Below are 72,089 nucleotides of genomic sequence, written 5' to 3' on the forward strand. Positions count from 1 at the left end.
GGATGAACTTCGGATCCCCCTGATAAAGCATTTCACCCGATAAACGACCTCATACTTTAGGGGGCAACTGTTATAGACATTTTTGTGCCTTACAGCATTGAGCATGAAATGTCCATAATCTAAGGGATCCAAAGTCCCTAAACATGTTGTTCCTACCCCTGGAGGAACAAGGCTAACAAACCACAGCAATTCACAGAAGTTCTCCACCAGAAACTACTCAAAAACAAGTCAATTCAGGATCAATTCAGTGGCTCCACTAGCTGTTTGCGCTGAATGTCAAAGCCAACACTGGCTACCTGCACTGAATGTCAAAGCCAACACTGGCTACCTGCGTTGAGCGAGAATTGCCAAATGGCAGGTTCATTCCAAGAGGTGTCAAGACCCAGGAAGCTTCCAGAATCTTCCTCAATGACACTTGCCTCAGGGAATTCGACTGGTGATGAGTAAGAGGTTCCAAATCTCCAAGTGGAAGCAAGAACCTCCAAGTGGAATCAAGAATTGACAGAGGGAGAGGACACTAGTCAGATCTCAAGCTGACTCATCCTCTCTCCAAACATCTATATATGGATCTCTCCTCCATGAGATCTAGGGGCTGGAATTTTGTTATTGCAAAGAATTGTTGTTGGTTTGAGATTGGAATCATTGGGTGCTTAATGCTTTGAAGGGGGTGAAGATAGGAATTCCATTTGCTGGGAAGGAGATGCTGGATTGGAGCCCTCTGGGTTGTATCTCTTCCTGAACCTTGTTATTCATCAATAAAGCTATCTTGGTTTCTCCTATATATTGATGTATTTTTGATGTATGATTGCATTAGTATGTTTAGTTTATTTCTAATCCTGAACTAGTTATGAATATGAATCCATGTCTTGTGTAGTGTTCTCTTCTTGTGATCTTGCAGAAACCTCTTGAAGCTGGGCGAGCGAGAAGGCAAGTAGCTGGGAACTCTCCAAGAGAAGAGAAACCGGATCGAGGGACAAACAGAAGACACCGGTTAGTCCATCCATCTCTCTTCATTCTTAATTCATAAAGGAAGAATACTAGGATAGCTGTCTCTGTTTGTTGCTGAGGCACTGTCACACCTTAGGTGGATAGGATCGTCCTGCATAGGCATTTTTCCCCACAACAGGCATGTTCCAGATCTGAAGAAAAATATTATTTCAATAGGGCAGTTGGGAGGTGAAGGCTGTGTGACTACCTTTACAGATAAAACCTGGAAGGCCACTAAAAGATCCCTGGTAATAGCAAAAGGAGAAAAGGTTGGTACATTGTATTTATGCAAAGGTATTTCTAATTTTGTTAATGCTTTAACATCTACATGAGAAGATACAACATTGTGGCATCAATAGGCTCGGGCACATGAGTGAGAAGGGGATGCAGATTCTTCACTCAAGAAATTTTTTGCGATGTTTGAAGCATGTTGATTTAAAAATTTGTGAGAATTGTGTTTATGGAAAACAGAAGAGAATCAGATTCCTTAGAGTTGGGAAAGAAAAGACGAGCGAAAAATTAGAGCTTATGCATACAGATGTATGGGGACCTGCTCAGGTATCATCTCTTGGTGGCTCTCATTATTATGTTACTTTTATTGATGATGCAACTAGAAAAATCTAGATTTTTTGTATTCAAAATAAATCTGATGTATTTGATAGTTTCAAGAAATGGAAAGCTTTGGTTGAAAATGAGACAGGAAAAAGGTTGAAGTGTCTTAGATCAGACAATGGGGGTGAATATTACAGTAAAGAGTTTGATAGGTATTGTTTAGAGAATGGAATTTGCAGAGAGAAGAAAGTTCTAGGAACACCACAAGAAAATGGTGTTTCAGAAAGGATGAACAAGATAATCATGGAGTGTGCAAGGTGCATGAGATTTCATGCAGGATTGCCTTTACAATTTTGGGTAGATGCTTTATATACTGTTGTTTATCTAATAAATAGAGGGCCTTCAAGTTCCTAGGATGGTGGTATTCCAGAGGAGGCATGGACAGGTAAAAAGGTAAACTACTATTTTTTAAGAATTTTGGTTGTGAATCCTTTTTCCACATTAATAAAGAAAATAGAACAAAGATTGAGGCAAAATTAAAGAAATGTAACTTTATTGGATATGGTGTTAATGATTTTGGTTATCGCTTTTATGATTATGAAAAACACAAAATCATTAGGAGCAGAGATGTCATATTCAATGAAAAGGTTTTGTATAAGGATCAGTTGCAGGAAAAGAAACAGGAAAAAGAAAACAGAGAATACACAGTGCTTGACAAGATCACAGAAAAAGTGATGGTGCCTGAAAATCATAATGATCAACATCCAAAAAAACAACCACAACAGAAAAAAGCACCTCAAACACCTAAAATTAGTGTTAGAATATCTACCAGGATAAGTAGACCCCCTAAACAATACTCTCCTTCATTATATTATGTATTATTGACTGATTCTGGTGAACCAGAATGTTATGAAGAAGCAGTACAGGTAGAAGCCAGGAAGAAGTGGGAGCAAGCCATGAAAGAAGAGATGGAATCCTTACCACATAGCCAGACTTGGGACTTAGTCAGGTTGCCTGCAAATAAAAAAACATTGCAGAATAAATGGGTTTACAAGTTGAAGGAAGAAGATGGAGGTAGAAAAAGGTATAAATCTAGACTTGTGGTGAAAGGGTTTGCACAGAAAAGGGTATAAAATTTGATGAGATATTTTCTCCTATTGTTAAAATGACTTCAATTAGAACTATTTTAAGTCTAGTAGCAGTTGAAGATTTTCATCTTGAGCTGTTAAATGTAAAGACAACCTTTCTCCATGGGGATTTGGAGGAAGAGATATATATGAAGCAGCCATAAGGATATGAGGTAAAAGGGAAGGAGAAACTAGTGTGTAGGTTGAAGAAGAGTTTGTATGGCTTAAAACAGGCTCCAAGGCAGTGGTATCTAAAATTTGACAGGTTTATGTCTGAACAAGGTTATACTGGATGTCACTCTGATCATTGTGTTTATATCGAAAGGCAAAATGATGGCAACTATATTATATTGATATTGTATGTAGATGACATGATTTGTTGCATGTTCTAACATGAAGGAAATAAATGTGCTCAAAAGGAAATTGGAAAACTCATTTGCAATGAAGGATTTGGGTGTTGCAAAACAAATCCTTGGTATGATAATAACTAGAGACAGGAATAATCACAAACTAACATTGTCTCAAAGTGAGTACATAGAAAAGGTGTTGAAAAGGTTTAATATGCAGAATGCAAAACCAGTTAGTATACCTTTGGCTAGCCATTTCAAATTAAGTAAGGAGGAGTGTCCCAAGACTCAGGAAGAAATGGCTCATATGTCTAAAGTTCCATATGCATCAGTAGTTGGAAGCTTAATGTATTCAATGGTCTACACAAGGCCTGATATTGCACATGCAGTGGGAGTTCTAAGTAGGTACATGAACAATCCAGGAAAAGAACATTGGATGGTGGTGAAGTGGATTCTCAGGTATTTGAGAGGTAGCACAAATCAAGAATTATGCTTTGGTGGTTCAAACATTTCTCTACATGGATATGCTGATACATATATGGCGGGTGATAGAGATAACAGGAGGAGCATAATAGGGTATGTGTTTGTTGTAGGTGGAACAACTGTTAGTTGGGTCTCAAAACTGCAAAGTGTTGTTGCACTCTCAACAACAGAAGCAGAGTATGTTGTTACTGCAAAGGCTAGTAAAGAAATGATTTGGTTACAAATGTTTCTGGATGAATTGGGTAAGAAGCAGGAGTTGGGTAGGTTATACAGTGATAATCAGAGTGCCATGCATCTTGCAAAGAACTCTGCTTTTCATTCCAAGACTAAACATATATAGCTCAAGTACCATTTCATACGGTGAACGTTGGAAGATGGACAGTTGAAGCTGAAAAAGATACACACTAGCCAAAATCCTGTAGATATGTTAACAAAAGTTGTAACCAGGGAGAAACAGAGAATCTGCTCAGTTTCAATTGGTCTTCAAGTATGATGAATAAGATGAGAAATAGCCAGGTCCAAAGTGGAGTCATTGTCCAACAAAGGAAGTAGTGGTGGAGTTGCTATAATTAGTCTCCAAGTGGGAGATTGTTGGGTGTGGAGCTTGATTATCTTTTGTATTCAAAGGTATCGCCACTTTCGACCCTAGTTCGTAATGGGGTGGAAATGTCTCCCATAAAATATTCGCTGCAGGGGGGTCCAGGGGGGTGGATGAAGCTAAAAATATATGTAAAATTGCCTTGTAAAATGTTGTAATTTCGTAGTCAATCTGGGCCATTCATTAGGCGGAATCTGACGGTAGAAGTTATGTTTAATTTAGGGTTTTTTACCCTAGAAGGCAACCCCTCACTATATATGAGGGAATTGTATTGCGTCTATGTAGATCTGTATTCTGAGTGAGGAAGAGAGAGGAGATTTAGAGTGAAGAGGGAATTACAACAGATCTGCTATAGGTTGTATCTCTTCAGTTTGCTGGATGATATAAAAGGAAGGATTGGTTGTTCTCCGTGGATGTAGCCCAAACTGGGTGAACCACGTATATCTGTGTCTCTCTTGTTTTATGCGTTTTCTGTGTTTATATTTCTGCGATATTTTATGTGTTCCATTGCTCTGTAATATATAATTTTCTAACACTCTTCATTCCAACAGAACGTAGCATCCTTATTTAGTAGCTTCTCCATCGGCACAGTAATCTGGGCATAAATTTTGATGAAATTTCTATAGTATCTTGTATGCCCCAACGTTGCGCGCAATTGTTTCACACTTCTTGGTGCCTCCAAAATAATTATAACCGCAATCTTAGCAGGGTCTACCATCAAGCCTTGTCTACATAATACGTGACCCAACAAGATCCCAAAAGGGACACAGAACAAGCATTTCTTCAAATTGAGCATGATCTGGTACCTCTGACATGTATCCAACATCAAGCATAGACTAGTTACGTGGTGCTTTACCAACCCAAACACCGTCCAATCATCGAAGTATACCTCCAAAAACTTGTGAAAGAAATCCTTGAATGCTGCAATAACTACATGCAAAAAGATTGTCAGCGTGTTCTTCAGTCCAAACGAAATCACAATATACTGAAAGCATCCCCATTCAGTCATGAAAGTCATCTTACTTCTATCCTTTGGTGCGATCTTGATCTGATGGTACCCAGAGAACCCATTAGTGAATGAATATGCTTCCTGACTGCCAACATTATCCATTACTTCGCTAGTAAATGGAGTCAGAAAGTGATCATGTACGCAGGTCTCATTCAACTTCCTTAGGTCTATGCATATCCTTATTTCATCCTTTTTCTTCTTTTCCTGAACCATTATTGGGCTCCCCCAATCAGATTCTTTGACCGGTTCAATAATTCCACTGCAAGAATTTTATCCAACTCTAAGTGGACCCTTTCTATATACTTCGGATTGAGGCGGTAAGGCCTCTGCTTGATCGGCTTTGCGTCTAGTTTCTGCGTAATTTTCATAAACCCCAGGTCTCTTATTATCCCCTTTCGGCCTAAGAACTTCATAGGGAACAAGTCCTGGTATTCATAGAGCAATTTAACAAACTTATCTACTGTTGCATCATGCCAGTAGTCCCCAATCTTTGAAAACTTCGGCTCCACCTCTATCCCAATGTTCACTTGTCTTGTTTTTAGTGGCGTGATGATATTTGGATTTTCAATTTGTGGTCCTTCAACTTCACGATGACCTTTAGTCTTTGGGATGTTAATGTTCCTCAGGTCCTCGTCCTCTTCTTCAACAGTCACATTGTAGCACTCCAGCGTGTGGCTCAGCTGGGTGGTCCAATCCGATTGAATTAAGTCCAAGGGATCCTGCAGTACTCTAAATATTGTTGCCTTAACTTCCTGCAATGCCTCGTTAATACTTTCAAATCCATCCTCAAAGCTAAATGTCATCAAGAATCCCTATCGCAAAACATCCCATTCTTCAGTGACATGGTGGAGCTCTGTTTCCATGTACCAGTTCATCGGTATTACATCCAAAGTATGAAAAAACAAATGCACCCATTCAGGCTGAGGTTTCGCTCCATAAACCTTATTCCATTTGGCCAGGTGATCGCGCGAGTCATTCCTTCCATCATATTTCTCTATTAGCCACACTTGTGGGTGACCAAACTGCAATATCATCATTTTTCTGTACATGTGCTAATCGTCAAAACTGTCTTTATGCGTACCCCACCATCTCATAGGCATAGCGCGCAACGCCTAATCCAAGGCCTGGAAGCAATTCTTCTCTGGCACTTCCCTTTCGAATGCATCCAAAAATTTATCAACATCAGTTAAACCATCATAATAGGGAAGACTCCTTACCTCTGATGATACACAGCGCAATGACTTGGTCATCATATTACAGCGCAACGTAGATACTTCATGCAGTCGATTCTGCCAGTGCTCCAACTCCTCATCTGAATCTGATGTGTAGGAACTTTCGCAGTCCCAAGCAATGCGTCCATCTACTGTCGGATTCACCCAATCCTGATCTTGCACCGTTATCTTATAAATCTGGTCCAAGTCATCGTCACTTTCATAATCGTGAACGGTTTCAGTATAATGCGGTCCTTTTGTAGGATCCAGGGCCACTACTATGTGGAGCGATTTCTTCTCAATGATCATCTTCCGCTTCTTCAAATTGATTACCCCATTCATGTCAGTGGCCCAATTGATCCCAAGGAGTACATGGTAGGGATTTTTTTCATCCACAATGTCTATCACTTCGAAGTCACCCAGTGCACTCACACCCTCAATATCTACTGTCACTCCCTGCAACCTTCCCATGGGGATGATTTTCTGTTGATTTTCCATCCTTAACTGAATCGAAGACCACTGCAGCGCAGGTCTCCCCATCCTTTCCCATGTATTTTTAGGTAGAACATTCGTGTTCGACCCCAGATCTAGAATTACTTGATCCATCTCATATTCTCCTATCTGCGCAGTGAGCCTCATCTCACGCCCCGTTCTTGCCTTATGCTTACCAATCTTCTTGACTATGTGCGTCCATCAGGAGCGTTTTCTTTCCTGCACACTTATTTATTAGTTCTTGTAGTCCTTCACAGCCTTGCTATCGCGTAGCAGCTTCATATAGGTCTCCAAGAAAGTAGTAAGCATGGAAGGGTCCATCTCTTCAGCTGGCTTATCCTGACTTCTTGAGGTAGAGGCCTCAGCGAAGCTTTTCTTTGCTTCCATAAATGTTTCCCGTGCATGCTTCAGATCAAACTTGACCTCCTTTTCTAGAGCTTTATAGACCCATTCACTTTCTTCAGGCTACTTCCCCTTATCTTTGCCAGTCATCATCCAACTCTGCAGCACAATATTTACCTTGGGATCCTCTTTGCAAGGTTCAGCCTCATCATCTGCAAGTTCTGAGTCGGTTGCAGAGGTTGCACCTGTTAGCTACCTATACCAATAGGTTTCATATTTCATGATTGGCAAAGAAAGTTCCAAATATGCTCTGCTTTGGTGATGCAAAGATCCCATATTTTCAAGGAAAGGCAACATGTGTATATAGCTTGATGTTGTCTCAATTTTGATGGATGGTCCAACAGCCTAATCTGGATCATGCCATGTTTCAATTTTTGTTGTAGAATAGAGAAAGAAGTCTGTCCAAACTGTTTAATCTTGGCAGACCAGTAGCTAGGTAGAGAAGTAAGGTTCCCAACTGCTTAATCTGGGACTTTGGAAGCAATAAGGGTAGCCTTAGATAGAAAGTCAAAAGAAAAAGCCAAAAGAAAAGAAAAGGCACATAAGGGTCTGCAAGTCTAAGTGCACCCTCCATGAAGAAACAAAAAAATGCTAGACAAGTAGATGGGTAGGTAGATGGGGTTGCAGAAATGTTATTACTTTCAAATGAGTTCTGCTGGTCTAGCATAAAGGAACATCAGTGCATAGAGAAGCTCCTCTTCTCCATCATGTTGCAGCAAAGCAAAGGAGCATGACTAACTCCCTTTTTCCCGTTTCACATTCATTACTAACATCCCTTCATCAGTTGTGTTCATGAAAGAATTTAAGGTTTTATGTTGGTTCCTATTCCTTTAAAAGCCACATTTCTTGTCTAAAATCCTTTCATTTTGATCTACTCCCTAAGCTAAGTTGTTTTCACATAAACTTAGTGATATCACCCATCATTCACTTCTTCCATTCATATTAACCCCTAACTTCTTATTATCTAAATCCCCTATGTTACCCTTTCCCTATTATTATAAACACTATGGTGTATAAACCCCAAGCATTCTATAAATATCCCTTCCCCCTGGCATTATAGCCATATGTTCACTGTCAGGGATTAAATTGACATCCGGTCAGTTTAAGAACCCAAACCCAACCCCTCTTTCCCCTTCAGAAGTTATCTAAACCATTAACCCCTTCATTTGCAAAAGAACCTTGTAAAAAATCCATTTTCACCCCTAACCCGCTTTATTTGCAAACACACATGAAAACCCACTTTTTCATTTTACCCAAAGTTTGGGCGCTATGCGCGTTTTTATAAAAATACATTGGAAACCATATAAATTTGCCAAACTCCAAAGGTTCCCACCGGGCGCATCTTCCAAAAAATATATTATTTTAAACCCCGCCCACATCCGTATTGACCTGGCACATTAACGATCCGTCGACCGTCGGATCTGGCCCTTTTCATTCGACGGCTCTCATGCATTTCGGACCGGGCCCGACGTCCGAAAGTTACCTTCCGAAATCTGTCAGAGGGTGACGTCAGGCCTCTGCCACGCGTCACCCCCAAATCGTATCGGAGCGCCCTCTGACAATTCCGCTTCCGTATAGAGAGCGGTGCGATATTATACCGCTTACTGTTTCCGGTTTCTGTGAACCCGCCTTGCCAACGTCACTGCTACCTCACCGCCGCGTCAGCGCCCCCGTCCGCCACTGCTCTGACCTGCCCGCCACCTCATCATCCCCGTGGACCACTCTCAAGCCGCCACGTCACTCGATGACATCCTGCTAACGTCATCCGACCTTGACCCCACCTGATGACGTCATGCTGACGTCATCCAAAAAAAGCGCCAAATAACCCAAAAATCCATATTTTGGCCAAAATTCATGTTTTTCGTTACTTTTGCGAAAAAGACTGTTACTCCCCTTGCATGCATTTTACGTCCAAATCCATCGCCGACCAGTTGAAATCAACCAGGAGACCGCCGGCGCTTCCATCCCACCTGCATTTGCAAACTTTGCCAAGCAATTCACCAGGTATTTATCAAATTTACCTCCCCTGCGCTCGGTTGTGTCCATAATTGTCTGAAACAAAGTTAAAAGAGTGGGCAAGCTTATAATTTACCGGCAAATCCCCTGTGGCTAGCCTCCATTTTCAATTGTAAAGTCGAAATTCACCTGCAGAGCCTTGTTTAGCCAAATTCTCACAAAACATACAGTTAGTTCGCGCATTCGTGAACTAAGAACCCAAGCCGCACCAATTCACCCTGAAGAGAGTTTTAAGGCCGAGCATTTGCTCTAGTAGTCCTCTGTGCAGTATTCCAATTGCTGCTGTTACAATTTACCCTCTCTTCCTTGCAATTCACCTCTATATTGCAAAAATACTCCTCTGTGTTGCTCTGCATAGTAACACCAGTGCATACAAACAGAAGCCTAAAGTAACCATGGATGCACCAGTAGCTCCTGTAGCCTTGAACATTGCTCCATTAAATGCCCCTCAGAGAGAATTGGAATGGCAACCATTAGCAGACCTGGATTTTCAGATATCAGAAGAAATGCTAATGCACAGCAAGTACCACATCCACTTGTTAAACGAATTGAAGATTAAACACGAGACTGGAACAGATGTATTGGGCATTTGGGATTCTTTCCTCCCTATCTTCAAGCTCCCTCAGGTCAACCAGTTCCCTGACCTAATCCACCTATGTGCTGACTGCTACGACGCCACTCAGAGGGCTGTGATTGACCCTTCAGGCTCAGTCATTTTCTATGTCACCCCTGAAGCCATCAGAGAGATGTTGCACTTCAAAACTGAGAAGAAATTAGCTCCTTTATCACTGACTGATCTGATAAAGCAAGGAGCTAAATTGACAGATGCTCAGGTCACCAAACTAAATCAATTATACATTGACTCTGACACTGTGAAGTACCCTCCCATTTCTCATGTTTACCTCAACCAATTGGGCAGAGACCTTGTAGACATGATCAGTCCCATTCTGGGCTATAATTCAATTGAGTTTGTTGATGAAACTGTGCTGGTGATGATGCTCATGTTTTCCCCTGGCAAGCATCCAATCTGCTATGACTATGCCACCTACATATCTGACAAAATACATGAGCAATTGATGAACTTGGCAAGAGAAAGGGTGTTTAGATACACCTCCTACATCTACCACTTAATTTTGTATTATCAACATGTGAAATTTCACTTTGCTATGAAGAGAGTGGATGCACAAGGCAATCCAAGGTCAGTAGTCTATTGGTCCTCTGCTATCCATTGCAGATCTTGTTCTCCATACACTTATTGTGAGTTTATAGACCTTTTCATCCACCCAGCCATGTCTCTGCTTCTGAGCTCACCTCCTCCTAGACTAACTGATGAGATGCAGAGGATTCTTCAGCTGTCCAAGGTCTACAACATTGGGGATTGGTACTATTACCAAAACCACACAGTCATCAGAATATATGGGTGTGAGTTGCCCCCTTACAGACTGCCTAAATATGTGCCCATGAGATTGTTTGCCCTTGAATACTTCAGGCAGTTTGGGAACGCTGATGTGCTACATTTTTCAGGCAAAGGCAAGAAGGCACAACTCAAAGTAAGAAACCAATTAGGCCACTTCATTTACAACAAAAGGGAGGAAGGTTGGCAAGAAGCAGACAGAATGCTAGAATCCCTTGGCCTACAGACCAGTTTCCTTTGGAAACCTTATGACCCCAATCACTTCATAACTTTAAGAAGGGTCAAGTATAGGCTGGCCAGTTATGACCACGTAAGGTTGCCTCACATAGAAAAATATGCAAATCAAATAAAGTGGAGGAGAGGCACCTTAGAGGAAGCTGTCACACAAGAAGAATTAAATCAAAGAGCAGTTAAAAATCTCCAAAAGATGGCTGACTTAGAGCTTTGTGCACAGGTATTTGCTCTTCCAGGCACTCAAGTGGGAGCAGCTGCCTCATCCTCCACAGCACATCAGCAAGCAGCCAAAGACACTGATCAAACCTCTGGCAAAGGCAAAGAGAAAGAGATGGAGCCACAACAGACACCTCATGAACAGGCACAGTAGCAGGAAGTGCAACAACAGCCACAGGAACAACAGCAACAAGGGGGGCAGTAAGAAAAAGAACAGCCAGTGCAACAAGAGCAAACATCACAGGCCCCAAAATCCACCGGGCAACAAGCTCAGGATACTCTGCCTCCTAGGCAGGAGACAACAGTGGAGGCCTCAGTCCTCCAAACCCCACAAAAAGAAGACATAAGTAGAAAGAGGGACAGAGAAACTCCCCTCACAACATCAACAACTCATGGGGAGAAAAGACACAGAATGAATCCCCTTTCTGAGGAAGAAATGCCAATAGGGAAATCTTTGGGCATGGGCCCACCTAGTATGGAGGCTTCTGCAAGTTCCTTCCAGCAGGAACAAGAGAGGACAGTGGGAGGAGAAGTCAGCTCCTCAAGCTAGCAAAGAGGAGCTGAGGTGGGCATCAAGCAGCAGTTCATTGATATAAAGAAGAGGAATGAGCCCATAAGAGTACAGCTATATAATCATTTGTTGAAAATGGCTCCCACTAACCAGCAAAGACTAATGTCTGCATATGATGTCCAGCAGGGCAAAATGATCATGATCCATTTTACGCCAGCAGTGTTGCAGCCGCAGCCAGCTGCAGATTACATAAGGACCAACCTTGAGGTCCTTGCCAAGGACATCCACCCAATGGATAAAATTGAATTACATAAGCAAACGGGTGAGATGGTATATGCCTCCTTGGCAGATAAGACATTGGAGAACTACAGGCTAGAAAATAGCCTAAATAATACAGCTGCCCAACTGGAGTTGGAGAGAGCATCCTCTCAAGCAAAGGACAACAGAATCAAAGCCTTAGAGGAGATAATCATAAAACTTGGGCATGATCCCAAGGACATCAAGGCTGTACAAGCATTATTGAAGTTGAGAGATGCAGATATGACAGCGCTAAGGAAAATGGTAAAAGTCCCAGCAACCATTCACCCACAAACTGGAGAAGTTGCCCAGTTGAGACATGACCAAGATGCAGCAGCTATGCTGGTGTCATTATACAAGCAGCTGATCCAGAAACAGGAGAAATTGGGAGAATCAGAGGCTGCACAGGCTGCACTGCAGGCAACATTACAACAAAAAGAAGGAGGACAAACATCTCAGCCTCCTCCAGAGATAATCAACCTTGAGGAGCCTTCTCAAACTACTGCTCCTCCCACTGAACGGACAGAACAGGCAGCACCTTCCACATCAGCACCAACGCCAACAACAGAGCAGGCTCCAAGCCTCGACATGCAGAAACTGAAAAATGAAATCCAAGCCCTGGAAGCCCAAATGGCAGAATTAAATGAGGCCAGGGAAAATTTGGTCAAGTTGAATGAAAGATATGATAAATCAAAACAAAGTGTTGCTGAGAAAGGAAGAGAGATAAAGGCTCTCAAAGATAAGATAAAGGAGCTGGAGAAGGAGCTCACACTTGACAAAGTGACAGCTGAGCTTAAGACAATTTTATGGGCCAACATTGGCCAATCAATCACTGATCAATGACAATACATTGAGACCATTCATGAGCAAATAGAGCTCATAGGAAAAGCACACAGAGAAATCCAGAGATCAAGGGCATCTCTAGGCAATATGCCTGAGGTTGCCAATAGAATGATTAATGTGCTTAATAACAGAACAAGTGCTCAGCTGGCAGCAATGGGAATCTCCAGTAGAACTGAAACCATCCAGCTAATAAAAAGAGTCCTAACACTAAGAAGCCTGGTGCAAACACTAGAAAGAAGAAGCCAGGATATGCAGACAGAGGTTAATAAATTCATGGACAAATTTGTAGCACTGCAGAATAGAGGTCTTCCCAGCTTACTGAACAGCGCAGGAAGACTACTTTCCCATGAAAATTATGCCAAAAGGGTCAACACATTTGCTACAAATCAGATTACAGAAAGGCCCAGTACTTCAGAAGAATCAGGGCCAGCATCAGGGCAGAGTCTCTACAACAGGGTTGAAAACCTATTTTTCATCATGAATGAGATCCAACATTTGTTTGAAGTGCCTCCAAATTTCTATAAATACACAGAGGCAGATGAGACTTTAGAGGCAATTCTAAGACATCAATTGCCCACACTGGAGGTCTGGACCAATATGATACAGTTAATACTGTAAACCAGAGCCTGTATTCAAGTTTTTTCATTTTAATATATAAGTTATCATGCACAGGAAAATTTTTATAAAATCAGCATGTATGGAGAAGAATGGGCTGAGCCAACTCAGCAAAAAATCGGCCACTAAAGCAGCACTGACAGTCACAGGTGACAGGGCCAAAAAGCTACAGGATGACAGAGCTACAAAGACACATCATTCATCATTTATAACAGAACATTCAACCGACTCAGTGGCCTCCAAAGGTCAAAAATTCTTCTGACAAAATTGAAGAGCATTTATGTTGTATTCAAAGCTGTAATAACTTCTTATCTGCTTTTCTGTACAAGTTGGTGAATGTATTTATTTCTCAGATGACTCAATGCTTCAAATATTTTGTATCACCGTTTGTATATATTCCCCCCTCGCATAAGTTTGCAGGGGTTGTTGTTGATTTCTCTTCTATAGTTTCTTATGCTGTAACTTCTCAGAGTATTAATACAAAAGTGATGGAATTTCCAAAGCTCCGTGTTATCTGAGGCTTTCTGGTGTTTTGCTGAAAGTTACAGGATTCCTGCATACTTCATGGCACAATAAGTTCTCCTTAAAAACTCTTCGTTATGTGTTTTGTTATCTTTTCATAGCTCACTCATGTTCCTGTGTTTCGTAGTTAATGGCAAAGAAAAAGAATAGTTCCAGGATTTATTCACAGAATACCGTGAGCTCAATCTATGCTGTTAAAAATGTTTTTCTTCAGTTATAGTCATAAGGTGTAATTCTTAACTGCTGCACCTCCAAACTATATCTTTCACAGTGATTGTTGTTTCAGGAATTCAAGTTTGCTCCTGTGCAATATATCTCTTTCTTACACCCCAGCTTAGTGGAAAATTCTTAATTGCTTTTCACAGGTTAAACACAGTTCATAATCACAATTTAAATTTTGTATCATGATGTATTTGAATGGCCCTGCAGTTTCAGCAACTCAACTTAATATCTCAGACAACCTGTAGCCACAGACTCCATTGCCCAATGGACTAATACTGCCTGAAGACTTCCACCTTAGGTACAGAAGACATCCCTCAACCAAAACATAAAACCAAACCCTGAATCCATAAGTAGCCTAAAATCTTCACAAAACAGAGACAAACTTTAAAGAGAGAGCCCTCTCTGATTATAGCTTGGCTAGAAGCTGTAATCCAAAGATTGGTTAGTGGTTACCCCGGCCGTATTCCCTTGGGAGTCAAAGGGAACAACCTGGGTGATAACATAATTGGCGACTCCGCTGGGGAGTTCCTCAGGACTTTCTAAGTTCTGTATATTTCTTTAAGCTGCTTCAAGTCAATTTTCATGCTAGCTTTAAGATATACACAGTCACTCCAAAATCTTGTCTGGCCCTTGTAGACACAAAAATATTCCAATAAACATACTCAAAAACAAGTTCAGAAGCTGGCTCCTAAGAAGAATCTGCGATATACAAGGTCAAATCCTGACCCCAATCCCCCAACTGTTTTTGAAAATCCTAATATAATCCCTAAAATCATTAGGAAGCAGCAAGGACAGGAAACTCTTGCTGACTTAAGTCTTGAGACAGCTTATCCAAACCCTGTTCCAACTCCAATCAAGGTTCTATTTCGATCTACCCTTGATTCCCCCAGTTCCCCATCCACATCTCAAAGCCCTCCTTTCACACCTCCATCCATTGCACATATTCCCTTGACTAACACTCTAGTTTCTACCGTTCCCACTACCCCTGTTGTACCAGTCGTTCATGTTATCCCTGTCAATCCTATAAATCCTGCAACTATGGCTAATAGATATGCACCCCTGCAGTTGCCTGCTAATGCTGCAGCTCTACCTCAGGACTACCAATCCAAGATCTCATATTTTGACTCCACTGGCCCTTTCACAACAATTCAGCATGCCAGAAGGATGCAAGACCATTATGAGAACTATGAAATAGATGATGACAGTGTGAGAATGAGAATCTTTGTTTAGAGCCTGACAGGGGATGTAAGAACTTGGTTTAGATCACTGGCTGTAAATACCATCACAACCCCTGATGAGCTCTATCAAGCCTTTACTAACAGATGGGAGAAAAAGAAAGATCCCCTGCACATACTTGGTGAATATGATACAATCAAACGAGGTCCTCAAGAGACCGTTTTGGAGTATTGTGCAAGATTCAACAATGTATATAACGCAATACCACAGAATTTAAGACCTCCTCCTGATTTAGCCTTGTACAAATTTCCTGATGGTTTTGACCCTGATATGGCATATCAGTTGAAGGAAAGAGCCCCTGAAACCCTTGAAGATGCCCAAAAGGTTGCTGTCACAGTAGAGGCTAACCTGATTGCCAAAAGAAACAGGGCAAGATTGGAAAAGAGAACCACTTTCAAAGAAGAACCCTCAGCCTTTGATAAAAAACTGGATGCAATACTCACTGGTATGAAGAGATTGGGTGATAGAGTAGAATCAGTTGAGAGAAAGTCATCATGGGAAGCACCACAAAATAACCCTATCAGGAATCCAAATTTTAGGAGAAATCAAAGCCCAAACGTTGGCAAAACTGGTTCTGATCCAGACATAAGGCCTCCTTTCCAGGAAAACTATACTGAGGCATCCACTTCAAATGAGAAAACAGATGACACCCACATTAACCTGATGGGCCTGAATGACGAGCAGCAAGTTTTTCTGAGTCAAGAGGATCATAAGGATGATGACATTCAAAAATTCCAAACCAGGTTGAGTGAGTCATTTGACTTTAAACAAGGATATGACACAGCTGTTTATGAAGTTCATAAGCAATACAAGCTAAGAAGCAGAACTATAAATGTGACACAGCCTGACAAGACAAAGGACACTCTGCAGTCTAAGAAAGCTATTGTCACAGAACCAAGTGACAAAACTAGTCCGATTGCAGATGAGGTAACAGTTGAGGAAATAACTGAAACATCCCCCTCAAAACAGCAACCAGTGGATACAACACCCTTCCAGCACAACCCAAGCAACATTTCTCAAAAGACAAGTAAAAGGGATAAGCCTCAAGATCAGAAAGAGAATCAAGAGGAGGGCATCAAGGATTCCATTGAAAAGGAAAGGGCTATTAACCAAAATACCAAGACCCAACCTGATAAACCTTTTGACTTAGAAGCTGAAATTGGCAAATTGAAGGTAGCAATTCCTCTTTCAGAACTAGCCAAGCATGACATTTATAGACAACAAATCAAGAAGTCCCTTCAAATTACTCGTAATAAAGATAATGTCAATGTGTTGGATGACACCCCAGAATTGCTTTTTGGTCCAGAGGTTGATGGAAAGACAGCAGTTATAGGGGTCTTACCTTTCTATGTCAGCCTACATGTTCATGATAAGATACTACACAATGCAATGTTTGACTCAGGTGCCTCTCACAACTTGATGCCTAAATCAGTCATGGAAAGATTGAATCTAGATATTACAAGACCATATAAGGACCTATTCTCATTTGACTCCAGCCAAGTTAAGTGTTTAGGCTTAATAAAAGACTTATGTGTGTCCCTAGTTCAGTACCCAAATAAAACAATTCTAATGGATGTTGTAGTTGCTGATATCCCACCCAAATATGGGATGCTGTTATCAAGATCATGGGGGGATAAACTCCAAGGTTCCCTACAATTAGACATGTCGTATGCAACCATCTCAGTCTTTGGTCAACCCAAGAGGTTATATAGAGAGTCACTTATGAAATACATGGTCAGCAATGAAGAAAAACCTCAAAACTTTCCCATATATGCTGTCCATTCTGATATAGATTCATATATTCTCTTCAATGATAATTCAGGTCTTACAAATGATGATGAAACCAAGACACTCAAGCAAGATCAGAACATTAATGAACAGGCTGCTGCTCTAGAAATAAAGCTGATCCAATCAAGTGATGAAGTTGTCCTAAAAGACCAACTAAATGAAGAACCAGAACTTCAACTCACAATCCCAGATCACAGAGAAGTTATTAAGTCCCCCCTAGAACAAGAGATCCTATGGTTCCTTGAATTTGATGGGTCAGTCAACAAATTAGGGGCAGGAGCTAGAGTTTGGATACATAACAAGCAGAACAATCATGCAGAAGGTCAAGCCTATAGGCTAAATTTCAGATGCACTAATAACATGGCAGAATATGAAGCTCTTTTACTAGGCCTCAAACTAGTAAAATTCTTACAAGCCACATAGGTTTCAATACTAGGAGATTCTGACCTAGTTGTCCAACAAGTAAAGGGTAATTTTGTCACCAATGACAAAAGACTGAGATCTTATAGATCTGCTGTTGCTGAAATATTAAATTCCTTCACTGAATTTCAAATTGCCAAAATTTCTAGGACTCACAATCTTCATGCTCATAGTTTAGCCACATTTGCAAGTACCTGCAAGCTACCCTTTGAACCTGGCCATTGCTTTAAAGCTGAGGTAAAACACAGACCTTCTGTTCCAAACAATGTTAAAGATTGGCAAGTATTTGAAGATGACACACAAATAAATAATTTCTTAACCTTGCAACAAGAATTTGTAGGATTAAACATTGACACTGAGGGAGCAAGTCAATCACAAATACAGAGTGAACAGAACAACAAGCCAATATCACCTAAGACAGCTCGCCAAATCCTACATCCAACAATTTTTAACAAAAACAACATACAAGAAATTCAACAAACCAGTTATGAAGAAATAGCTGCTACAGAGGCTGAGATCATAGAGCTGAAAGACAATTTTCTTCCAACAGGCCTAACTCCATTAGAGGACATCTTTGACTCAAATGATATCCCTAGAAAACCAAAAATGCAGCCCCTTAACGCTGCCATTGAGGAATGCAACATTGGAACTATTGAGAAGCCCAAGATAATAAAATTGTCTGCTTCCTTACCTCCTGATCAAAAACCTAAATACATAGACCTCTTCAAAGAGTTTCAAGATGTCTTTGCATGGGGTTATGAGGATTTAAAATCCTATGACACCTCGGTTATCCAGCATACTATCCCTCTCAAGCCTAATCAGAAGCCATTTAAGCAGAAATTGAGAAGGATCAATCCCATGCTTCTCCCTTCAATAGAAAAAGAACTGCAAAAAATGTTTAAAGCCGGCATCATAGCACCCATCAGGTTTTCTGATTGGATTTCCAATTTGGTACCTACAAGAAAGAAAACTGGTGAGATAAGACTTTGTGTTGATCTTAGAAATCTAAACCAAGTGTCCCTCAAAGACAACTATCCTTTACCCAAGATGGATCACATTCTCCAAAGAGTGGTAGGGGCCTCAAGGATCTCATTACTTGATGGATTCTCAGGCTTTAATCAAATCCTAGTGCACCCTGATGATCAAGACAAAACTGCATTCACAACCCCGTGGGGAACTTTCAAGTATGTAAAAATGCCTTTTGGATTGAAAAATGCAGGAGCAACATTTCAAAGAGCAATGGATATTGCTTTTGCCAAAGAGATTCATGACTTTCTTGTCATTTATTTGGATGACCTCACACCTTTCTCAAAATCTGACCAAGAACACTTGAAGCATTTAAGGCAGATCTTCTTAACATGTAGGAAATATGGAATTTCCTTGAATCCCAAGAAGTCTCTATTTGGTTTGGAAGAAGGTAAGCTGTTAGGGCATATCATTTCAAAGGATGGCATAAGAATTGACCCAGACAGGATACAAGCTATCTTACAAATGCCCCACCCAAGAAACATCAAAGAATTGCAAGCTTTCTTAGGGAAGATCAATTTCTTAAGAAGGTTTATCCCAAACTTAGCAGAACTGATCAGATTATTGAACAATATGCTAAAGAAGGATTCAAAAGTGAAATGGACAGTAGAAGCAAATCAAGCCTTTGAAGGTATAAAATTGGCCCTTACCCAAACCCCCGTCTTAACAAATCCCAAATTTGATAGAGAATTTATCATTTTTTCTTTTGCCTCCCAGCATACCATTGCTGCTGTTCTATTACAGAAAGATGACCAAGGAAATGAGAAACCCATTGCTTTCTTTAGTAGAGCTCTTAGAGATGCACCTCTGAAATATCAGATCATGGAGAAACAAGCTTATGCTTTGGTCAAGGCCATTAAAGAGTTCAGGATTTACATCCTTTATTATCATATTATAGCTTATGTGCCAACTCCCATTGTGAAAGACATACTCACTCAAGAAAACTTAGAGGGCAGAAGAGGAAAATGGATTGCCAACATTTTGGAATTTGATATTGAAATAAAACCTACAAAACTAATAAAAGGGCAAGGTTTGGCCAAACTAATGACAGAAGCAAACTTCCAAGCCTTAGACATAAACCAGCTGGACAATGAACCGGAGCTGGCGACTCCAAAGATCAATGTAGCCTTTGAACAATCCCCTTGGTATTCTGATATCTGTTATGTGTTACAAAACCTGTGTGCTCCCCCAGGATTGTCCAGAACTAAATGTAGGTTCCTAAAAATGAAAGCTTCAAGATTTTGTGTTATGGATGGAAATTTGCTTTGGAAAAACCACGAGGGTATACTGTTAAACTGCTTGATTGAGAATGAGACTGACAATGTCACCAAAGAATTTCATGCAGGTGACTGTGGTGGACACTTGTATTGGAAGTCCACTGTGGATAAGATACTGAGGGCTGTTTACTATTGGCCTACTCTTTTCTCTGATGTCAAGAAATTTACCACCTCATGTCATAAATGTCAAGTGTTTGAGGGAAAGAGAAAGTTACTGCCACTTCCTTTGAGGCCCATTGCAACAGAGAGACCTTTTCAACAATGGGGCTTGGATTTCATTGGAGAAATTCATCCCTCATCTTCAGGCCAACATAGATGGATTCTAACAACTACAGACTACTTTACTAAATGGATTGAAGCTGTTCCATGCAGACAAGCAAATGATTCCACTATCATTCAGTTCCTGGAGACCAATATTCTTTCTAGATTTGGTTGTCCTGATAAGATAATAACAGACAATGCTGCTGCCTTCAGATCTAAGAAGATGGTGAATTTCTGCCACAAATTTCACATTACCCTGGGCCATTCTACTGCATACTATCCCCAAGGAAATGGCCTAGCAGAATCATCAAATAAAATCCTTGTAAACATCATAAAGAAAGTGTTGGAAGAAAATAAGAAGAATTGGCATAAGAAGCTTGTCAATGCCCTATGGGCAGATAGACTAACAACCAAGAGATCAATTGGGATCAGCCCATATGAGTTAGTTTATGGATTAGAAGCCAAATTTCCTTCATCACTAGGGGTTCCTGTCATGAAACTTCTTCAAGAAAGCCAGGCTGAACCAAATGATGTGCAAAGAGGGGTAAATCAAATTATATGTTTGCAGCAAACTAGAGATCAAGTTTATAGCAGAGTTCAAGTCTTACAAGAAAAATTAAAGAAAGCTTTTGATAGAAGGACTAAGGCAGAAGACTTCAACATAGGTGATAAAGTCCTCAAGTGGGATTCAAGAAGGGAAGATAAAGGAAAATATGGAAAATTTGATTCCCTTTGGAGAGGACCATTTGCTGTTCAAGTAGTGCAAGGAAATAATACTTACTTCCTTAGGAATCTTGATGAAACTGATTTGGATGAAGGTCCTGTGAATGGCAGGATGTTGAAGCACTATTTTGACTACTATCCATGAGTGTAGTCTAATTCTCCCTTGTACATATCCTGGTGTATATATTACTTTCTGTTAACATGTAAAAATGCAGTTTCTCAAGTTTTATTAGTTATCAGCAAAAGGCAAATAAGTTCAGAGATTCACCATGATGGGAAGAGCAAAATTTTGGGATTTCAAAGAGGAATACTCCAAGTTTTGATACAAGAAGTCAAGGGCCAAGGCATTCTGACCTGCTGTTCTTGGTCTTTCAAAAGGAAAAACCATCCCCATGTGGAGCCACTGTTAGCTACCTATACCAATAGGTTTCATATTTCATGATTGGCAAAGAAAGTTCCAAATATGCTCTGCTTTGGTGATGCAAAGATCCCATATTTTCAAGGAAAGGCAACATGTGTATATAGCTTGATGTGTATATAGCTTGATGTAGTCTCAATTTTGATGGATGGTCCAACAGCCTAATCTGGATCATGCCATGTTTCAATTTTTGTTGTAGAATAGAGAAAGAAGTCTGTCCAAACTGTTTAATCTTGGCAGACCAGTAGCTAGGTAGAGAAGTAAGGTTCCCAACTGCTTAATCTGGGACTTTGGAAGCAATAAGGGTAGCCTTAGATAGAAAGTGAAAAGAAAAAGCCAAAAGAAAAGAAAAGGCACATAAGGGTCTGCAAGTCTAAGTGCACCCTCCATGAAGAAACAAAAAAATGCTAGACAAGTAGATGGGTAGGTAGATGGGGTTGCAGAAATGCTATTACTTTCAAATGAGTTCTGCTGGTCTAGCATAAAGGAACAACAGTGCATAGAGAAGCTCCTCTTCTCCATCATGTTGCAGCAAAGCAAAGGAGCATGACTAACTCCCTTTTTCCTGTTTCACATTCATTACTAACATCCCTTCATTAGTTGTGTTCATGAAAGAATTTAAGGTTTTATGTTGGTTCCTATTCCTTTAAAAGCCACATTTCTTGTCTAAAATCCTTTCATTTTCATCTACTCCCTAATCTAAGTTGTTTTCACATAAACTTAGTGATATCACCCCTCATTCACTTCTTCCATTCATATTAACCCCTAACTTCTTATTATCTAAATCCCCTATGTTACCCTTTCCCTATTATTATAAACACTATGGTGTATAAACCCCAAGCATTCTATAAGTATCCCTTCCCCCCTGGCATTATAGCCATATGTTCACTGTCAGGGATTAAATTGACATCCGGTCAGTTTAAGAACCCAAACCCAACCCCTCTTTCCCCTTCAGAAGTAATCTAAACCATTAACCCCTTCATTTGCAAAAGAACCTTGTAAAAAATCCCATTTTCACCCCTAACCCGCTTTATTTGCAAACACACATGAAAACCCACTTTTTCATTTTACCCAAAGTTTGGGCGCTATGCGCGTTTTTATAAAAATACATTGGAAACCATATAAATTTTCCAAACTCCAAAGGTTCCCGCCGGGCACATCTTCCAAAAAATATATTATTTTAAACCCCGCCCACATCCGTATTGACCTGGCACATTAACGATCCGTCGACCGTCGGATCTGGCCCTTTTCATCCGACGGCTCTCATGCATTTCGGACCGGGCCCAATGTCCGAAAGTTACCTTCCGAAATATGTAAGAGGGTGACGTCAAGGCCTCTGCCACGCGTCACCCCCAAATCGTATTGGAGCGCCCTCTGACAATTCCGCTTCCGTATAGAGAGCGATGCGATATTATACCGCTTACCGTTTTCGGTTTCTGTGAACCTGCCTTACCAACGTCACTGCTACCTCACCGCCGCGTCAGCGCCCCCGTCCGCCACTGCTCTAACCTGCCCGCCACCTCATCATCCCCGTGGACCACTCTCAAGCCGCCACGTCACTCGATGACGTCCTGCTGACATCATCCGACCTTGACCCCACCTGATGACGTCATGCTGACGTCATCAAAAAAAAGCGCCAAATAACCCAAAAATCCATATTTTGGCCAAAATTCATGTTTTTCGTTACTTTTGCGAAAAAGACTGTTACTCCCCCTGCATGCATTTTATGTCCAAATCCATCGCCGACCAGTTGAAATCAACCAGGAGACCTTCGGCGCTTCCATCCCACCTGCATTTGCAAACTTTGCCAAGCAATTCACCAGGTATTTATCAAATTTACCTCCCCTGCGCTCGGTTGTGTCCATAATTGTCAGAAACAAAGTTAAAAGAGTGGGCAAGATTATAATTTACCGGCAAATCCCCTGTGGCTAGCCTCCATTTTCAATTGTAAAGTAGAAATTCACCTGCAGAGCCTTGTTTAGCCAAATTCTCACAAAACATACAGTTAGTTCGCGCATTCGTGAACTAAGAACCCAAGCCGCACCAATTCACCCTGAAGAGAGTTTTAAGGCCGAGCATTTGCTCTAGTAGTCCTCTGTGCAGTATTCCAATTGCTGTTGTTACAATTTACCCTCTCTTCCTGGCAATTCACCTCTATATTGCAAAAATACTCCTCTGTGTTGCTCTGCATAGTAACATCAGTGCATACAAACAGAAGCCTAAAGTAACCATGGATGCACCAGTAGCTCCTGTAGCCTTGAACATTGCTCCATTAAATGCCCCTCAGAGAGAATTGGAATGGCAACCATTAGCAGACCTGGATTATCAGATATCAGAAGAAATGCTAATGCACAACAAGTACCACATCCACTTGTTAAACGAATTGAAGATTAAACACGAGACTGGAACAGATGTATTGGGCATTTGGGATTCTTTCCTCCCTATCTTCAAGCTCCCTAAGGTCAACTAGTTCCCTGACCTAATCTACCTGTGTGCTGACTGCTACGACGCCACTCAGAGGGCTGTGATTGACCCTTCAGGCTCAGTCATTTTCTATGTCACCCCTGAAGCCATCAAAGAGATGTTGCACTTCAAAACTGAGAAGAAATTAGCTCCTTTATCACTGACTGATCTAATAAAGCAAGGAGCTAAATTGACAGATGCTCAGATCACCAAACTAAATCAATTATACATTGAATCTGACACTGTGAAGTACCCTCCCATTTCTCATGTTTACCTCAACCAATTGGGCAGAGACCTTGTAGACATGATCAGTCCCATTCTGGGCTATAATTCAATTGAGTTTGTTGATGAAACTGTGCTGGTGATGATGCTCATGTTTTCCCCTGGCAAGCCTCCAATCTGCTATGACTATGCCACCTACATATCTAACAAAATACATGAGCAATTGATGAACTTGGCAAGAGAAAGGGTGTTTAGATACACCTCCTACATCTACCACTTAATTTTGTATTATCAACATGAGAAATTTCACTTTGCTATGAAGAGAGTGGATGCACAAGGCAATCCAAGGTCAGTAGTCTATTTGTCCTCTGCTATCCATTGCAGATCTTGTTCTCCATACACTTATTGTGAGTTTATAGACCTTTTCATCCACCCAGCCATGTCTCTGCTTCTGAGCTCACCTCCTCCTAGACTAACTGATGAGATGCAGAGGATTCTTCAGCTGTCCAAGGTCTACAGCATTGGGGATCGGTACTATTACCAAAACCACACAGTCATCAGAATATATGGGTGTGAGTTGCCCCCTTACAGACTGCCTAAATATGTGCCCATGAGATTGTTTGCCCTTGAATACTTCAGGCAGTTTGGGAACGCTGATGTGCTACATTTTTCAGGCAAAGGCAAGAAGGCACAACTCAAAGTAAGAAACCAATTAGGCCACTTCATTTACAACAAAAGGGAGGAAGGTTGGCAAGAAGCAGACAGAATGCTAGAATCCCTTGGCCTACAGACCAGTTTCCTTTGGAAACCTTATGACCCCAATCACTTCATAACTTTAAGAAGGGTCAAGTATAGGCTGGCCAGTTATGACCACGTAAGGTTGCCTCACATAGAAAAATATGCAAATCAAATAAAGTGGAGGAGAGGCACCTTAGAGGAAGCTGTCACACAAGAAGAATTAAATCAAAGAGCAGTTAAAAATCTCCAAAATATGGCTGACTTAGAGCTTTGTGCACAGGTATTTGCTCTTCCAGGCACTCAAGTGGGAGCAGCTGCCTCATCCTCCACAACACATCAGCAAGCAGCCAAATACACTGATCAAACCTCTGGCAAAGGCAAAGAGAAAGAGATGGAGCCACAGCAGCCACCTCATGAACAGGCACAGTAGCAGGAAGTGCAACAACAGCCACAGGAACAACAGCAACAAGGGGGGCAGTAAGAAAAAGAACAGCCAGTGCAACAAGAGCAAACATCACAGGCCCAAAAATCCACCGGGCAGCAAGGTCAGGATACTCTGCCTCCTAGGCAGGAGACAACAGTGGAGGCCTCAGTCCTCCAAACCCCACAAAAAGAAGACATAAGTAGAAAGAGGGACAGAGAAACTCCCCTCACAACATCAACAACTCATGGGGAGAAAAGACACAGAATGAATCCCCTTTCTGAGGAAGAAATGCCAATAGGGAAATCTTTGGGCATGGGCCCACCTAGTATGGAGGCTTCTGCAAGTTCCTTCCAGTAGGAACAAGAAAGGACAGTGGGAGGAGAAGTCAGCTCCTCAAGCCAGCAAAGAGGAGTTGAGGTGGGCATCAAGCAGCAGTTCATTGATATAAAGAAGAGGAATGAGCCCATAAGAGTACAACTATATAATCATTTGTTGAAAATGGCTCCCACTAACCAGCAAAGACTAATGTCTGCATATGATGTCCAGCAGGGCAAAATGATCATGAGCCATTTTACGCCAGCAGTGTTGCAGCCGCAGTCAGCTGCAGATTACATAAGGACCAACCTTGAGGTCCTTGCCAAGGACATCCACCCAATGGATAAAATTGAATTACATAAGCAAACGGGTGAGATGGTATATGCCTCCTTGGCAGATAAGACATTGGAGAACTACAGGCTAGAAAATAGCCTAAATAATACAGTTGCCCAACTGGAGTTGGAGAGAGCATCCTCTCAAGCAAAGGACAACAGAATCAAAGCCCTAGAGGAGATAATCATAGAACTTGGGCATGATCCCAAGGACATCAAGGATGTACAAGCATTATTGAAGTTGAGAGATGCAGATATGGCAACGCTAAGGAAAATGGTAAAAGTCCCAGCAACCATTCACCCACAAACTGGAGAAGTTGCACAGCTGAGACATGACCAAGATGCAGCAGCTATGCTGGTGTCATTATACAAGCAGCTGATCCAGACACAGGAGAAATTGGGAGAATCAGAGGCTGCACAGGCTGCACTGCAGGCAGCATTACAACAAAAAGAAGGCGGACAAACATCTCAGCCTCCTCCAGAGATAATCAACCTTGAGGAGCCTCCTCAAACTACTGCTCCTCCCACTGAACGGACAAAACAGGCAGCACCTTCCACATCAGCACCAGCGCCACCAACAGAGCAGGCTCCAAGCCTGGACATGCAGAAACTGAAAAATGAAATCCAAGCTCTGGAAGCCCAAATGGCAGAATTAAATGAGGCCAGGGAAAATTTGGTCAAGTTGAATGAAAGATATGATAAATCAAAACAAAGTGTTGCTGAGAAAGGAAGAGAGATAAAGGCTCTCAAAGAGAAGATAAAGGAGCTGGAGAAGGAGCTCACACTTGACAAAGTGATAGCTGAGCTTAAGAAAGTTTTATGGGCCAACATTGGCCAATCAATCACTGATCAATGGCAATACATTGAGACCATTCATGAGCAAATAGAGCTCATAGGAAAAGCACACAGAGAAATCCAGAGATCAAGGGCATCTCTAGGCAATATGCCTGAGGTTGCCAATAGAATGATTAATGTGCTTAATAACAGAACAAGTGCTCAACTGGCAGCAATGGGAATCTCCAGTAGAACTGAAACCATCCAGCTAATAAAAAGAGTCCTAACACTAAGAAGCCTGGTGCAAACACTAGAAAGAAGAAGCCATGATATGCAGACAGAGGTTAATAAATTCATGGACAAATTTGTAGCACTGCAGAACAGAGGTCTTCAAATCTTACTGAACAGCGCAGGAAGACTACTTTCCCATGAAAATTATGCCAAAAGGGTCAACACATTTGCTACAAATCAGATTACAGAAAGGCCCAGTACTTCAGAAGAATCAGGGCCAGCATCAGGGCAGAGTCTCTACAACAGGGTTGAAAACCTATTTTTCATCATGAATGAGATCCAACATTTGTTTGAAGTGCCTCCAAATTTCTATAAATATAAGTGCCACATCTCTCCTCAGAGATAAGCTAACATCGCCTGAGCTATCTTATTTCCATTATGTTTTTAAGCATAGTTCAATGTTTTTCCTTTAATGAAATGAAGTGTTTTTCTGCCGCATCTCTATGTTTATGATTATATCTATAAGTTGTTGCATTCCTATTTAAGTTCGGATCAGTGGTATCAGAGCGGTCTGCTATTTCTCTATTTTTCTTTGCATGTCCCCAACGAGGTCAGGGTATAAGGAATTAGGGCTCGATCTGGTTGAACCATTGCAGGATCAGCCTCACAAAACCTGACGGCCTCCCATGGCAGAAGAAAAGAAAGACGAGGGGGCAGGAAATACTTTCAAAATGTTGCTTGAGGAAGCTCTCGAGCGACAGAGGGATGTGATGATGGACAACTTTGCCTAGATCCTTCAATAGCTACCCACATGCGATGCATCTTCATCTAGCAGCCACTCTAGAGGCAACACTCCTTTTAAGGTACAAGTTAAATTTGATATTCCCATATTCGAAGGCCTGATAGATGCAAACGTCGTAGATAAATGGTTAAATCTATTGGAAGGATATTTTTTAGTTCATGACTTTTCCAATCAAGAAAAGATTACGTTTGCACTTCTCAAAGCCGCCCCACACGTCAAGGACTGGTGGGAAACCTACTCTGAACAAAAGGACGAGAGTGAACCCTTGTTGTTTTCAGCTACACCCATTTGGAATTCTTTCCAAGATGCCATCAAGGAATAGTATTACCCTGTCAGGAGCTATGAAGATAAATACACAAAGTGGACCATGCTACGGCAGGGAAGGGACCAAGATGTGATGGAGTTCACAAATACTTTCCATACCCTTCTCACAAAGCTGGGTATCAAGGATACTAAGCGGCATTTGGTCCTCAAGTATTGTGGCTGTCTACATAAGTACATCTGGGACGAGATGGAGTTCCTGGACATTTCCTCGCTTGGCACGGCGTATCGGTACGCTGTAAAAATTGAGTAGAAGTTTAAACAAAAGAAGTGGGACTTCGAAGCTGCGAATCAGGAAAAGGCGCCCCCAAACCACAGAACAAGGGACCAAGCCAAGGTGGGTCTGCCTAGGACAACCCACCGAAGCCACAAGTAAAGAAAAATGCCATAAAGACAAATAAGGACATGAGAAAATGGTGTGAGTTCCATAAGTGCTCCACTCACAATACAAGTGAGTGTCGGGCCAAGCAGTCGCTGAGCTGAAGGCCGAGCTAAAGGCTTCTGAATCAGACACGGGTTCCAACTTTGAATCAAAACTCGACAAGGGGACTGGAAAAGGGAAGCATATCATTGATGTGGAGCCCAATGCCACTGCGGCTACCACAAAGATCCAGAAAATTGAGCTTGAAGATCCAGAGGAGGGGGAACGCCTCTTCCACTCACAGATGTGGGTGAAGGGTTCTTCGCTGCAGTTCATTGTCAACAGTGGGAGCCAAAAGAACCTCATTTTAGCAAAAGTCGTGAAGTGTCCGGGCCTAAAGACTACAACACATCCACAGTCGTACACCATTAGGAGGCTTCACCAAGGATGAGATCTTCACGTCAGCCAGTTGTGCCGCCTTCCCTATAGCATCAAGCCCTTCATGAATGAGGTATTGTGTGACATTGCTCCTCTTGAACTTTCTGATGTATTTTTAGGACAACCATACTTGTGGAAGCGACATGATGTATATGAGTCTAGACCTTGCTCTATAATTATTACTTTGGCAAATACGTTGTATAGGATATCGGAGGTAGCCCCACCTGCCACCATCTCTTTGATCACTGCAAACCAATGCAGTAAGATCATTTCCTAGACCAGGAAATTCATGTTCCTTATGATTCACCCCCAAGGAAATAAGAAGGTTGTGGCCACGACTTCTAGGCAGGGCTCCTCTGCACAGCAGTAACAGATGGACAAGGTTGTGGAGGAGTACAAGGACATTTCCACCTCACCCATAGGGGTACCTCTGCACTGTCAAGTCAAGCACTCCATCGATCTGACCCCGGGTGCACCACTCCCTAATGGACCGATATATCGATGCTCTATTCTGGAGAACAATGAGATCAAGAGGTAGATTCAAGAACTACTGTAGAAAGGGCACATCAAGCCAAGCTCATCACCTTGTGGGAGCCCGATTGTATTGGTACAGAAGAAGGATGGGACCTAGAGACTCTGTATTGACTATCAGGCGCTGAACAAGATCACTGTCCGGAATAGGCACCCAATCTCGTGGATTGATGGACTTCTGGACCAGCTCAAGGGGCCCAAATATTTCAGCAAGATTGACTTGAAGTCAGGTTATCACCAGGTGCCTATCGAACCCTCCGATGTATGGAAGACTGCCTTCAAATCCAAGGAGGGCCTTTTCGAATGGTTAGTCATGTCGTTCGGATTGACGAACGCCCCTACAACCTTCATGAGACTGATGGACGACATCTTTTGACCCTTCACCAATGAATTTGTGGTGGTGTATCCAGATGACATCTTGACCTTCAGCAAGAGTTGGGAAGAACACCTCCACCATATTCAACAGGTCCTTCAAACCCTTTGACAACACAAGTTGTGTGCTAACTTGGAGAAATGCACCTTTGGCCTAACCCAAGTTCAATATCTGGGGTACAACATTGATGAGGAGGGTGTACATGTGGACCCATCCAAGATACAATTCATTCAAGATTAGCCAGCCCCAACCACTCTAACAAAGCTCCACAACTTTTTGGGTCTTACCAATATCTACCGAAAGTTCATGTTGGGGTTCTCCCATATCGCTTGGCCTTTAAGTCAAGTCACCAAGGGTGGATCGAAAGCAAAGTTCTTTTGGTCAGAAACCCATCAATGAGCACTCTCCAAGTTGAAGAATCACCTCTATTCTGCACTAGTACTCACATTACCAAACCTGCAACAACCACTTGAGATTGAGACAGATGCCTTTGACTATGCTATTGGGGCAGTTCTTACTCAACGTGGGCATCCAGTGGCTTACCAAAGTGAGACACTTTTAGACAGAGTTTGAAAGTACCCCACTTATGACAAAGAAATGTATTCCATTGTACAGGCCCATCGTCAATGCAAGCATTACATTCTAGGGAAGGAAAGGTCATCCACATAGACAACTAGCCTCTACAGTTCATACAAACACAAGGGAAGTTGCGAAACGATCGCCATCAGAAATGGTCCACCTATCTGCAACACTTCCATTTGAACATTAAGTATAAGAAGCACATCGCCAATAATGTCGCTGATTGCCTCAGTAGACCACCGGTCATGGTGTTGATCACTGTGCTAGACTCCTGTGGGCACGAGACATCGGGCTGGCCGAATGTTTACAAGAGTGGTCCAAAATTCGGCAGCATATACCAGACACTCCTAGAAGGGAAGAAAGTTCCAAATTTTCACTTTCAGGATGCACTGTTATGCCACTTGGGACACATATGTGTTCCTTCAAGTGAGCATGCCAAGATGATTTGGGAGGCGCACTATAGTCGGGTCACTAGACATTTCGGAGTAGGGAAAATAGTGGCGGTATGGTAGAAGTATTTTTATTGGCTGAAACTTAGTCAGGATGTTGGGAAGTACATTAGATCCTGCACTGCTTGCGCCATTTCGAAACCAACCATCAAGAAGCAAGGCTTGTATACTCCTCTACCTACACCTAGCCAGCCTTGGGAATCTGTCTCCATGTATTATATGTCAGGACTTCCTTCTACTAAGCACGACAATGATTGTGTTTTCTTGGTCGTCGATAGATTCTCTAGGATGGCCATCGTGGCAGCCTACAAGAAGAATATCTCAGCAGAGGCCATTGCTAAGCTCTTCTTTGAGCGAGTGTGGGTACACTTTGGGATCCTTCAATCCATTATCTCAGATTAGGATAGCAGATTCCTGACTGCATTTTGGTCAACTCTTTGGTCGATGCTGGATACAAAACTCATTAATTCCATAACTTTCCATCCCCAAACTGATGGCCAAATAGAGGTTGTCAACAGAATTATTGTACACATTCTATGCATGTACAACTCGAAGCATCCACGCACATGGGATGAAAGTCTCCCCTATGTCCAACACAACTACAACAGAGCTCTCCATAGCTCAATAGGCCATAACCCCTTTCAGGTAGGGCTAGGATTTCAGCCATTATGCCCCATTGATGTGGCCATACCATTTACAGCCACTCAGGTAGATTCGGCTCACGTGCAGTTTGAAGCTGAAAGGGCTAACAGCTTCATTGAGCGCATTCAACACATCCACCAATAGGTCCATGATATATTGGACAGATCCAATGCCAAGTACAAGCAATGCCATGATCAACATCGGGTGTCACACAAGTTCCAGGTGGGTGACAATGTTTGGCTTCATTTGCAGAAAGAGCGCCTTGTTGGGCCCCACCGCAAGCTTTTCCCGCTTCGATATGGGCCATACACCATCACCAAGGACATCGGTGACAATGCCTTTGAGATCAGCATCCCATCGTTCCTTGTTCTACACCCAGTGTTCAATGTAGATCACCTTCGGCCATACTTCCCACCATTGTTGGACATAGTTGACATTGCAAAACAACTCACACCAATAGAGCTAAACCCACACTACATGGAATAGGCCACCATTGATTGGATCATGGACACAGATCAAGAACACTCACTAGCAGAAGATCCAACTATCAAAGCTGGCCAACTCCTTCACCAAGGCAAGTGGCTCACCAGGGACTAAGTTCAGTTGAAGTTTCCCCATCTCCTGGAGGCACTCAACGCAATGGGGACCATTTCTTCCTAAGGGGGGAGGAATGATCCAAGTGGATATTGGTGGCCACCTGCCTATTCCACTTGGACCCCCAACACTGTCTCTTTTAGTTTTTCGATTTCCTTAAGTGTAACACAATTTACTATATTTGGAAGTTTTTGGGGTCCTGAACTTTCGTAGCCATTTTAAGGCCCTAAACGGTGTTTATAGGGAAAACAGAGAGACCAGAATCTTCCCAAATTGACTTGCCTATTTGTTTTCAACTTCTCTTCGAGATCTTTGAAACGAGGTATTATGATAGCAAAATGGAGATCGTATGCCAAAGTTACGACCCTAGGAAGTTGATGTACCAATTTACCCAAATGGGGCCCACAATTTTGGTGCTTCATCTCCTAAGGTTAGTTTTTTAGATGTTTAGGGTTAGCCATTATTTCTCAATAATAAATAGGCCTTTGAGCCTCATTTTAACACAGTTCAGAGGCATGTAGCCACCGCATCTCTCCTCAGAGATAAGCTAACATCGCCCGAGCTATCTTATTTCCATTCTATTTATAAGCATAGTTTAGTATTTTTCCATTAATGAAATGAAGTGTTTTTCTACTGCATGTCTGTGTTTATGATTATATCTCTAAGTTGTTGCATTCCTGTTTAAGTTCTGATCAGAAACCATTAGATGAGGCAGGAGCGAAGCCACAAACCATTCACGGTGTTGCCCATCTGTCAGATTCATGTTAGCTTCACAGATTGTACACTTCAATCTCTAATCTAGATCCTAGGGTGTCTCGCCAGGCTTCATCATAATCACTTTGAATCCCATAATTGATTGCGCTTCAGACTTCAGTCTACTGAATTCCTTATTCAGCGTGGTTTGAATATCTTCCAACGCAGACATCGGGATATCAGTGCAGTACTTAATGTACCACGTTAGTGCACATTCCTGCAAAGCACTAACCAATGTTTCTTTCTTCATTTGATCATTTGTGACACCCTAAGCTTCCCATATAGCCTTTGCGATGAACCAAAACTGGTTCGGATCCTCATTTCACAAGCCCTTGAACATAGGTAACTTTACTGAGTTCACCATACTAAACAGTGGTGGAGGTGGCGGTGGTGTAGGTGAAGGTGTATGTGGCAGAGGTGAAGATGGAGGCAGTGTGGGTGGATGGGGTATTCGCGGGAACCCTTGCTTCATCAACGAAACAACACTGTGTGGAGAAGCCTATGTTTCTTCCTCGTCGTCACTCAGAGGAGGTTCAATCAACAAGCTATATTCAGGGCCTATTTTCCCTCTTTCCCTGAAGGTCTTTCCACTTTGCATAGCCCCAAACTTCAAGGTAGTTGCATAACCCGCTTTTCACACAAGAGAATCTTAATCCAGGTATTTAAAGACCTTAAATACTTACCTCACAGCCCCTTAAAGAAGCAGCGCTCTTCTTTGTTGTAACTAACTAAGGTATCTACCGTGAACTCTATCATGAACCCTCCTATGATATGATTGAGCCAATGATCGACAACATGTGCGATCTTATCTTCAAAGGCTTCTAATATCTACACTAACTTCGAGGTCTAGACTATTGGACCATTAAACCTCCACCTTCCTTGGCCATCTGCCAATTTCACAATCCACTCGTACAATTCGACCGGGAAGGAACATAAGAAGATCTCGTGTATCTCTGTGTACATATATCTGTCCAACCACAGTTCTTTCGTCCGTCGCAGATTCCTATTCCCTTGTGCCGCGAATTTGTGGATCTTTCTATCCAACTAGTCCTTGATCTCCTTCTTAGTTGGATTCCAGTGATGTGACATCACATATCTCTTTATGCAAATCCTGGTCCTGGCAATGGAACCATTTGTTGGCTTGATGGTCCTTGACCTAGGTTCAACGTTAATTAGCCAAGAAAATCCCTACACTACGGGCCCTTTTGGCATCAATCCTGAAGTGTGGATTGAAGTCTCACCCGAAGCAGTATGGGGGGATGCAGGAACCAAGTTTCTGCACCCTAAGATGGTGGTGATGCTGCTTTATACCCTAACCCTTCCTTCGCATAGATCGATAAGCCTTTTAGGGCTTATCAATATACTTCCCTTAGTCATCCTCTAGACCTCCGCGAAAGTCTACGACTGTCCTTTGTGTACCATAAATAAGCAATTCAGACACTTATGTGCCTCTGTAATTACTCTTACTGTTGTATTTACCCATATTAGCTTAAGTAGTGGATAACTTCAACATGCATTATGATTATCTTCACGTAAATAGATATTCTTACTTGTGTTCATATAACAAAGTAAAACACATAGATTCGCGCATCAATACAACATTAAATAATAAACCCAATATTCAACATAACATAACCGCATGCATTCATAACATAAGTAAAATAGCTCATACGCAGGCAATTCTAGAATAATTCTCTTTATTGATGTTCAGATCTCCTTTACAGACTCTAACTACCCAGCGCACATAGCTGCAGGGGTCCACGCACTCAGCTGTGAACTTCTACTCTAGACCTTTGCGCACATAGTTGTAGAGCCTCTTTCCTACACTAAGACTCTTCACTCTTAGCTCTCACAGACCCATTACATCAATGACTCTTCAAAACATATCTAAACTGAACTACCAAAAGACTCTTTTAAGACTTGTTTTTATACAATCCCATGGTCTGCGGACCATGGGTAGATCTCCTAAAGCCAACATGGATTACATTAAACAAAGGGTGGAAACCCTTTATGACTCTTTACATCTTCGTGCTCCATGACCACAAAATGTAGAGAATTTACACTTCTTATACGAAACTTGGGCTTTCTACCCCAAAACTTGGGCCTTTAACCCCAAAATTAACCCCAGGGGACCCGTTCCCAACATAGGGTTAAGATATGGGAATAAGTCATTAAAACATAGGAAAGTTCACAATAGACTTCACGAGCTTGGTTTGTCATCTGACCGTCCTTATAGTGCTAGAAATGTTGACATTGTTGGACCTACCAACATTCATGGGGTCTCCCTAATATGAAGTCCCAATTATCTCTCACACCTTTTGAAGTAGGAGCCCCATCCGGAAGATGACCCGATTTCCGAACAAGTGGGTTTTAATGATGTGCCATGGCTGCAATAACACATAGAATGGTATATTTTTTAATTTGGTGAAAAAAGTGTGTGACTCTGCGGAGGGTCAAGTGCAGTGTATGAAAGGTTCTAACACAATGAGGGGAAAATGAGTGAGCCCCTTATAATCTTGTAATAGTATGCATCTTGAAAGGAACACACAAGCATAAAAGACATCAGAAGTTAGCCTACAAAATAGTTCACAAGTTAACCATGATGGAAATGTAAAACAACACGCATTCAACAAGATTCATGCTAATGAAATGAAATAGTTCATAAGCATTAGTGTAAGTGTAGGTTTTAACCCCGTACAAAAATTGCTTGCATACGAATTCTAAAAAATAGAAAATAAACAATGGCGAGAGCATAACACATAAAACAACTATACACAAATATTTTCCCCTGGATCTCAAAACCGGGACTACCAGATTGATTTTTCATTATGTTCCTTTCAATGTTAAAATACATATATTTACATGAGGAAGCATCTGTAAACCCCAATCTATTAACCCTAGATTAGAACATAATCGTAGTTCCCTTGACCGGACCTACAAAATACCATGGACCAAAAACCATCGTGCCCAAAACCATGTGTGAAATCCATGCATAAAACCATAGGTAGGTCCACCCACCTAATATAGGATCCAAAAAAATATTCCTTGAGGCACTGCCCCAGACCCCGTAGAGGGGGGCTACCGTCCCCCCTGTGACCCCCCCGCTAGTCGTGGAAAGAATATAACACAACCCAACAGTAAGTGAAACAACATACATTGCAAATATAACAAGAATATTCCTACTATATTCAAAACATATGCATGAAAACATGCCAACTCTGAGCTTTATTAAAGTGAAAGTACCAAGCATACATATACCATTGACGAACCAGTAGTACCAATAGTTGAACATGAAGTCTACACTTGCTCCTTAAAAGAAAGATACTCCCTCTATGCTATGGGGAAGCCAAGGTTCCCAACAAAACTCCCAAGCTCCTGATCCTAAGTTAAAAGCCTAGCCAAAAGTTTGGCTCCCAAAATCCCTTTACATGAGTTATGAGGACATATTTATAATGAAAGGGGTGACTATTCATCTCCCTTTTGTGACTCTTGGACTTCTCACATGACTCTTCAACTTCATTACAAAATGAATCTTAACATTCCATAATTGACACTTGGAATTTCACTTACAAGTTAATTATAAAATAATATTACAATATAGTCGTACCCATATAGGATAAAAATAGGTAGAGCCAACTAGACAACCTAATAAGATAAATAAGTTAAGCTTGATTTTGGGGAAACTCTAGCTATGCAACTTTGAGATGTAGGTTCTCGGTCACATGATGGTGCCAAAATATGTACTGTGTAATGACTTCCCAAAATTGTGTGATGAGATCATGCTAGAAGGGGACTCTAGCCTCCATGGCATTCGGGCACACTAATTTGGAATCGGTCCGAGTTCTTCTTTAGCAAGAGAAACATGATATTGATCTGGACAGGGCTATCAATGTAATTTTGCATATTTTTCCTATTCACTTCAAGATCTTCCTTGGTAGAGATCTATCTGAACTGATCCAAGTATTCTTCAACCTCCTGCTTGACTTGATTCCTGCGTTTGGCTTCAGTGAGTGAGCCAACTGATGGGATCTTGTACGATTTCACCATGAAATCCACATTGTTGTACAATCGTGCATATGAACCTTGAATATTGGTAATGAACGAGGTGACATTAGAGAACTTTTGAGGTCTCAAATGGGCCTCCTAAGAAAAATGTACAACCAAAATAAACTTTATAAGAATTAATAGGATTCAAGATGATGATGTCAACCATGGGGGATGATCCACTGTTTTTGGGGTAAAAAAGTAAAAATATTAAAAAATAATAAAATAATAAAGCTATTTTTTCAACTTATCTCCCTAAGAGTTTACTCGAATTTCAAGCGGGAGTACTTGTTGGATGCAAAATTTAATTCCTCATCCAAGGAGTTCCCATGTTGTATACTTTCGATGGACCCTGCTACATGAAAAATGAGAAATACATGAAAAACGTGATTGCAATCACATTTTTTCATGTATTTCTCATTTTTTGTGTAGTAGGTTCCATCAAAAGTATGCAACATGGGTACTCCTTGGATGAGGAATCAAATTCTGCATCCAATGAGTGTTCCTACTTGAAATTTGAGTAAAGCCATAGGGAGATAAGTTGAAAATACGAGTTGAAAAAGTAGTTTTTTTTCCCTCTAAAATTTGATGATGTAATCTAATCTTGTTTTATTATTTCCACTATTATTTTATAATTTCCTTAGGAGGCCCATTTTAGACCTCAAAATCCACCTAATGTTTGTTTATTACTTTGAATAATCATCCACACTTATTCTTTCTCCAACTCTCCATGTTGCCTTGTTTTCTTTGCCAATTCGTACGACGCCCCTTTGTATTTCATTGACCACTCATGTATGACAGCGATGGCTATATGGACAGCCTTGAAATCTTTAGAATTATCCTTACACTTTTGTTGCACGTCATACAAGCGAAAACTTATTTATTCATGGTGACAAGCTCCTCATAAAGGCTTTCACATGGTTTCTCCCAATGCTGATAATTCAACAAGTATGGTTGCCTTAAGTTCTTCTAGATATACTTGTGTAGGAGCTGTATTCCGGACCTCTTCTTGGAGTTGTTCAACTTATTTCCTCGCGGCCTGCAAGGTATTTTCCATCTATTTTTTCTTGGCCATCAAATACTTCGTGTTTGACTTGGTATCACCCATGAAGGCCAAGTTGGATGCGACAATAGAATTTGGATTCCTTTTGGTGTCTGTCAAAATCACCCTTTCTTTGATGAATGTAGGAGATGCGAGATCATCTGGAAAATGTTTCTTCCTTGCTTGTACAATATTATTCTAAATCTTGTCGTAAGTCAGATCATACATGTCCATGACCAGATCCTCATTAAGAGGAATAATTTCCTCTTCCTTTCTTGGAGTTTGCTCTACTATCGGAGGAGGGGGAGACTGAAAGGTGATCTTCTGAGTGCTCAGAATCAGATCAACATCTTGGTTCAACGACTCTTGTTCCACCTCCATGTCTTGAATCACAATCAACTCCTCAATTCCTTGAGTGATTTCCTTGTCCTGCAACTGTTCGCTCTCCTCTCCTAGTAGTCAGTTCTGCTCTTATTCCTCAACTTATTTTCATGATTCTTCTTCTTCCTCTATTCTATGGCTTTATTATTCTTCTTGTCTCTTTCCTTCTTCTTCCAATATCCTTTTCTCTTATTATTCCCTTTGTTTCATTGCTTCCCCCTGCTTCCTTTGTTTCCTCCTCTTTTTTGTTGTTATGGCCACTTTCAGGATGATTAAATCTACTATCATCTTGCATCTCTTCTCTTCCATTGGACTATGTACAACTTTCCCTTTTCACGCACTGGGTTGCACCATTCTGCTAGAACTTTCTTTGGAGTGACTTCGTTTTGCGGAGTAACCTATGATGTTCTTGCAAAGCTGACTTGTTCATGGCACTTGGAGGCATTATAAAAATTCTTCATCTCCTCCTCCTTCGCCTATGAAATGTCCCGCTTGGCCATTGAGAATGAATCCTTGCACAATGGTATTTACTAAAAATCCTAGGATCGTATGGAATGAAGTCCAGATGACCAAATGTGAATTTCTGTATCTTGTTGCCTTTAGTGTCTTAGGGATCTAGGATGGTTACGGTTTATGATGCACATGCCTAAAATCAAGGAAAAAGTGACACTTGGCAGAAAGTCCAAAAATAACAACTTGTGTCATCCTTTGTGAAACTAATTATTCATTCCCTATTTTCTAAGGATTGTTTTTTTCCTTTTTCTCTTTTCTTTTTCGAGAAACTGACCATTCACACTGCTAAGAATGATTTCAAAATTCCAAATCACAAGGGACAGGGCAACTCCTTGACTTAGTGAATTGCGCAGTTTCTAAGCTCAGGGAATCTTTACACAATTTATGAGCTCATGGATAGGTTGTTTCCTAGAGTTGCGTAGTTTCTGAGCTCAAGGCTAGCCTACTTGTCTGGATTGCGTAATTCAAATCCTCAAGGATGGCCTACCTTCCATGATTGTGTAGTTTCTGGAGAGAATTAAGACCGATAATGTTGTAAAGTCAAGTTAAGAGATAGGTTGTGTCTGAAAGGTGTGAAATCGGCATAAAAGCAACACATCATAAGAATTGCATGAAAGATAAGTATTTAAGATTGCACAAATAATTTACAAGAGTGAATGACAAGCTCCTAAGGAAAGAAGGGAGGCTCCAAAATCAAAGCATGGGAAATTTTTTGGAGAGTGTTCTAGTATCTACAACATGTTGCAATAATAATTTTTTCATCATCAATTTTTCTCCCTGCTCCGCCCTCACTTCCACTACCTCACTTCCTATCATTGTTGGGTCTAATTTATTATTATGATTTCTCTCCTATTTTCTTCTTCCATCCTTCAAATGTTTTAAGTGTTGCAATGGCATATGGCCTTGCATTCCACATATGAAGTAAATGCCTTTGAATTTTCTTCCTCTCCTTCTAGAGTTGCATTGACATAGTCCTAGAGTTGCTTTCACCTTCTTCCACTTATTTTTCTTTCTATTGTTCTCTTCCATATCCTATACCTTATGTCATAGCCCATTGTTTCCTAAAATATTTCTCCTTGATCCTCAAAGCTACTTGGAAACATGGAAAATTTTAGGGGCTAATATTCACAAGTGGGCTAATTTTCCATGATATTTCCACAAAAAAGGTTCACCAATTTCCATTTTTTATAAAAATGATTTGCCCAAATTTTACAATATAAAATTATTTTACTTTAAAATTCGCCAACATTATATAAACATTATAGATAAAATCATTATAAATTTGAATAATTTTACAAATATATCAATAAATATTTTAAAGTTTTCATATTAGGGACTAGTGATATTCACCAATGTTTTAAACTTCAAGATAATTTTCCATCCGTAAAATTTTCCCTGCTTGGAAAGCCTATGCCACTAAATGGAAATTCAAAACATTAACTCATTTTGAATAGAATAACTTTAATCATTCACATGCTTGGAAACAAACTCTAGACTCTCCTAATTCTACCATAACCTTATAGAAATCCTATAAAATTCCTCCCTTGAATCCTTTACTAACATCTTCAATTTCTTCAAATCATGCAATCTTCTCAATATATTTAAATTATAATCCATAGGAAAAAAATATTCTTCAACTTTGACACCATCTTATCCTAGGTTTTAATTTCGTTTTTACCACCACTTTCTTTATTCTATTGCAATGTATCCCACCACAATCACTAGAAAATTAAACCCTCCTAAGGAATTTAATCCACCCATATTCAAAGGATTTTTTCATTTCTCATATCTAGAGTATTGATTCCTTGAGATTTAAACATATCAGATAGGCAAGAATATCAATGTTTAGGTGTACCTCCAATACCATTTATTTCCCTTATCATTCTTTCTTCCATATTTCTATTTTTTTCTATTTCTTCCCTTATAGTAATTGATTATGCTTCATCATCACTAATGTTCCACACCAAATGTTAAATACCTCTCCTTTGGGATGCTTCCATGGAATCCATTCTGACCATCATCGTCCTCACCAATGTTTCAAGGTCGTTCATGTCTTCTATACCTTTTGGTCTCTTAGGTCATCCATGGCCTTTTTCTCTATGTGGGCCATCACCACGATTATATTATAAGATATCCTCTTTTGAACTCCCCACATCACTAATATGAATTGATTACTAAATATGATACCAATACCTATTTGGTCCTCCCCATCACAAGCTATACCTACGATATCAGACATAGAGTGAAAAATCTCTCTATTGCTATAACAGAAACAACTTGAGAATTTAAATAGAATGACAAACATGGTGTAAAATGTAATTGAATAATAATAAATACATAACACATATCTAAATTCTCAATATACAAGGAAATATGGATTTATACCACACACAACATGCAATTGTTTAAAACACAATAACAACAAAAGAAGAGATACATCTACAATGTCTAGTTTCTTTTATTAAATGAAGACCAAGATCATATGGGTTTTTACCATATCTCGATCCTATTTTATTAACACCACTAAATCCTCACTTGAAATGGCTAAAATTCATAACCCAAAATATTCTCACAAAATACCATTTCAAGGACTAAGACCTAGACTTATATGAAAATAATGAGTAGTGCATCTCTCCACCACCATAACCATTTAATGAATATTTATTCATAGGTCAAATATATTTTTCTTATTCACAGGTATATAATATATACACAAACTAAAGATTGTGAATGGTATAAACTATTAATTTTATCATCTAATCAATTTGTATTCATTGCAATTGATCCCTCTTCTTTTGCTAATGTGGTTGGAGGCCAAATATCATCCTTGTAGCCACCTGCGTTATCTATTTGGATTCTATACAATTGAATTAATCCTTAACAATATGCTAACTCCACAATCTACAAACTTTCCACAATGTATCGCTTTGTCAATTACCATGATGGAAGTGTTCTTAAGCCTTCATAGTGCATGTGATAGTTGGCATGATGAAAAATCACCACAAACTTTTTGTAGCAAATATGGTATGCTATTATAATTTCTATGGTGAAGTACTATTATAGTAACTTCCCTGGAAACTTTTTTTGTAGCTAGAACCATGAGAGGTTGTCTCTTCTTCCACAGGAATTTTTGTAGCAACTTCCATAGTAATATGAAATCTACAAAAATATTGTAGAAGCAACATGTAAACAACTGAAAGTGAAAGAGATGTACAAGATAACTTTCTACACCATTGATTATCCTGTGTCATTGCTGATTTATATTTCATACAAATTCTATATTATAATATTGTTAGAAGTTGAACTTAACCCTATAAATGGTTGATGAGGAAAATAAATATTAATTGCACTAGTACAAAATGACTAATTAGTTACTAAAAAACTACTAAAATTTGCATATAAATGACCATTTTTTAGACGGTGACCAATAGTAGTTAATTTACAGTATCTTATAATGTGACCAACTTTTAGTCATTTTTAGCTTAGTCATTAATTGGTTTCCTCAATTTTACCATCTAGTAGTATATTTAGTCATAAATTTGGTCATTAATTTTTAATTGGTTTAGTCATTAATTGTCGCAATTAATGACAAAATATACAACAAAATATATTATTATATGAATCCTCCAGAAAACCAATTAATGACCAAAATATTGGTCATGTTATAAGATACTATAAATTAGCTACTAATAGTCACATATATGCAAATTTTAGTCATCATTTGAAATCAATTAACAACCAGAGAAATATGACTAAATTTTAGTTGTGTTATAAGATATTATAAATTAGCTACTAATAGTCGTATATATGCAAAAATTAATCATCGTTTTAATTAAAAAATTATCATTTGCAGTAGTCATTTATCTTTTTTGGTATTTTCATATTCATTATATAAACGACTGATTTAGTAGTTTCTATTCATTTCATTTAATTTCATTCATAATCATTATAAACGACTAATTTAGTCATATATTCATTTTATTCGTGCTCATCATTAATTAATATAAACTACTAATTTTGTAGTTTTAGATTGATTTTATGTGTTCATTATTAATCAACATAAATTAATTAGTATGATTTTGTGACTAAATTTTTAAAAAATGCTATAAAATGTGCATGTTTATCTAATATGATAACACAAAGTTACATATGTTAATTACAAGGCTAAATAATACCAAGTGCAAATAAAAATAATTTCAACCATATAAATTTTATTATATAAAATATCAAGTATTACAATATGAGTTTCCAACTTAATATCGGTTGGACTACAATTTACACATAAAATATTGTTTCATCATTTCAAAACATTATCACTGTGTTGCCAAAGCATTGTAAGTGAATTCACCAACTCTAAAGGCTTGAATATCAATCTCTATGAGTGTGTCTTATGCAAGATATTGGATCTAAGGGTATCACTATACATATTCTCCTCTCTCTCATTTTGCATTTGTCGCTCCAGTGTTATTGTTCTCCTCTTTCTTCAATTGCTACTTCTTACCATCAATATTGAGTTCCTCTCCTGAAAATGAAAGAAGATACAATTCACAGTATAAGACATGAAATACAATGAATAATTAAATATAAAATAAAGTATACTATAAAATATTTATACAAAATATACCTCACCATTTGATAGTGGCCACTATGCGGCTAGATGACCTGTATAAACAAAGCAAATAAAAAGTCACCATAGAAAATATCACCTTAGGAAGTTAGTATTCAACCTTCAACAAAACATTAAGCACAATCGTACCAACTGAGTTACATGTTAAAAATATAAGGCAATAGATACTTGTGAAAAAAAATGGAAAAAAAAATATCAGTGTAAAATATATCCTTATTGCTTGTTCTAAAAGAGTCATGTTCCTTAAATTTGGATATTCTTTTTCCCACAGTAAAAGTTCCTTGCTATTATGACCTATGTTTTTAGTATCATGAGATTGATCCAACATCACATTGGATTGTGGAGACAAAATGATTCAACTTTCCAAGATGAGTACCTCACTTGGTTGAATGAAGGTGCTAACTGTGAGTAGTCTCAAAACCTTAGTGAAGTAGAACACTAAGGCCTAAGCAAATATATCACCACTTGTCCACTGAAAGAAAAAATTTCAATCTCACAATGGCCTCTGGGAGTACATTTCATTGGATGGATATCGCACTCTAAGAGATGATTGTCTAACAAAATGAGAAGTGTACATATATTGTCACAATCCCCCTCACAGTTAGACCCTAGAGTTTTGTCCTATAATATTAATCATATTATACTATTTAATTATAAATTATGACTATTAGATAATTATTAGTTTGAATAATTAGTCTGAATTTGCATTTTTAGTATTTATGTATACATGAAAATATTCGGAAAAAAAGGTACTTTTTGTGACCAATTAATTTCGAGTGAATCTAAATACACAAGAAATTATGGTGCCTCAGTGTTTCTCTAGTGGTTATCCACTCATTGTACCAATTTCTCCCATGTCCTCTACTTCTTTTGGTGGATTCCTCTTTGATGATTTCCAATGCCAATGCAATGGAAATTTATCCTTAATGTTTTTCTGAGCCAAAGGGAATCTCCACAAGTAACAACCAAAAAGTAGCCTCAAATATATTATTGGGGGCCAAAATGCAGTAATTATATGACAAGCCAAGAAACACTTCACATTAATCATCTTCCATTTAATATTGATTTATAATTTCTTTGCATGATCATGTAATACTAAAGTGTTAAGTAGGGACATCTAAAGTTATTCATCCATCAATATCACCTTTGAGAGTGATTAGTAGTTAATACTTCCTATTTCACACATAGTAGACCACCAACTTCAAGGATAGCAATGTAAACACAACAAAAATGAAAATAAAAGAAATGTTAGGAAGTCAAATGCGACTAATCTTGAGTCAAGAAAATACCAAGCCCTTCACATTAGCAAGGCATTCTTAGGAAATAAAACAGAAAATCATTCCATCGCATAATTTTCACCTTTTATTTAATTTCTTTAATTGAGAACATAACTTTCAGAAGAAAAAAAATCTTTGAAAAATGTCTCAAAATCCTAACAAATGCTCGAGTGATTGTCATATCAATTAAACAGAAAGGAAATCGTTTGATATTCTTTTAACTTGTGGAATATATTAAAGAATATGAAGCTTTCTTGTCCCTTTCTCCTAATCAAATTGTAATCTATGGGTTGCAATCAAGTTATTTTTTTCCCTTCAAGATAGTTAAGAGATCACTTTGGAGAAGGACTTCTAGAAGCATTGGGATAGTGGAAATGGAATTAACTAGGAGGAAAATGAAGCACTTTAGTGGGTGCTCCAAAATATTTGAACACAACTAAAAATGATTTTATACTCCCTCCACACGTTTTAAAATAGAAACCATTCAGGTGCATCTCATTTATTTTCCACCTTTCTGTAATATGTAATTCTTTGAGAAAGAATAGATAATTCATAAATATTGTCATGAAAGAGGACTCTTCATAATCCTAATAATTTTGGCTCTAATAAATCAACAATTTCATGTAGTGAATAAATCTTACATGGTGGATTTCAATGATTAAAATGAAAACTTTATTCTTAATCTCATTACAACAAACAAAATTCAACCCTAACTAGTCGGGATCTAACAAATCAAGACCATGTAGTAAAGTAAACTTACATGGTAGATCCCAAATATTTGGGCTGAAAACTTTATTCTTGATCTTATTACAACATAGATAAATTCAAGAGTACATACATATTTCCTTATCTGAGACAAACTTTGAAGACATTGTGAGATTTCACAGAAATATAATGATATGATTTACCTGTAGGACATGAGAAAGCTATCTACATCTAGCACTCGTCACTGGACAATAGTGTTATTGAGACACCATCTCAAGGCATTAGAATCATGTAGATAGATAGTGTTATAGATATACCTTGCAACACCTATTCAACACTACCTTCAAGCTTCAAATTCATCAATTGATTTACTTTAGTAGCAAATTATAGTGGGATTTTATAAAATACAACCCGACAAAATCCATTTATGATAGCTGTCGTTGCCTTCTCTGGATCTATCCCCCTCTAGAAATAAAATAACTGATATTCCCCAATTTTTAAGGTACTTGCTTCATGTTCAACATGGGCTATTGGGTTTCTTCACGTGGAAAAGGTTGCAAATATTAGATGTATAATGGAAATAAACATGCAATTCAAGGTTGCTCCTAAAGTCTCTTGGGTGAATTATAAAACACCATCTACTTGAAACATGATATATGGTAGTAACAAAAACATAACCAAGATCCCAATTAATAATTCAAACTGTTGAAAATAGGAGATGTCTTAAAAAATATCAACTGTCTAATTGCATAATCACATTAAAATAGATAAATCTTTAAAATGTTGAAAAGTGTGAAAAAATGGAGTTGGAATATTATAGTTACCTCATGGTAGAAATAGCTATGTAAAATGTAACTTCTATATCTACATGAAATTTAACTTGTATATAAAAAAATGGAGTTGGAATATTATAGTTACGTCGGGTAGATATAGCTACATGAAATGTAACTTCTATATAACATTCTAAATATCCTTTTTTAGTCATTTAAGAGACTAAATTTTTTTTTGTCTTCTGTTAACAACTTAATACTCCACTAAAAATAGCATCGAATTGGTTATTCACCAACCAAGGGGAAATTTTAAACCAGTTTGAAAATGCTTACTCATTCCCCTACCATATTTTTTATATTTTTATTTATGTGTGGATTTAAACTAGTGTAATGTAACTTCTACATATTTGACAATTTAAATGTAAAACATTATCCAGATTGAAGTTATACAATTAACATATGCACAATAAGATACAATATGCATGAGTTATAAGTAATATGAAATTTATATGTTATATCAAGACAACCTTTTTCTCATCTCATTAACTCTTATCTTATAGTTGGTGATGGATATAGCCTTTAAAATTATGAGTCATCATTGTCATATATTATATTTAATGATGGATATAGATTTTAAAAGCATCAAACTTGTTTGTTATTTTATGTACGATCAATTTAAATGGAATTGCTCATAATCTTATTCAATATTATCTTGTACAACTGGAAATGAAATGATGTGGGGGTGATGTTTCTCATGATTTTCAAACTTTCTTTAATTACCTAAATTTAGCCTATTTAAAATAAACAGGGGTGGTGTTTCTAGTGATTTTCAAACTTGTTTTAATTACCTAAATTTATCCTATTTAAAGTAAATAGTTGCACTGACCATCTTAACTTCAATTTAGTAACTTTACTTGAGGGCATCTTCATGACATCCACCATCTCTAAAAATGATGAAATATTAGTAGTATCTTGCACTAAATAGACAATGTTGGCATAGAATCTTTTATTGTGTTTTTTACTCTGTGTCATAAATTTATTGATATTTTATGATTCTTGGTTTTGATTTCCATGCTAAGACTGGATTCATCATGTCTGCTAGGAATTTTAGTTGTGCACACATCATATTGCTCACTTCTAATTGTACAAAAAATAGAGAGTGTGCACAATGACATGTAGTGACATGTGGGTGTCTATTTTACTCAATGATATGCTTGATTTTTTAAACCATTCCAATCCTACCACAATGAAATTAAGAGAAACAAGGACATAAGAAGGACTATCAATAAATGAAATTAGAGACTCAAATTGTACCTAAATGTAACGATAAGTATTTGCAGCTGCCTGGTCACTGATGAGCATCAAATCACACTGTGAAAAAATCATTGCATTATGGTAATTTGGTTGCACCTGCACTAATCCTCTGTAGTAGTTTCTTGACTTCCCTATAGATATGATTTTAGAAACAATCCTACTCCTGCAATTCTTCCCTATATGGATCATCTTTGTCCCCCACTATTGATAGTTATTTTTCAAGGAAACAAAATAGAACTCTGCAAGTGCATCATTGCCTTTCAAAACAATGCTTGAATATTTCCAGGTGATTGTTGAACCAGTCTCTACTTAGGTCCATGAAATCCTTGATTTGTCTCCATCGCACAAACCTATTTTCGTAATAAAATTATAAATCCCATGTCTGCATTCCTCGTCCCCGACATACCAATTATTTACAGTGGAATACTTTATCGTTGCTCCCTCGGTGCAATAGAGATCCACTACTGTGGCATGGAGATGATTGGTGTCATAAAATGGTGTAGTGCATCCTTCAATATATGTCACAGAACTCCTCTCATCTACAACAATAAGAGTCCTCTCAAACTGCCTGGTCTCCATCTCATTCATCCTGAAATAAGTGGATATTTCCATGGGTGACAAAGTGTGCTTGGGGATTTAATAGAAGGAGCTATCACAGAAAAAAAATATAATGCAGCATAACAATTATCAGCAGGAGGAACAACCCTGCCAAGCTACTTCCTAGCTAGATCAAGATACTCCTGAATTACCTCTTATAACGAACAAAAGATAACCTCAATAGCCTATAGAGTCTACCTATGCATGGTAGCAATGAAAACATTGTCAAAAACAACATCTACAACAACGTTGGTCAATCTCTTCTTCTATTCAAGGGCATGCCCAACTTTTGAAATGTATCAAGCAAGTCAGGGTCGACCCATCCAAGCTCCTATTCTTCTTCTACTCTCTCTATTTAGGTTTAGAATAATAGCAAAGGTCTTGGAAATTGATGGGTGGGTAAAAGTTATCAGAACATTTGGGTTCTTCCATTTTTAATCATTGTGTGTAAGCATTGAGTCTAAATTGCAAAAGCTATTTAGATTCCTTCTTTTTAGCTGAAATTAACCTAAGCTTTGGATAGTTGTAAGGTTTAATGGATCTAAGTATATTCTACTTAAAATATAGTAACATGGTTTAAAACTGTAGGCATTGAGATCAGAATCTAAGGATGAAACATAAAATATTTTATTGTCATGATTACAAGAAATTTTAATTTCATGTAACAAAGTTTGAGGAAGGTCTAGTATTTACATCCTACCAGAAAATTTCCTTGCATCATTCAAGCCCTTTGAATTTGGGCATCGTAGAGTCCATTACACAAACAATCAACCACTATAAAAAGGGTGAAAAGAAAAAAAAAATCATCTATTCTAACACTAGAAAAGTTAGGAAGAAGCGAATTGATATGTACAATAAGGACATGAAAAATGCTTACCTGTCCATTGTATTTTGATGAATTTTTGGGTGCAATCAAGATCTGCATTATCATAATCATTAAACCCTTTGTAAAATAAGGACATGAAAAATTCTTACTTGTGCATTGTCTTTTGATGAATTGTTGGCCACGATCAAGATTTGCATTATCATAATCATTAAACCCTCAACTCTAGGTAAAATTTATGCTTTGATAATATAAACCCTCAAAATTGTTTACCTGTAAAAACAAAAATCATCTTTAGTAAAAAGGAAGAACTCTCTAGATTCCAAATTCATACCCATGTAGAAATGGCCAAAATCTCCATGCCCAATGACCTTTCCCTTCCTCCATCTAATCGTTGATGCTCTCCTAAGGTGTTTCCCATACAAACTCCATCTCGGGTTCGAATCCCATTAAATCCATAGATCATGTTGATGCTCTCCTAAGGTGTTTCCCATACAAACTCCATCTCGGGTTCGAATCCCATTAAATCCATAGATCACGTTGATGGTCTTCCTTGTTCTGGCATTTCCAACACAGATGTAGACATGGTAGAGAAAAACACAGTGCTATAATGCGATGTTGTAATCTGTGAATATTTTATTTGAACTCAAGGTAAACTGGAAAGGAAAAAGAAAAGAAATATTTGTAATGGAAAAAATAAAAGAAATATTTATAATATAAAATAAAATATATAAATTGAAATTGGGTTAAATGATTTATTTTTAATAAGAATTTGTTATTTTTGTGTAATACGCTAAATTAAAAAGAAGAAGTTAAAAATGATATTGGGATGAGTGTAAACATTTAAATATGGCCTTAGTTAATAATAAAAAGTTAAATTAATAAAAATAATAAAATTTAGTTTGTTATGTTTTGATTTTGTTATTAACTTGTGAATAGGCTTTGTTACAATACCATGGACCAATACCATGGCCTATCAATACTACAAGTCCAGAAACCATAACTCATTTCACAACCAAACTATTTTATAATAATATGACAATATCCATAACCATGGATATTCACCCCCACATTACGGTATATATTATTAACTTGTAAAAAACAGTCTTTATTACAGTACCATGGGTCAATACCATGGATTATCAATACCACATGCCCACAAAACATAAATTATTTCACAATCAAAATATTTTATAACAATATGACAAGAATACTAACCATGGTTATTTACCCTCACTTTACCATGGATATTAACTTGTAAATCAGATTTGTTACAATACCATGGGCCAATATCATGGCTTATAAATACCACATGCCAAAAAACCATAACTTATTTCATAGTAAAAATATTGTATTTTAATTTAATTTTACAACATTTTTTAAATTGAATCTAAAAGGGAAAATGTTACAATTTGAGATATATCTAAACCCTCTATCCTCACCACTACTAAAAATATTACCATAGAAATTAAATTAAGATTTTAATAAAATTAAGCTAAGATGGATCTATGCTTGTTATATATATATATATATATATATATATATATATATATATATATATATATATATATATTAGTTAAGGATCCAAGGGATTAGGTCAAGCAAATTGACTAATTATAATAGATTAAATATAGTGCATGATTTTTTAAAGTTTTTCATTATTTTATTTTCTTTGACATGATTGATCCAAAATATAGGTTTAATATTTTACAGTGAATTAAGTTTTTTTAATTTAGATAATTTATTAAACACAATACAATGTGATCAAATTTAAGAGAGAGTTGGGGAGGGGGCGGAGAGAGGGATGGAGATAGTGAAAAAGTTAGGGGGTGGAGAGAGAGATAAAGAGAGAGTGATGGGGAGAGAGAGAGAGAGAGAGAGAGAGAGAGAGAGAGAAAGAATAAAGACATAGAGAGATAGAGGTGGAGACATAGAGGAGTGAGAAGGGAGAGATGGAGAGAGAGTGAGGGAGAGAGGAGAGGAGGGAAGAGAAAGAAGAGAGGATAGAGATAGGGAGAGAGATGGAGACAGACAGGGAGGGGGAGATAGTGATAGAGTTGGATGGAAGAGAGAGAGAGAGGGAGAGCGATTTGGGGGGAGAGATAGAGGGAGGTGGGAGATAAGGGATAGAGAGGAAGGAAGATAGAGATGAGGAGAGAGAGATGGAATTGGAGGGGGCGGGAGAGGGAGGGAACAAGAAAAACATAGAGGGAGAAAGGTGGAGAGAGAGGGGGTGAAAAGGGAGTCATGGAGAGAGAGTGAGGGAGAGAGGAGAGCGGGAGGGAATAGAGAGAAGGATATAGATAGAGAGGGAGAGAAGGGGAAGAGAGAGATAGACAAAGAAGGGGAAGAGAGGGAAAGAGTGTGTGTGTATGTTTTGGGGGTGATATAGACGGGGGGAATAACAAAGAGACACAAATACAAATTTAGATATTGTATAGTATTATATAACCGACCTAGATCCATATTAACCCTATAACTATCAACTGCTGAGAGGGATCCATTCTCTCGAGGTGCAAACATTTCCTCTATTTTTGCACTAGAAAAAAAAGTTTGCACCTCGAGAGATTGGATCCCTGTCGGTGCTTGATAGATCTGGGGTTAATATGGATCTATGTCAGTTAATATAAAATTAAAGTAGTTTTTATTTGATAGTATAGTATTAAACTATAAAATTGCTCTTCAAATTAATTTCAAATTGGAATAGATCCAATTAGATTCAATGAATAGAATTTAAAAAAATACATAAAATGTTTTTTATTAAAAAATATATTTTTAAAATTACAAATTATTAGAGGTAAATAATGCAAAGTTGGCTAACCTATACACCATGTGAGGATGAAGACATGTTTAAGGAAGGATAACCTTTCAACCAATATTTAACAGCCTTTCAATTCCATATAACTTGCAAGTTTAGATTGCTTGACACAATTATGATTACTAACATAAAAAATCGATTCATATTATTGTAGTACTTGTTAGGTAGTTGTATTTTTGTTCTTAGACTAAATTAGTCATTCATGTTAGTCATTTTTAATTGTATTACTTATTAGTTAGTCACATATTTTAACCCGCGACTAAATTAGTGATTTATGTTAGTCGTTTTTAGTTTGGTCACTTAAGATTGCTCATTTTTTGTAGTATTTCACTTGGAAAAGTTGTGGTGACTAACTTTTTTAGTCACCTAGTCACTAATTTCTCATTTTCTACTAGTGTTGGAAATTCCTAATTTCAAACAAAGGCATCTAGGGAGATTATTAAGGAATATAGAAAGTATAACATAAGACAACAACTTGGAATAAAAGGAATTAAGTCATTCTTAACACATGTATTCATCTCATGATCTTAATTTATAGTACATTTGTTTGACCATATCTAAATGTATATCTTATTAGCAACTCATCAATGAATAATGGCAACACCTCATTAGTAAATAAGGATGAAAACTCATAAGAAGGTGATATTTTACTTTTTGATCATCTAACAACTCATGGCCTAACATTTCCCCCCTCAATCACAAGTGTGAATAATTATACTAGTAAGGCAACATTATCTAAAGTGTAAACTAGTACAATTTTCAATATTCAATTTGAAACTTTTGAACTTAGCTTTGATGAAGATGTGCTTAAAAAATCACTGATATGGATATTGAATGGTTTTTCGGAAATAGACTTTGAAAAATATAGAATTTATGAAAGTAACAACTATCATATTTGAACATTGCCTGATTAATTTATCACTTGACAAGTAATTTGGCTAGAAGAAATTGATGTCTTTTACTATTTGGTGAACAAATAAAATCATCATTTTGCTATCAATGGAAACATAGGATCACCAAAACTCTCTTTGAATTTAGACATAATTATGTGTAAAATAACATCCTGATGAATATTTGAAGAAGAATGAGAGGATTTTAGATTCCATGCTCAACCTCCCCAAATACGTTGATTTAATGAGATATATTGATTGAATTGTAGATCTCTTATTTAGGAGATCAATTGTGACATGATATAATTCATTTTGATTGAATTTTTCTTATGAGGGACTTGAAACTTGAATAATAATATCGTCATTGATATTCCCCACTATTAGGTGCAAGGTGAGGAGATTTTTGAAGGGATACAAAATTGAGCTCAGTGGATTTTTCTATTCTTTGATCACTAAACATTTAAGCTTGATTGATGTGGTGTTTTCAGTTTCCCACTAGCCACTTTCACTTGATATCATGTATCTAGTGGTTTTGGTTGATCACTAATGATTTTATTTCATTATTGTACCCTTTCCGGTTCCCCCTCCTAAATACAAGAGAATACCTTTCTTTTTGACTCTTGTTTCAATTTAAAAGATATGTAGAATTGATACCCAATCATATCCAAAATTTTCATACAAAATAATTGTTTGAAAGCCTTCTATTTTCGTGATTTATCCATTTAAATGTTTCTTTATGTGTGCTTGAACTAGATGGTAACACTTATGCAGCTTCTTCACTTGTTTATTTGATCCATGTGGGTATTGGTGGCCACCCACCTATTCCACCTAGACCTCTAGTTGGTTTCATCTATTTCCTTGTTTATTTCAACATTTACTATTTTTAATAGTTTTTCATATCCTGAACTTCCAGAGTAGTTTTGACCCCCTAAACGATGGTTTTTTGAGGTCCACTCATTGGGTGTGGCCCAACTTGGCCTATATTTTGGCAAAGACTCTACATTTTGTCGAGCAGAGCATGCAGTAGAGCACACAGCAAAGCGCGAAGTGGACTGCGCAGTGGAGCATGTTGAATATATTGTGCGGTATCATAAGGGCTTTGGGGTGGGTCAAAGCCCCTCCTTTTGTAAAAGTATGCAATTTTGTAAAGTATCAATGGGTTTTGTGACCATAACTGCTTGTTTTAGGGAGTCCATGGTATTTGGACCATAGTATTCTAATGATGTAACCCTTCGATGTAATAGTATATATAGGGTAAAATAATAAGAAGAGAATCATCCATCTTGTGATCTAGATCAATGTTATGGTTGAATTTTTGTGATCTGTAGTTTGGTAGAAGAAGGTGACGCTCTGCAGTTGAGTATGCAGAGGCTTGAGTCTGCAACTGAGTGCGCAGACAACCTGCAACTTAGTGTGCAGGCCAAGAAACTTTTGTTTTCAAAGATTCATTATATTAAGCAACAATTCTTGTGGACGTATCCCTACACTGGGGTGAACCACGTTAATTATTGGTGTCCTAATGTATATATGTGTATATTTGCTTATAATTTGTTAGCAGTTATTACAGTTGCATTTTACTTCAGCACAATGTTGGTTTATGGTTTATATGGCATGTTTAAGTGAATAATCTAATGTGGAAAAATGATTTATAAGTACTAAAGATAAGAAAACCTAAAAATACCACATCTCATAATCCTTCAAGCCTGCAAAAACTTGGTTCTGCATCCTCCCATAGTCACTTCAGGTGAGACTACGATATGCTTGCATGTCATTGCCAAAAGGGCTAATGATTAAGGGTTTTGTTGGTGTGCAATATAGATCTAACCTGGGTCAACCCAAATGAGAGCCAACAAATGGTTCTATTTCTAGGACTGGGATCTATTTGAGGGATATGTGGATGTAGCACCCGTCAAAGAAATAAATTAAAGATTGGATAGAATTGAAAGAGTGAGAATTTGTGGATCAAGAAAATAGAAATCCTCATCTAACGTCCGAAGCTTGGTTACAGAAGTATATTTTCACAGATCAATACGATATTTTCTTCACTTAATTTCCTGTCGAACTGTATGAGTGGATATTGAGGTTGATCGAAAGGAAGAATTGTTTTAAAGGTGAAGAACCTATGGTATGGAATCTTGAATTGATACAACGACTCAAAAGCACTGACAATAGGATATCAAGGGTTGCGATTTATGGATTGGTAACATCTTGGGAGGATTCATTACTGAGTTCACCGTAGACTTGACCACGTCCTATAATGAAGCAGAATGAATATTCTTCAAAGTATCGCAAGGAAAGTATTTAAAATCTCTGAAACTTTGGATTAAGATGCTTCTGTGTGAAAAGGGAGTTTTACGGATCTTATCAGATTTCTAGTTTACTTATGTTTAGAAGAAGAGAGAGTAAATTTGAGCCAAATATCGCAGTAACACAAAGTGGAAAGAGATATAGAGTAGATACCAAAAAGAGATCTCGTGGACAAGACCTGAAGACCTTTCTAGAGAGTGAGTATAGCGTTCTTTTGAGTGGATCTGAAAGTGAAAGAGAAGAAATCCACCATGATAAACCCTAGGTAACTTCGTTGTATTCACTTTACCAACCTGAGAGTTCATAGAAGCCATAATATAGTAATATCCAAGGTTTTTTTGGCTCTCCCCCTCCCCTTACCCCCCCTACCCACCATCCCCCTCCCCCTCTAAGAAGAGGTATGGCTGACGATATTAAGCTACATGTGTTAGGCCCTTATACTACTAGTGTAAATGAGGTCTTGTCATTTGTATCATCCAAGAATTATTCATTTGTGTAATGTAAAGGAGGTTGCCCCCTCGAAGAGGCTTATTTCTAAGGTGTTGATCTATCTTTTCTATTTTTTTGTGAGTTGGTTTTATAAAATTTGGTATCGGAGCTTTCGATTCTAGGGTGTCGCTACTCCAAATAGGTCATCGTGGAATTTTCACTATAACTTTTTGTCTGCGGTGTTTCAGAAGTGAAAAGAAACCCATTTGAGAAGAAATCGGTTTGAACATCAGCTCCGAATTTCAGATCATGTCTCACTATACTTTCGGAGATATAGTCTGAGGAAGTTAGGGTTTTTGCAGACCCACGAATTACCTTCCAAACAGGTCACCTTGGGAAGATCGTCATAACTATCTCTTTAAGCATCAGATTGAAATTTCGTAAGAAGTTACAGAAAGAGGACGAAATTTAGTTTCTTGTGTATATTTTTCAGATCTAAAGGTCAAAAAAGTGACACATGGAACTTCATACAAGTTCGCTCTTTTTAAAAGGTATATAATCAGGTCATCTTGGGAGATTGTGCATAACTCTTTCTTGGAGAATCCAATTTCGATCAGACTGATGACATTGGAAAGAGGACAGATAGGGCTACCACAGGTCACAATTTCACAACTGGAAAAGCCAAAATTATAGAGTTATAGTCGTTTCAAGATCGAGATCCTAAAATCAAGAAAAGGCAATATGAGGAAGTTTGATGGCAAGGATCTAGTGAATTGGATACTATAGATGGAGCAATATTTTGATCTACCTAAGGTGCAACTATTACAAAAGGTACGTATTGCATCTTCATATTTAGGACCAGATCAATTTTCATGGTATAAAGGGCTTTGTTCTCGTAAACCACTTGTTACATGGTCAATTTTCATAGAGGAAATGATAGCACATTATGAGGATACAAAGCGAAACATCTTCTTTAGCCAATTGATAAATCTCAAACAAAAGTGTTTAATGGCAGAGCACATTGACGACTTTCAAAAATTGAATATAATGGTAAATGATATTCCAGAGAAGCAAAGGATTGATGTCTTCATAGGTACTTTAAAGGATAACATTCAACATGAGGTTCGTCTTTGTGAACCTGATTCATTGGAGAAGGCATTCAGGTGGGTAAGAAAAATTGAAAGCGAAATTATGGAAACAAGGAATCCCACCATTCATGACTATAATTGTGGAAGTGTTTCTTCTCCTAGCCTTCCACAACCTACAAGGTTTACACCACAAAAATTGTAAGAAAAAAGAGAAAAAGGGCTTTGTTACAATTGTGATAGCAAATGCACTAAAGGTCATAAGTGTGCTGAGAAGAAATTATTTTACATAGAGTATGAAGAGGAGGAAGAAAAGGATCAAGAAACATCAAAAGAAGAGGATATATGCCAGGACCCAACCCCAGAGAAAGAAGAAATTAATCCAACCATATCTTGTAAAGCATTGGCAAGAATTACCACTCCTCAAACTCTCAAGATAGAAAGACATATCAAGAAGAAAAAGGTTCAAGAAGTGAAAGATCACATCAATAAAGAATAAATGAATCCAACCATATCTTGTGATGCATTGGCCAGAATTTCCACTCCTCAAACTATCAAGATATAAGGACATATCAAGAAGAAAAATGTTCAATAAGTGAAAGATCACATCGAGCATCAAGAAATGAATCCAACCATATCTTGTAAAGCATTGGAAGAAATTACCACTCCTCAAACTCTCAAGATAGAAGGACATATCAAGAAGAAATAGGTTCAAGCAGTGAAAGATCACATCAAGCATCAACAACAAGTTCTCCAACTTTTAAAGGATAACACCACTTTGGTGCAGAATCGAATGAAACAACACGTAGATCAACATCACAGTGAAAAAAGTTTTGATGTAGGTGATTGGGTATTTTTACAGCTACATCTCAAGAAAACTATTTATGAGAAGGAAATGTTGGCAATACTACATGCACTTAAGAAATGGTGACCTTACCCAATGGGAAGACACTTCAAGGTAAAAATAGATCATGATAGTCTTAAATACTTTTTAGAACAAATATTATATTTAGAAGAAGAGAAAAAATGGGTCACAAATATGTTGGGTTATGACTTTGACATCATCTACAGAAGAGGGAATAAAATTTTTGTTTCAGATGCACTCTTAAGAAATGATGAGGATGTGGAAGCATTGTTTTGTGCTATTTCTATTATGCAACTAGATTGGAGAAACGAAGCAAGGGATGGATGGAAGAAGGATAAAGAAGTGTGGCAACTCATTCAAAAGTTGCAGAATATCCAATTCAAACAATATTGCCAGAACTTGAAGAGGAAGGAAAAATCATATTGGAACTTGGAGCAGTCACAAAAATAAGAACCCGACAACTATGAAATCGATCAATTTCAGAGTATCTCATCCAGTGGAAGAACTTACCCACTAAATATTCCACATGGGAGGACAAGAATTTTATATAGAAGCATCAAGAACTACTGAAGTATTGAGGACAACACTTTTTGAAGGAGAGGGGCATGTTAGGCCCCTATACTACTACTGTAAAGGGGGTCTTGTCATTTGTATCATCAAGAATTATCTATTTGTGTAATGTAAAGGAGGTTGCCACCTCAAAGAGGCTTATTACTAAGGCATTGATCTATCTTTTCTATCCTTTTGTGAGCTGGAATTGGATTGGAGGATCTAGAACAATTTTAGTTTTTATCTGAAGTTGTATGGACCGCAAAGCAAATAAACGATTAGAATATAAAGAAAGTGTAGCTCGTTATGATGTTCGAAGATAGATCATTAACATGGTATATGAAGTATTCAAATAATAAGAACAAAACATTTGCAGATATTAAAGCAACACTAATAAGAGAGTTTAAGAAGTCGAAGTCTGAGTCACAGTGCATCACTGAGTTGAAAGAGATCAAATAGAAACCTACTGAGTCCATTTGGGATTTTGATCAGATATTTAAGGTGTTATTGGATCAAGTAAGCTTCAACATAGCTGCGTAGCAACATCAAGAATGGTTTATAGTTGCATTTATACCGCATATCATATTGCCATTAACGCAACAAAAGGTAGGAAGTCAAGTTGAAGCCCTACATATTGTGATGAAAATGGAAGCTTCACATATTGGAGATACTAATGCAGGCATGCAACAGATTCAGAATCAACAGGAAAACCTAACCTTGCAAATACAAGGCATCAAGAAAAGCAAAGAAATCAGTGAAGAAATATGGTGTACAAAGTGTAGATTGGAGGGCCATTCTAAAGAACAATGTCCTATCTCCAGGGATTACATGGCTAGTGGGGCACTAAATCCCTTGAATGCAAGATCTAGCCTATGGTGTGAAATATGTAAGACTAGAGGCCAACATTGTTCAGAATAATGTTACTTTTTACAAAAATATGTACAGACTTCGAGGAATCTATATTGAAAATTTTGTAAATCAGGAGGACACGATGAGAATAACTGTCGAGCTTATGAACTAATGATGGAGCACGGTGCTGACGCTTATAGGATGTAAGAATAAGAGCACAAACATGAGGGAAATGGACAGGGTAGTGGTCGAGGAGGTTACCAAGGAAGAGTTCAAGGAGGTGGAGTTGGTTGAGGATGTGGATAAATCATTTGCTATAACTGGGACCAGGCAGGTCATTTTGCGAGAGATCGTCAAAACCCTACAACGACATGTAAGTACCGTAAATTGTTTGACCATGTAATTGAAGAATGTCCTGTACTTATGGAAAAAATGAAAGAAAAAAATAAACCAACAGTTGAAATAGAATATTCAAATGATGACTCCTAAAAGGAGGACCGACGAACCTCAAATTAGTATTGTCACTAGAAGTGGTGCTGTGACCGGTAGTGATAAAGAAAATGAAAAGAGAGAATCTGAAAATGCATGGGTCAGAAAGACTGCTGAGAAATTTCATGTTTTTTATATCCAGAAGGAAAAAGAAGTATTTATGGAAGCAAAGTGAAGTTTTATGGATGTTAGAGCTTTGACCTCTAGTGCACAGCCAAAGCCTGATCAAAAAAATAACTACGATATGTCATCAACTTTGACATAGAACTGAAGTTCGACACAGGATCGAACTCTGACACAAGACCAAGACTCAGCAAATCATGCATGTATTTTAAAGCCTTTTCTGCATAGTTGTCTAGAATTATTAAGAGATCAAAAGGTTGTAGAAGGGCTTCAAGAGTTGACAGATTCATGTACATCCAAAGAAACACTGTGAAGTGAGATACCCGCAATCAATAATTTACATTTATAGAACCGAACTGGAAGAGAAATGAGCCTTAGTGCACAAATAGGGGAATATGAGATGGATCAAATTATTCTGGATCAGGGATCTGATGCTAATGCCTTGACGAAGCAGACATGAGAATTAATGGGTAAGTCGAAGCTACAGTGGTCACCTATTTAGTTAGGGATGGAAAATCACCAAATTATCTTTTCTCTGGGAAGACTACCAAGTGTCATAGTGAATATTGAAGGAGTTTGCACTACTGCTTATTTTGAAGTAATAAAGATCGTCGATGACCGTAACCCTTATCCTACATTGCTTGGAATTGACTGGGAATTTGACAATATGGCCATAATTAATTTGAAGAACAGACATATGATATTTGAAGGAAACAATATGAGAGTAAATGTTCCCTTGGATCCATCAGAAGGAGTAAGATATATATAACCAGTCAAACAAGAATACCACACAACTAACATTGACAATATCTATCAAATGGTAGAGAAATAACATGATTGTGTTAACTTTACTGCATAGAGAAAGTTGAGTTGGGAGCATGATAGTTCTTGTACTTCAGACTCGGAAGAAGAGACTTTTGAAAACTAGAAGCATAGGTTGCATGAAGTATCCACAAGGCATTGTGCAAGAATTACCAAATCAATTCATTATATGATATCTGAGGTATATAACCTACCTTCTTATGATGGCTTAGGTGATGTAAATACTTTTCTTAATGATTATGAAGAACAAGTTCCAAAAAACCAAAGGTTTCCAGCCTTGGATATATCCCTGAAAGCTACCCTTGCTAAATGGTGGAATGCACACAAGAAGAATATAGGAGGTTGGTAGGAACATCAAACACTGATGTGGATAAGGTTTGGACAGATAAATACAGAGATAGAGATAAAATATGATGGTGAAACTAATCCTAGGAAGCATATCCAGCTATGGACTACAACATGGAAGGAGATTCCACAACAAGAATGGGTACATGGATTCATTCATACACTAGAGACAATCCCTAAGAACTGGTACATAGAAACAGAGCTTCGACATGGTACCATGAACTGGGAAGACATGGTTGATGGATTCATATTAAAATCTAGTTTTGAGGATGATTTTCCATACATAGATTTGGCTCTTCAGATAGTCAAGAACAAGATCTTTGAGAATGTAATCCCACTGACATGGAAAAAACCTGATTGGGTTGTGCAGATAGAAAATGTGTTGGAATGTTATAACTTTACTACAAATGAAGAAGAAGATCCCCACAACATTGACATAGCAGAGTTAGAAGGATATCACAAAGTAACTAGACCTAAGATAGAGATACTAGATATAACGAAGCCACTGAAGACCAAGAAAGTGAACATAGGATCAGAGAAGGAACCCAAGTTTGCAACAATAGGAGACTATTGGAATGAGGAGATAGTCAGTAAAGTTACAGAGTTATGTCATGAATATCAAAAACTGTTCCCCACCAAGTTTTCAGATATGAAGGGTATAAAAGGAGATCTAGGAGTCATGAAGATTCCCCTTAAGCCTGATGTGAAGCCAGTCAAACAAAGACCTTATAGGTTGAACCCGAAGTATAAGGAGAAAGTGAAAGTAGAGCTTGATAAGATGATAGAAGCAGGAATTATTGAACCTATAGAAGAATCAGAATGGGTAAGTCCTATGGTGGTGCAAGAAGAAGACTCAAGGAGAGATTAGGATATGTGTTGATCTAAGAAAGTTGAATTATGCATGTTTACATGATCCCTTCCCTACCCCTTTCACAGATGAAGTGCTAGACAATGTAGGAGGCCAGGAATCTTACTCATTTACCAATGGATTCTCAGGTTATCATCATATTAGAATTGCACCTGAAGAATGGAATAAAACCACATTTGCTACAGAATGGGGCTCATATAAATACACAGTAATGCCTTTTGGATTAAAAAATGTCCCTGTTATATTTTCTAGGGTGGTGGTTGCAGCTTTTAAGGGATACTTCCACAAGTTTTTAGAAGTATATTTTGATGATTAGACAATATTTGGACTGTTGAGAAAACATGTTGGAAGTTTAAGACTTATGCTCGACACATGTAGATAGTATTAGATCTCTTTGAACCTAAAGAAGTGCATATTTTCTGTACCTTTAGGCATGTTGTTGGGACATATTGTTTGTAAGCAAGGACTAATGGTGGACCCTACTAAAATTGCTATCATTGTGAACTTTCCTCCACCTAAGATAGTAAGACAACTTCACACTACATTGGGACATTGTGGTGCAGGTAAAATTCTAAGTGCAGACACAAACAATTCCTCTAGCCCGAGAGAGGGTCTAGACACAAACAAGACATTCTATGGAATATTTCCTTAGGTTAGGACCAATTAAGAGGGCCTACCTCTTAGTACACTATCTATTTGATGATGACCTTGCTTCCTTGCTCTAGCTATCTTCGGTTCCTTCTTGTGAACACCTGAAACAAGTAAGCAACAACAGACATCAACAGTGATAATATACAGATTGTATTCAACCTACTTAACAAGTCAAGAAACATTAATCCATAAACATGTGAAATGACGTCTTATGTAGGAAATCAATCAATATTTGCATCTTTATTAAAACAAGAAGATATTACAACCGACGTATTGACGTTGTTGTTCTCCTCTGACAAATCTGGGTTCCCACACACTTCTATTAGCATTTCATGGATGGACACAACAATGATAGTCTCAATGTTCTTCCCTTTAGGCTTCACAACAAACAACTTACAATTCTCCCTTAAACACAAACTAGAGAGCTACAAAGTATGGATAACTTGCTAATTACTCCAAACAGAACTTAATTAGCACTAGCACACACACACTAGCTTGTGCTTGGGAAAAGTGGAGGTTTATATAGCTTGAATGGATGGGAGATGGTTCCTCTTCTCATGGGAGAATTTCTTATCTCTTGAGGTAGTTCCGTCCTAATAGGGGAAATGAGCCCAATCTGACCTCCTCAACTCCATCCAGCCTAACCATTTACTAGACTTTTGTTACGAAGCTTCTAGAGCTGGAAGCTTCAGCTCCAAATTTAAAAAACTTTCCAAAAGAGGATTGGCGTGACTGGGAAAAGGATGAGTTACTTTGGTCAATGCGAGGGACAGTTGTAATCCCCATGTATCAACGTAGGGAGGACACAGGTCATTAGCGCTGGTCTTGTAAACTGGTAAAAACAGAAGATTTTGGGAAAATGGTGTAAAGGGCAATTGTTGTGCTCATGAAGAGGGACACAATGGGAGTTTCTTCATGATGGAAAAGCATGTGGGGTTCATTGTAGAGGTTCTCCAGGATCATGGAACGGGGAGTATAGGGATAATGACAAAATGTTGTGTAACAGACATATTAGGTATTATAGGAATTTCATCAAGTGATATGCTCATATCACTATGCCTATGGAGAAGTTTCTGAAAAAGGATGTAACTTTTCATTGGAATGAAGAATGTCAGAAGAGCCACAACACGCTGAAATAAAAAATGGTAGTTGCACCTATAATAGTGTTCCCTTATTGGAATAGGAATTCCATGTCCATGTGGATGCCTCTTGTATAGCTTTGGGAGTGGTATTGGCATAAATTGGTGCAGGAGAGATTGATCATCCTCTAGATTTTGTAAGTAGAAAGTTATCTAAAGCAGAAAAGAACTACACCACCACATAAAGGGAAGAACTAGCCATGGTGTGTGTTGTGCAGAAGTTTAGACACTATTTGTTGGGGTCACACTTTAAAATGTTTACATATCATTTTGCACTGAAGTATTTGGTTAATAAGCCTATCTTAGGAGGAAATATTTTCATATGGTTATTGTTGTTCTAGGAATATGACTTTGAGATCATTGTTAAACTAGGGAGACTGAATGCATGACCTGACCATTTGTCAAGACTAGAAACAGGGGAAGAACCAACCAACATAGAGGATAATCTCCCTAATGCACAGTTATTTGCAATCAAAATTGCAGATGACCATTTCACAGATATCATTCAATTTTTGACCATAGAGATGGCTCCTTAAGAGTATAATATGCAGCAAAAGAAAGAATTAGTGGTTAAGACAATTGACTTTTCATTAATAACAGGACAATTATATAAGATGGGACCAAATGAGATACTGCGCAGATATGTTCCTGAACATGAAAGACAGATGATTCTGGTGGAGGCTCATAGTGGCACAACTGGTGGACACTATGCAGGAAAAGATACTGTGAAGAAGATTTTGAGAGAAGGATTCTGGTGGCCTACACTACATAAATATGAAAATGAGTACTGCAGAGCATGTGTTGTGTGTCAAAGAAAAGGGAAGCCTTCTAGAAGAGATGAGATTCCATTGGTACCACAAGTTACATTGCAGGCCTTTAATAAGTGGGCCATTGATTTTGTTGGACCCATCAACCCACCTGGAAAGAAGACTGGTACAAGATACATAATTATAGCGACTAATTACTTGACAAGATGGACCAAAGTATAACCAGTAAGGGACTACAGTGCATAGACTGCTGCGAAGTTTATTTTTTAGCACATGTTGTCTAGTTTTGGATGTATTTTGATGAGTGACCAAGGTTCACACTTCCTAAATAAGACTATTGAAACATTGACTGAGGAGTTCCAAGTTTATCATCAGAAGAGTACCCCTTATCATCCTTAGGCCAATGGAACAGTAGAAGAATTTAATAATATTTTGGAGAATTCACTTACTAAGGTATGCAATGTGAATAGAGATGACTGGGACCTTAGAATTCCAGTAGTGTTATGGGCTTATAGGACCACATGTAAAAAGTTGACAGGTCAGACACCCTAGCTTGAGGATTGCAACATTTACAGATATGGAAAACCCTGATATAATGGATGAAAGAATGTCGTAATTGCTTGCTTTGGAGGAAGATAGATTTATAGTAGGATTTCATCAGCAAGTATAGAAAGCAAGGGAAAAATCCTGGCATGAAAAACATATTAAGCAAAATAAGTTCCAGGCAGGAGACCTTGTTCTCCTTTATGATAGTAAGTTTGTAAAATTTCCAGGAAGATTCAAGATGCATTGGTTGGGCCCATACATTCTCAATCATTTTATTGATGAAGGCACAGTTCAATTAGAAAAATTAAATGGAGAATTTGTTCAAGGAAGAGTAAATGGCAGCAGGTTGAAGTTGTACAGGGACAACCCTACCACTATGGCTTCACTATAAAGAAAGAAGGAAAGTCTTAGTGCCACCTATAGTTGAAAGTGGGCACTGGAATATAAAATAGTTGTAGAGAGAGCTTCAACATAGGAGCTACATTCAGTATTATGTCGAAGAGGGGTTGCTTCGCTACAATATGGGATGCGTCGAATCTAGTCGGGAAAAATATGGTCGTTAAAAGGGAAATTCGTTGTTAAAACACGCGGAAAGTTGCATTTATGAGGAAATATTGACGAATCTAGTGATAGATATGCAATTAATGAACACAATCTAAGCTAATGATGTGGTTAGAAATTTAGATTTGTTGTAAAGAGTCACTTCCTGCCCAGATTTGGCACTTTTCTAATCTGAGAATTCGAGTATTGTTATTGAAGAAGTTGCATAAATTTTTTCATGGACATCCTGACCCCTAAAGAATGTATTCATATATTTAACAAGAAAGGCTTAGCCAGAGTTATGGAGGAAGTATCAGTTGATATGCTCGTAGTAGCATCATCACGCACACAATAGAGATCCCCATGCAAGAAACCGACCAAAGAAAAGCGAACGAAGAAGAAACATGACAAGAAACCTGTTGAGCCTTAGGAAGAAACAAAACAAGTAAGAGATAGTAGGGGGAAGTAGAGCAAGTGCAAATGGAAACAGATGGCAAAACATTTCCATCACCTCTCCCACCATATATTCCACATAGAAAACTAGATGCAAAAATAGTAAAAGAGTCAAAGGATGAGAAGTATCGCACCTTCACACTATTATTGCTGGATTCAATGTGATTTAATGGAGAAATCCTTTGGAAAATTCCACAGCTGAAGTTTATGAACTGTGATTTCAACGACAGAAAGAAATAATCGTAGTTCACACCAGACTGTAATCTGAAACAAGTGCACTACCCTGAGAGTGGTGTGACGAGGTTAGAACAACAGAAGTGGGCGGTTAGATTGGTGCAGTTAGGGTTGATGAACATGTTGAATGTGTCGTACTTTGGCAGAAGTCCAGGAACCACATATTGTGTGTGACAACTGCTCATTTTGGTGCACGATGGATGCTTGTGGATGGGGAAGAGGATCCCTATCGACCCAATTCTCATATGGAGAATCAAAATAGATTCATATCAAGGTAGGAACCTCGTAGAAGAGTTCATTGGGAAAGACCAAGACAAAGCCATAGTAGAAAATATGAAGGACAAATTTGGACTAGCAAAAGGAAGCGAGGTTATGATATCAACTTAATTAATGACCAGGGAGTTTGCTTCGTAGCACATATATTGGCTGGGAAGATCATGAGGAAGTGTCGGGCTAATGAAGTCCCTGCACTGGTGGTTGCATTAGTTGTGTAGTGTGCTAATGGAGTTCAGTACAATTGGGCCGCATACCTATGCCAAGAATTTATAGATCACTGTTGCGAGGCTTAGGAGAAAGGTACTTAGTTTCATTATTCATGGTTGACATTTATAATTTTGATGCTTTCAAGGAGAAAGTCAGAGGATTCTTAGTTCCCTCTAGTAGACTCGGATGTTTGTGAAGTTGCGCGGTATACCTAGCTATGGTATACCACTAAACCGTCGTGAGCACATGATAACAGTATGTTGTTTGTATTATATCATATGGACTTACACATGTTGGTGAAACAACACCCTCGTCTCTCACCAAGCCTATACAATTAGTATAGCTATGCCATGAAGTTTAAGGCCAACTTCCACAAAATTTATATACAGGCTCGCAGGGACATAAAGAAGAAATGGCATCCCCTGCCATATTCAGTAATAGAAGATGATCTCCTCGCATAGATACATCATTGGTCCTTCGAATGGATGACTGTGTTGGAGACATAGACAAAGGATAATCTTATAGAGGAGGATACGATGCAGCTTGGGGAAGTGAGTGGGAAGGATAAGGATGAAGAAGAATTAGAATAAGAAGAGCAATATGACGAGGGTCATCAGGATCCTCTTGAAGGTGATGAATATAAAAAAGAGTCTGAAAAGATAGAGACATACCAAACTACCGCAAAAAAGAGGAAGGCAGTTGCTGAAGCTGACAAAAGAACCAAAAAGAAGCAGAAGGAAAATAAGACGAAGGAAATAGCACCAATGGTCCTCACTGATGGGGACTTAGACAAAATTGGGGACATAATTCAAGAAGAAATGACTGAATTGTGGATCAAGTTAGAGGATCGCTACGACGCACTTCTAACAGGTGTCAAGGAGTGCATTACAAAGCTGAAGATACTGGCACAAATGGTCAGACATCCAGTGTAGATAGAGGAAAATATTGGAGAAGAAAGAAAAATAGATCCTACACTTTCAATAAAGTTAGCATCGAAACCTGTTGAAGCCTTGTAGTTTAACTCCACTGAGGTATAGCAGCAGGCCAAAGGATGGAAGCACGTGAACATGAACATCGTAGCAATACCACTTCAAATATTACACAAGCTTCATCTAGAGATCATAGATGAGCTGAAGCTGCACGAACACCACACTTCACAGCTAAACATTCAGGTAGAGAGAGAACGAGCTTCACTGTAGTAGAAGCTCGACCAGGTAATCCAGGAGAGGGATCAGGCAGTGAAACAATAGCAGAAGCTGAAGGAGGTGGTCAAAGCAACATGCTGAGAGATTTTGGACTTTGATGTTCGAGAATAAGAACCATTAGAGGAGAAGGTCGTGAAGCTCGGTCATGCAGTAAAAGCATTTAAGAAAAGATTGAGTCAAATTTACATATGAAATGAAGATCAGTGAGTTTCATATGAAGCTACGACCAATTGATGAGCCCCAATTTTTGGTAACAATTTGGGCTCATTTGGCCTACTTACCTTGCTCAACCCTTCATCTTTTATCACTTATGCATCATTTCTTAGTATATTCGTGTTATTTGTAGGAAGAAGGGCAGGCATTATTCCTATGTGACTAATACATGATGATTTCAGGTTTTTTTGACATTAAATGGAGCAAAGACCACGCAAATGGAGACAAGGAGATAGCAAAGGTGGCATTGCGGGTTTATAGGGAGGTTTTCCACAGTCTTGAATGACCTCCCTCGTGATCTCCACCCCAACTCCGAGCTCCAACAGCTATCCCCACCGAGCTGAAAGGCAGCCAACAGATTCTACAGGAACAGCAGTTCACTTTCAGTTGGACAGCCAAGCTCCACTAATTGAGGAAGCCAGCTTGATCCTCATCATGTATAAATATTGAGGCCGTAGCCTTTGATAGGAGCTTTTTGAACTTTTGAACTACTGTTGCAATTTCTAAGCACGAGCTACAGCTCGGTTTTTGCTTTTTGTAAGCCAGTTTTGGCATGTTGTTAGACTCATGATCTTTTAATAAAAGGCAGGCAGCTTTGGATTCAATTCTGAGTTCTTAAGGGAGCTATAGCTCTCAGGTTAGGGCCCAACCTGAGAGCAATAGACCTCCTTTTCCTTGTATTGTTACTTGTCTTTCCTTTCAGCACTTCATTTCTTTGCTTTGACATGCATTTGGAAAACACAGTCTGCTGATTTAATTTCTTTAATGTGATTGAGTAGGATTAGTTTATGGTTAAAGTGATTTCAGTAGCTTAGATTAGATTAGGAGGATTAGCATTCATTAGAGCTCCAATAGAAGGTTGACAGTGCACTCACTGCCATATCTGTTTAGAGATTGGGGGTGTAGACCATACCAACCACAAAAAACGCAGTCTTATACGTTCATGCAAGCTGCAACACAATAATTTCAGTCATAGAACCGTCCATGCATTCTGATCTTGAGCAGTACTTTTTCGTTCCAACACCATGCACGATTTCTCTCTGAAGTTTACATTGCTGTTCATTGGTTTAATAACACAGTTAAAATAGGTTGATGGAATTCCCGGTTTTGTGCAAGACATAGAGGATTTGTTCCATTTACACTGTGCAGCATTGTTCTATTATCTTCTTCTTCTTCTCAACCGCGCCTAAGCCACCTGCTTAACCTCTGTTCAGCTCGTTTTCCTTCGAACCCTTCTACTGTTCACGTAGCTCCATCTTTTTGAATTTTCATTGCTTCCACCTTTCTATCCACCAACCAACTGCATGCACTCTCTCTCCATCCCATCTCTATGTCCCTGAGCCATCACTAGCCCCCTTTTCATCTTACCTATCCACCCATACCACTCCTTCACTCCTCCATCACCAAAAACTCCAACCGCAGAACATCCTGTAGAAGTTAGCAGACTTCCTGTAGAAATCCCGAGCTTCCTGTAGGATCCCCTGCAGACATCCTGTAGAAGCCTGCAAACTCGGTTGCCAAGCACCTGAACGTTGTGGACTCCTGTGGAATGATGTTAGGGATCCCCTGGAACCTCTCCTAGCCCTCCTGACCTTTTTCAAGCCTTCCTTCCCTTTGAACTACCCTTGCACAGTCAAGACCTAGTAAGAAGCACAATCATAATAACTCCACCCACTTGAGCAAAAATACAAAAATGTGTTCTTTTCAATGGAAGTAGTTTAAATTCATGCATCTCATATCACTACTACCAAGTGATAGCTGCGACAAGAGCTAGTACTTGTGCATACAGCACCGTCGCTTCCAAGTTTGTTACGAACTACCGGGTTGATAAAATTAGAGATAGGAAGCTCCAGGAGTTGTAGCATTATTGCTACAATACTGGAGCCCACCATCTTTTTGGCGCCGTTGCCGGGGAAGCGTCAGAGTATTAGTAATTGTTGCTTTTCTTCTATTTTCTTACTCTTGCCTTCTGCCAAGTAGTTTATTTCATTTCCATTCTGCAAAAGTAGCATAGACATTTCCTGCTTTCATAGATTAGCATTTCTCGCTTTCATAGATTAGCATTTCAATTCTGCAATTTCATTTCTGCAAGCGTAGATTAGCCTTTCAATTCTGCAAGCGTAGACTAGCATTTCCATTCCTGCAATTTCATTTGAGCAAAGTAGATTAGTTCTTTCATGCTTTCAATTTAATTCTGCATCTTTATTTCAGTAAGATAGTTAGTTGTAGATCAATCTGTTTCAGTTTTGCAGGTACCAAAGAAAAACAAAAGCAATCAAAAAAAAAAAAAAAAGTCTTTCCATTTCATGCCTCGTAGGAACCGAGATAAAACAGGCAAATTCCTACCCAACACCCCCACCACATCACTGAGTCACCCTTCTCTCTTCTTCGGTGAAAGTGATCCAGAAGAACCTATAGGTGAACCTCCTGAGATATACGAAGCTCCTATAGCAGAAGAAGAATTAGAGACCATCCCATCTGAAGCCATGGCTGACAATAGAAGAGAAGATGAGAGAATAGAAGGTGCCTTCCCCATCCGAGAGACCAATGGAGAGATGAAAATGAAGAACATTAGCCCCTCCGCTTTACCTCACTTCCATGGACTAACTACTGAAGATCCTGATACCTTCCTGTTTGAGTTTGCTGTCCTTTGTAGAACCTATGATTATACTAAAGATGAGCAGAAGCTGAAACTCTTCCCTTCAACTCTTAAGGATGTAGCATTACGCTGGTTCATGGGCTTACCTGGGAATAGTATCACTACTTGGGCTCAGATGCAGCAAGCTTTCAATACCAAGTACCGGGACTACTGTAGGTCTAAGGAAACCAAGGGAGAAATCTTTCGGATGACCATGGGAAATGATGAGTCCTTAGAGGATTATGAGGAGAGGTTCCAACTTAGCTATAAGCGGGCCAGGTGCACACTTGACCCTGAATCCCTCAAGTTGGTCCTGCTCCGAGGAGTCCCTAAAGACCTCTTAGATACCCTTCACATGTTAGCTGGGGCGGATATTTACCAACTGCCTTATGAGGACATCAAGACTATGTTTAGAAACCACTCCAGGGCAGCTCAGAAACGAGGTAGAGGAAACCTCCTCTCAATTGATGTCCCTTTCTCCAAGCATGAGTTTGCAAATCAATTAGAAGATCTTAAGAGTGAGGTGAGACAGACCATTGCCATGCAACTGGACACATTCAGGATCCAGCAGAAGAAGGAAGAAGCTGAGAGGGCCTTGGCTATCTTCTGCCCTAGATGTACAAGGAGACACCCTAAGAATGAATGCCCATTGCATTCGGTTGAAGTGTGCTTCGTTTGTGAGGAAGACCATCCCACAAATCAATGTCCAACCTTACCTAGATTTAAAGCTATGTACCAAGGGACAGAAGCTCCCACTGAACCTCTCTATTACCTCAACCAAAGGAGGCCACAAGGACCTAGACCTTACCAGCAGGGGATGCAAGGGGCACCTCAAGCTTATTACAGCCCCAACCAATCGACTCCTATGCCTTCCTGGGGTCCCCCTGCTCATCCTTCCTGGTCTATGCCTCCTCCATGGTCTTATCCACCTACGTACTCAACCCACTACTCATTCTTATCATTCGCATGCCCAGCCACAGCCTCAGTGGAATGCACCTCAGTCGGGGTGGAGGCCCCAGTACAACACTCCTCCCACCATTTTGCCTCCACCACTAGTTCAACCTCAGCCATTACCTCCTGCTCCTCCAAGGCAACCTCAAATACCTGCTCAACCGAACCCGAACCCCAACAATAGACAGGCCCAGCAGGTATACATTGGGGAAACATCATGCCCTACTTATGCTGTGGAGATCCAGGAGATCAATCTTCGATCTGGAAAGACTCTTCCGGATCGCCAACCTCCTCCCCCAGAGGATGAGGAAGATAAACAGGAAAGTGAACCAAAGGCCATTCCACCCTTTCCTGAGAGACTAACATCCACCACACAACCCAATCCAGAAGAGGATGAGCTTGTGGGAGAGCTCAAGCAGTTGTGTGTGAAAATACCACTTCTCCAAGCCATCAAGGATGTGCCTATATACAACAAACTGGTTAAGGAAAAGTGTTTCAAACACCCAGGCAGGCGAAAGAGAGATGCTTCAACCATCAATGTCTTAGGACAACTGTCTGACCTTATGTTAGGACAAGTCATCTGCACAAAGTATCTAGATCCTGGGAGTCCAGTAGTAGATGTCCACATCAATGGCACCATCATACCTCACACCTTGATTGATTTGGGGGATGCCATTAATTTGATGACCAGGGATACCATGCTCAAACTCAATCTTCAGGGTTCCTTGAGGAAGACCTCGACAGTTCTGCAACTTGCAGATCGCTCCACTGTGACTCCCGAAGGGATTGTGGAGGATGTCTTGGTCTCTGTCGACTCTTGGGAATACCCTGCAGATTTCCTGGTTCTGCAACCCAAGGCAAAGCTTACTGGATATCCTCTCATTTTGGGAAGGCCTTAGTTAGCCACTGCAGATGCTTACATCAGTTGCTGTGCAGGAAACATGACCATAAAAAACGGTCCTATGTCCAAGCAACTAGTCCTATACCCTCCTGCCCAACCTTCTTTAGAGCATGACTTACCACTTTGGTTGGAGGAAGGAGAAGAGGATGAAGTGTACTCAGCACCTTTGTGCACCCTAGATACCACTAGAAGAGACCCCCCAACCGAGGATGACTTGATTGAGACTTTGATCCAGAATCCACCTTCC

The sequence above is a fragment of the Pinus tabuliformis genome, chromosome 2_2, assembly GCF_031772625.1.
Source record: "Pinus tabuliformis cultivar Carrire ecotype Pingquan chromosome 2_2, CPIR1, whole genome shotgun sequence".
Lineage (NCBI taxonomy): Eukaryota > Viridiplantae > Streptophyta > Pinopsida > Pinales > Pinaceae > Pinus > Pinus tabuliformis.